Below are 72,089 nucleotides of genomic sequence, written 5' to 3'. Positions count from 1 at the left end.
GGAATATGAAACCCCCGCTCTACCGACTGAGCTATCGTGCCTCCTAATGGACTAATGGACTTCCCATTTAGCAAATAACAAACAAACATAAAAGCATAAAACTAGAGAATATGCCCCCCCTCCCCCCGGAAATAAAATCAAATGACTAACACAATTAATATTAACCTCTTGTTAACCCTCATTAAATATTTTTGGTTTGTGATTTATTTGCAGCATGCTTCACTGCAAAAGTTTTTGTAAACATTTAGCTATATAAATAAGGGTTGTAAAGCATATTGAATAGAGCTTTTCTAGGTTGCCTGTGCTAGTGTGCTGTGTCTTAAAGTTGTTTGATGAAGAATGGTAAGTCTACCACCACATCATTCTTTATTTTAAAAGAGGTGTCCAATTTTCACAATACATAATTATAATGGGTTACAAAAACATTAAAACACAGATCGTAGAAGGAGGAGCAGTGGTAGTAATAGTAGTAGTAGCAGTAGAAGGAGTAGGAGTAGTGGTAGTAGTATAAGTAGTGGTAGTAGTGTTAGTAGTGTTAGTAGTGGTAGTAGTAGTAGTGATAGTAGTAGTAGTAGTAGTAGTAGTAGTAATAGTAGTAGTAGTAGTAGTAGTAGTAGTAGTAGTAGTAGTAGTAGTAGTAGAGTAGTAGTATTAGTAGTAGTAGTAGTAGGAGTAGGAGTAGTAGTGGTAGTAGTAGTAGTAGTAGTAGTAGGAGTAGGAGTAGGAGTAGGAATAGGAGTAGTAGTAGTATTAGTAGTAGATTTAGACACATTTTAATCATGTGTTTTTCTGGTTTCTCTTGTTTTATGTTTTCATCAAAACAACAAGAAATAATTAAGTGTGGGTTTTCCTTCTCATTTGTTATTGCAGGCAGAACAAATGATTTCACAATACACACTACAGCTGGAATGAAATTCTAAAGAATCAAGAGCCTAATAATTTCTTGGGATAAAATGTGAACAATAACTGATGATTTCAAGATGGAGATATGGCTAGCATCTAAAACAAAGTTTCAAAAGTGATATCAAGTACGCCTTTCAGGCATTGCTCTCAGGAGGCTTGAGTGTATGGAAACCTTAGTGCCATTCATCATCAAGCAGATGACAAGGTACTGCGGCAGCCAACGGGGCAAATGACAACCCAATTTATCACGCAAAAGCAACAGTCTTGGCTGAACACATTTCAAAGCATGTCATACTTAAACAATTATGTTAGTGTTTTGATCATTTTGACGATACTTATAGCATTATCAATATGTGAAGCTCAAATAATGCATGTCATGGAGGGCAAAGAGGCCATTCTAAATTTCCCATATCCTTGCAACAGCACAAAGGTAACACTACAGCATGGATACAAAGTGCCATTTTACACTTCGACCAATCCAGAGGTTGCATCTCTGGCTCATAATCAAATCCTTGTTAATCAAAATGGAGGTAAAAATGATAGCTGTTCTATCCGCCTCACAATTGATCCCGTCTCAAGAGATGACCAAGGAACGTACATCTTAACTGCATACAAAGACGGTATCATGGTACCTGAATATCCAAGAATTGGGTTACGCGTCGATTATCCTCCTGGAGTGGCACGATGTGACTCCACTACAGGGTACATCGACCAGGAATGGACAACGCTAGAATGCATGGCTCCAGCAGGAACCTTGTCTGGGTGGATTGTATGTTATCAGAATGGAAGCAGAGTTCCCCCTTTGACCATGCCAACAGTGAGAACAGGGCACCTACACCAGAGTATATTGGTGGGGCTCACTGCAGGCAGTGTGATCTGTTGTTCATCCCTGGCTGAGTATATTCCTAATAGGTGTGAGTGCTTCGATTGTGGATGGGACCCTGTTCTTGACGAAACCCTTGCTGACATCGAAGTGCCATGTCCAGAAGCTACACCTACTCCTACACTAACACCAGCAACAACCCCTAACCATACCGGTATCTATCCTGATACACAGGAGATTGAAACTCCTGTTCCAACATCTGATCTTATCTTCACAGAGCCTAAAGAGGCCTGTCAAAATTTGTATCCAAAGATGTGGAGCCACATTGTTTTTGATATTTTGATTATCATGAATATAATCTTCAGTGTGCTGATATTTTGTCAAATCAGGCATATCAAAATTTACTCTCGAAAGAAAGAATATACGCAAAATGGTAATATGATCCATTTTCTTTCAAAAGATAAAATGGAGAACATAAACAATGAATACTGTAGAGTATAATAATGAAGACATTATTTCATGAAGGTAATATTTCATTTTTTTGTTTATATAATAAAGTGAATGCCTTTGGTTTTTTAAATATACAGAAGAAAAAAATGAAGCAGAGCACAAGTGGATGAAAATGTGAGATGCTACTAAGACAGACACCGAGCTTGATAGCCAGGCGGGAGTATAAAAAATATAATTAATTTCTTATGTATTTTATTGTTTTTAAAATTCTTATGTATTTCTTTGCATTTTCAAACCTTTGTTTTTTATTGATTTTTCCGATGAAGTTTGTCAGGGACCCTTTTGTGATCATAAATAGCATAAAATGAATAAATTTAAACCAACAAAAGTAAAAATAATCATACATTTATGATTTTTGGTTGAAAAAACACAATTTGCATTGACTTTGTACATGGAATCACATTCTTTAGCAATTTTGGGTCTGACATGCACTAACAAAATGTTGCGTAATTTCGGAACCACGTACCTGGGCATCGCAAATTTGGTCTTAAAAGATGCACAAGACTTGAAAGTAAAAAGCCAGTGAGCAGGGCGGTCAACAAATTTCGCGCGATGGCGTAGTGATGAAATTTGTTGAGGGGGGGTCAAAACATTTCCAATTTCTACATAGATCACGATGGGCATTTGCTCATACTACATGGAGTCCCTTTTTATCAATTTATAAAAAAAAAAAATATGTATCCACATTTCCACACCATTAAACAGTACTATAATCGTATACAAAGAGTATGATTAAAATTTTAAAAGTATATATATGGTTAATAATGACTTTAAAAGGTATTCGCAAGTTATAATCTAGCATGATAGTGCAATAGAGTGGATTTACACATATGTATCTTTATAGAGCATTAGTTCTTTTATACTGTAACTAAAAAATAATAAACTTGGTGAAGTTAACCATTGTATGTGTGCAAAGTGATTTATGAGGTGTTGAGACCAGTATCATATATATACAGAAAAAAAGACTACATGTACATGTATTTGACAATTGGTTAATCACAAAATCCACTGACTCTTTAAAACAAAGGTTAATGAAGACTTCCAACTTCCCATATCATTTCTCCTAGTTTAAAATTCCAATAAATGCTTTGAAAGACCAAAAGAAATACCATAAAAATTAACAAGTTGTATTGCATTGGGGAAAAAATCATAAAGACTACTGTAATATCACTGCTAGCTGCAAGCCTCATCACACCCCACCCCCTATATCTTCATTTCCTCCTTCTTTCACAATCACTTGATCTGTCAATATTTATATTTGACCAATATTTATAAATGACAAACCAAATTATTAAAACAAACAAGGAAATACCATTGGACCTTGTTACACAGACATATACAATCAATATCCACAACTGATAGCAACTTGTTTTACATGGCTCAGAATAGACCTTTAAAGGGGAATCCAACCCAAATAAAAACTTGAACAATATCGGACAAAGAATAAGAAATTTATGAATTTTTAAAGTTGTAAATATTGGTAATCATTATACCCACGGAGACTTCAAATTGGCCTCATATGTGATGTCATAGTGATGTAAGGCAAGGACTACTCTTCCATGTACTCCAATACATAAAATGGCTAAAATGTCATTTGTCCCAAAAATTTAATTTCAAATCATATTTTTCTTTCATGAGGACATAAAACAATATACTACCTAGGTTATATTTAGATTACTGCCCCAGGGGAATGGGTACAAATCCCTGATAATTAAGTACATGGCCTATGGGAAAGTTGTCCTTGCCCCTTGTCATAATTTACTTCCCAAGTTGCCAATTTGAAATCTACAGTCTAAGCGATCTCAAATTTAAAGCAGCTATAACTTTCTTATTGCTTGTCCGATTTCTTTCAAACTTTCACAATTCCGTTTGATTTATTTTTCTCCTTCCCAAACACAACATTTTATGGCAAAGGCTGGATTCCCCTTTAATTACACTTAATTGTACAATTCATGGTATTTTTTATGTTCCAGGACCCTGATGTTACAATATATTTCATGTGGTTAATATGAACGGAAAATCTATTCATGGTGTATGATATCATATGCAAGGAATGCTTACTGTATTGATATATTGTAAATTTGCATGTTACTTGATCAACCAATGGCAATGGGTCATCGAGCTTTCATCACTAATTTATTGTTTACTTCTTTTTCAACAAACAAAAGTATTGCTAGGAGTGCAGTCACATGCACTACACACAAAACTTTATGTATGAGACTACACACAAATATTTTCAGGTTTTTGTTATATTTTGAATGCATGGTCATTTAAAATGCAATCTTTTATGGTAGATCTTAGCCTCTTGTCAAGGCCCTGTTGGCTGCTTCCCGAGCGAAGCGAGGGATATAGCGAAGCAGAGCGCCGCGAGACAGGGCCTCTTGACATCTGAGCCGAATTTCACCAACTTTCTTTTGTTTTTTATTGTTTTTACCAATATTCCGACCAAAAACTAGTCGGTGAAAATCATCCAATGAGAGCGCGGGCTGCTATGACGATATATTGAATATTCGTGAGCTCAGCTTGAATGGCGACCCGTGGATTCTTGGCGAAGAGTGACGACGAAATATCAATGAGCATTTGAATATGCCTCTAAAATGCTAAATATTGACCGATTTAAGGATTTGCAAGTCGATGAAATTAAATCTGCACTGGAAGGACGAGATGTTTTTGTAAATCTACTCACAGGATATAGAAAATATGTAATCTTTCATGCGATTCCACTATGCGTCAATTATCGATCTCCGCGGTGCAGTGAGGGAATGCTGGAGTCGAGTTGTGCAGTTAGTGGTGCTTCCCCTTGACTCGAGTATGACTAGGCCGATCTCCCGGGAAGTTTCGGGGCGGTGTACTAGTAGTAGTACCACTACTTGTTGCATTCTGCTGGTTATATCCCCTTTAGTGTCCCGCCATTAAATGAATCCCCTGCAGAATAGTAGAATACTAGTATTCCAAACCCCGGACGAAACAGCTTTGACATGGTTTACTAGGTGATCGGTAATATTCATGACTAATGTACATTCATTAGGAAGACATTCCTCATGAATATATTATTCAACTCAGATGTCAAGAGGCCCTGGCTCGCGCCAGGCCTAATTCGCAAGGCGAATTAGGAAATCCCTCGCTTCGCTCGGGAAGCAGCCACCAGGGCCTCGACAAGAGGCTAGGTAGATCTAGACCTTTTCACCATAATTTATTTCTAGCTTACAAGAACATATCTTGAAAACTCACAGATGTTTCCAACTTTCCCATTACACTAAAATTTCTCTTAAAAGTGCATTATCTGCATGGGAGGTCTACCAGTGATTGTAACCGATAACTTACCTCAATCTTATTGACCAGCTCAACATCCCACTTGTGTACCACAAAGTTAGTCACATGACCGCTCCCTTGGCTGCCGACACGCCCTACCCTCCCTGCTCGATGGATGTAGTCAGACATGAACGGAGGGAAATCAAAGTTTACCACATGCTGCACCTGTGGAAAATCAAAACCAATGATAATAAAAACAATAATCCAGTTTTGACTCTGGATCTGGATGTCTACAGTGCAGGACCGTTTTAGTATGGCACATTGGGTGAGAGAGAGAGAGGGCTTATGAAGATTAGCAGTACCGGTTATTTATAGGGTACTGCTTAAAACATTGTATCAAGGTGCTTATAGATTACCATTCCTATTATTGGATTCAATTAGTCTTGCCTGCAAAAAGAATGTGAGTACATTCATCACTTTCTAAGGAATATTCTAGTCAGTCATTGTGTGGGGCACACATGATGCTCAGAAAAAATAATCAATCTTGCATCCTTACCATTCTACCAAATAAGCTATCATGCTTCCTTTATTATGAAGGAATGAAACTGAAGAAAATTGGTATGGTCATGAAAAATATATTACCAGTACTTCACAATCTGCCCTGTTTGTAAGATATTCTGTTCCCATGGGCAGTGATGTGTCTTGGGTGAAGAGTATATTAGACATCAGCTAAAAACTGTAGCCCGTCGACCTTCAGTAACAGTGTAAAGCGCTGAAATTGTGTCCTTTTGAACAGCTGTAGCAAGGAGCATTACCACAGCTGAAAATTCATCCCTTCTAAATTTTGACACTAGTGGCTTCTTCAGATGTTCATTAGATTGACTAATATTCTTTTTTCCTAATTTTTTTTTGCCCGGGCAACATGCCCAATTGTCCCCTCTCCCTAGGTACGCCACTGCCTTTAAGACTTATGATATGAAATGAATTTATATGACATACCTCTACTGTATCTACTCCTCTGGATGCAATATCAGAACAGACCAGGATGTTAGCTTCACCTGCTTTGAAGGCCTTCATTATTCCACTACGAGACTGGATGAGAGATTTAAACACAGTGAAAAATGAATGAAGTTTTCATTTTCACAAAAGTTATGTTTTCATAAAAAAGGGCAGTACTATAAAGTACACAATTTTCCTAAGATTTGATTGTTTGAAAATAAAGGTGTTTATGTCCTTATTTGTACAAAAGTATTTGTTCATGTGAGTTTTGAAATAAGGAAGAATTGGATCAAATAGTCAAACACGCAGTTTTAATAAGATTTATGAATAGACATACATGTCTTCATTGAGTATTCTGGATTCCTTGCATCAATTAGCTAGGAATAATTATGTTTCAATAGTTACTATGGAGATTGTGTATTATAAAGTGACACTACTTTTTATGTACGGAGATGGAAAGAGGATGTTCCTAGCTTCTAAATGATTTACAACGTTATTTCAAAACTCTTCAAATCCCATAGGAAATGTGAAAAGTCAGAAAGGGTAATTTCAAGAATGAAACAGAAAATGGATTTAAAAAAGAGTGAGATCACCCAAGCATGCAGACTTTCATTTAATGTCTTGAATACTAAAAGGTTGTTGCATACATAACATTACTATTAGCCAATAAGAAGGCATTGAGGAGATAATTATAATAATATACAGTTCTTGTATAGCGCATATCACATTATGAATAATGTCTCTATGCGCTTCCAAAGGACTTTATCAAAAGGATATTATTACCCCAGCTGTAGCTTGGCAGCCGTAATTACTAAGATTACAGCGCACACGCATTTCAAGGAATAAATTCCTGCTAGGTACCCATTCACCTCACCTGGGTTGAGTGCAGCACAATGTGGATGAATTTCTTGAAGAAAATTATGCCATGGCTGGGATTCGAACCCACAACCCCCTGTTTCAAAGTCATAAGACTAATCCACTGGGCCACAACGCTCCACAATTATTATTATTATTATTTAGGAGATTGCTGGGTACAAGTTATACTACTTCCTTTTCTTAAATTTGAAATTTCATTAACATCATATCACGGGTTAGCAAATGGAAGAACTTAACTCACTAACAGTGAGTTTGAGAAATGAGATGTTAATGATTTTCCACAAAACAAAACATTGCAGAGTTATCACTTTGTGTTACTAAACAAAGTGTACTCCAGTTAGATGTTGTAACTGGAGTACAACAGAGAGTTGGATAAGTAAATGAGTGACTTTTTTTTTATAAGTTTCAGTATCTTAAGGTCTTACTGATCAATTTGGTACCAAAATTTCAAAATGGCAACACATTGAGTTACATCCTTCTGCTTGTAAACCATCAAAATAACATTTTCTTTCTCTCTTTGTCAAATATAATTGAAACCCATACCTTGCCACCCATTTTAGAATGTAATCTAAGAGCTGGAACGCCATTCTCAGTGAGAAAGTGAGCTAACCAATCACAGGTCGATGCTGTGTTACAGAATACCATGGTAGAAACACGACTCTTCTGTTCTCTCTTTACTAGCTCAAGGATCTTGACTGTATGGAGGTGGATAATAGAAGAATATAATATACATTCTATTTTTAAAGAGAATATTAATTATCATGAAATGGAGAGTAAATATAAGAAAACATAATAAAATAAACATACAGTTTGGGAAATAACCATCAGATCACTTACTCACATGCGATATAGTCTACTATTTATTTCCCAAACTGTAAATTTAATTATAAGGATGCGTATCAAAGAAATCCATATCAATAGAAACTATGAAATTAATATCAAATTAAATAGAAAGAAACTTAAATCAATAAAATATATGAATTCGTACCACTTTATTGTCAATCTTCATCTATACAATCCAACAAATTTTGTCAAACATAAATGAACACTATATAATTTCAGGGAAGCAAAACTTCAGAACTTCAATATAAAAAGCTCCTGAAATAAAAATCAAATACAAACTGAATTTCAATTAATAATTGAAATTCAAAATAAGTTTACGAATTATAAAGAAACAAACACAAAAACAAAAGTCAAAATTTGAAGAAAAAAAAAAACATACAAGTACATGTAAACTCAACACAAATTCAACTTCCATATCAAACTCAATATCAAAACGAATAATCAAAGACTCAAAATAAAAATAAAAATGCAAAACACAAATTTAAGCTCAAAATTAAAATTTATATCAAACTCAAGACTTGAACACAAACCAAATCTCGAAATCAAACTTCAACCATAACTCATACTCAATGACGTACCTGCTTTATCCTGTGAGTGTAGCCTAAGAAACTTTTGATGAACATGAGGCATTATACGATGAAGATGAGGGGTAGAAATCACCTCAATATTCTCAGGCTATAACAAATAAAAGCCAAACAGATATATATTTCCATTTTCATTCCATTTTCATTCTCATTTCATTTTACTTCATTTTCATTTCAATTCAGTTTTGTTCCTTCATTAATACAGTATTGATGATTTTTGGCATAAAACTTACTATCATAGAAAATTTGTCATTATACTATCTGCCATGGAAATCTCCATTTTGATTGACTGTTGAGTCTTTTTACCATGAAGCTGTTATTGATAGCAAAGTTACTGTAATATTTAGTTATATGCCTCATATCACTTGTTACATAAACAAGCCATCTGTATGACAGGAACCTGTGAATAAAGACCATCTGCATTTAAAGACCACATTACTAGGGTGAGTTTCATAAATAATTTACAATCACGGTAACTTTGCCATTATAGTATTTACCATGGCAACAGGTGTCAGCAGCCAATCAAAATCGAGGCTTGTATTGGGGTTTTCATAATGACAAAAGTTACCACAATTGTAAGTTCTTTACGAAATGAGTCCCAGGGCACAGCCTACATAAAGTTTAGCGATTGACTGTGAGGGCTGATTTCTGTGATTGATTACATTGATTATTGTGTAAGATCAATTATAAAAATCAGCCCAATAATCAATTACTAATCTTTATGTTACGGGGTCCCATTTACTTTGTGAGGTCTTAATAGGCAGGTTTCATTGTAAGGGCATCAACTCACCGGGATGATGTCAGCAAGGATGTTTGTAGCTTTCCTCGGCATGGTTGCTCCTACCATCGTCAGCTGGGCTTCACCTGGGGCTGTTACTTTACATGCCTTTCCTTCTCCGATCTGAAAGGGGGTGGTTACAAATCAATTACTAACAACCAATTTCATGTAAAAGCAATGACAATGCTTAATTTTGGCTGGTGGAATTTTGGATTCTCACTTCATGACCCCCCCCCCCCCCTAAAGTCTCGTGCACATTCAGGAACATCTACAATATCTGAATCTGGTCATCTGAAGAACTAAAAAGATTTGAATTCAAATGGTTTACAACAAAATATTGATAGCAAGGTTAGTTATTCTACATGACCTTTGACCTTTTGACCACACAACTCTGTTTTCTGAGCTATATTTCAAGATTGACATTAATGCAGTTGGTGAAAGAATAATGCAATAATGTTACTCAAGTCAGTTTTGGCTCGTCAAACAGAAAGATACTCTTTCTGTACCAATGCATTCATGATTATTCACTATTTGAATGGTATAGATTCACAAATGGAAAAAATCTAAACTAATAACAATACAAATGATAGCAAGAGACTGTATTATATCTGCCCTTTCCCCATTCTCCATACATGAATCAAATATAAGTCATTTTATACTTACCTTAATCCGTTTTAAAATCTTGAGGGTTTGTTGAATAAAGCTATCATCAAGCATAGTGTCCGATTCATCTATTACCACATGAGATACACAGTTCAAGTTGCCATAACCTGATGAAGAGATAAGATAGGGTTATCAAGCTGGAGTAGTATTACCAGCACCTAGAAACACATGCATTATCAAGCCATCTCTCATCTTATTCTCCCCTTTTATTTCTTTCTTTTTTTCTTCCTTCCTCACTCCCTCTTCCTCCTTCTCCTCCCCGTCCTCCTTCTTCTTCCTCCTTCTCCTCCTCCTCCCCTTTTCCCTCCTCCTCTTCTTCTCTTTCTTTTTCTTCTCCTCCTCCTCAAGTTCCACTTGATTCTTTGTGAAAAACCCCAGGTTAAGTTTACATTGTTACCTTGTCTCACAGCATTTATAATGGGTCCAGGTGTTGAAATGATAATGTCGGTGGATGAACTCAGTCTTTTTTCCAGGTTTTTCTGAAAGAAAAAAAAAAAAAATCTTAATGTCTAAATCTATGTCGCATTTTCTAAATTAGATACCGTATTTGCATTCAATTTCCAGCATGTTTTCTGTTCGATTTAACTCTTTATTAACCCCCCCTCAAACACACACACACACAATAAGAGGAAGAGGAATGGGAAAGAGGAAGAGTAAGAGGGAAAGGAAGGGAAAAGCAGGAGGAATATGAAGAGAAAGAGTTAGAGGAAGAGGAAAGGAAAAATGAAGGGGAAGACAATATGGAAGAGGAAATGGAAATGCAACAGAAAAGGAAAGGGAATAGGAGGAAAACAGAAGAAAAAATGCTGTAAATCTGTCACTCCATTTATATACCGTGCAATATGAATACATAATGAAGTAGACACCTACCAAGCTTGTTTCCCCATCAAAGTATTGAACTGATAAACCAGCAGACTCAGCAAGAATCTTGCAAACCTCCTGAAAACACAATAAAAAAAGGATATCCAAATAATACATTTCTGATAAATTTGAGAGCTACCGTATAACAGACATTTCAAATAAGGGACACTGATTGTTGACTATAATATTACAATTTAGCTTTGCAATGCAATATCCAAATATATTCAAAAACATAAGAGTGTATATTGTCCTTGATTATTTCACAAGAGAACCAACTCGAATGAGATCAGGGAGAACTTACATGAGAGGCTTGGGGTGAATTCATCCCCGGAAAGCCCTACAAAGCCCTGGAAAACTAATAAAAAACCCTTGAAATTCCCATAGGGTCTAATATAAAATGGTATTACAATGTAGTATGTGCTGTTGGGCTAAAAATATAGCCCCAGAATAAAAAAAAAATATTCCATGAATGAGATCCTTACCCAAACCCGATAGAAAAGTTCACCGACAATCCCTTGCATTGACCACAATGTGCTATCAGTTTTTCACAAATCAACAGTGCAATCATTCACAAAGCATTGTGTTACGTGGCCCAATGAGACCCTTACCAAAACCTGATGGACAAGTTCACCGACGGGCAAAAGCACCACACTCCTAGGCAGACCAGTCTCCGCAGCTGTAGGTGTGCCTGTCAGTTTTGATTCATCAAGCAGCCTCTGTATCAACGGGAGTAGGTATGTCAGGGTCTTCCCGCTACCAGTCTCTGCAGCACACAGCGTGTTCTTTCCCTGCAGGATACTAGGTATTGCAGACAACTGCAAGGGTATGGGGGAAGAAAGGGAGGATAACATATAAATCTTAAGATCCAAGCAATTCTTAACGTAATGAGAATTAGCACCTTGGGCACTCTACGGATTTGTTATGAGCATTCGGTTGACGTGAACTATGTCAATACGTATTAGATCCAGATGCATTATGATGTGGTAATGTATAATCTTGATATTACAGACTTTCTTTAATAATTATTGCTGACTGCAACTACTTGAGTTATCCTTTAACTTTTTATAGGTAGTTCATTTGTTTAATTGAACAATACCTGTATACTTGTAGGTGTACTGATATCCATAAAATCTAATCCTCTCATGACAGAAGGATGTAGTTTCAGGTCTTGAAAGGTTTGTGGTTTCTTATCCGCAGTCTCTGCTTCATTTTCTTGTGTCTTGGTAATCGATGGATTCTGAAAAGACAGAAATGGATATAAAAATTAAAGAAAGCCAGAATAAGAGAGAGATAGAGGGAGAAAAGGGAGGGAGAGAGAAGGAGAGAGAGTATGATACATTACTGAAGGTGATTACCGAAGGGTAATTTTAACTTGAAGTTACTCTTCAGATTGGTTATTGAAAAAAAAGATGAAGACAGAGAGACAGCAAGAGGGCAGAGAAGCCCACAAGTAAGTCAAAGACCAGCGTTGTATCAGATTTTTTGGCAGGGAACATTGACATGGCATGAGCTTGCCTGACATTTGATGTAAATGTAGGCATAAGAAGGATATATTCAGAGACGAATGAGAGCCCCTGCCCCCTGATAAGGACATTTCACACCCAACACCTGGTGAGGGGAAATTGAAAACCACTGAATTTTCACTAGATGCTTGAGTAGCCAATATAATTTCTGCTGCAAGAACAAGGCATTCACTTACCCCTTTGTAGGCTAGAATGTTAAAGTAATCCCCTCTGGATTTATTAGACTTCCAGCCCTGAGATGCAAGCTTGGGAGGAGAGAGCTTCTGGTAGGTCTGGTTAAGATAGTGGTTGTACTCCTTTCTCTTGGATGAGATGATCTCTGTACCAGGCCTAGCAGTGAAGATCCTACCCTTCCACTTGATTGGACCTTTCCTTTGGCCCTTTTGAATGGTCTGGACTTTCTTCTGTAAGGCCTTGGGAATCCTGATAATTGGGATGTCAGGACTTGGCCTTGTGCTCTGCAGTTGGAAGAAAAGAATACATCAGTTTAGAAGCATATTTTCATGCATACTTCTGTATAGCCCGAAATGTTGACATTGATTCTATTTTGCTCTTAAGTATATTTGGACGAGGGGTAGATGATGAAAGGGGTGGTGGGATGGTTTGAGGATGCAATTGTAATAAGAGAGATGCTGCTTTTATGACTCCCCTTTTTAGCTTCTGATCTCGATGTCAAACCTCACAAATAAATAATTCTACATGCTGCTACATTTTGTGTCAATCAAATACCAAGCTGATGTCAGCAGGGATTTTCCCTATTTTTTAAAAATTATTTTGTTGATTAAAAAAATCTTACAACATACACTTATGCTTAGGTACAATACGATAAATAATTTCGAATGATTTTGAGACAATATCGTTCACAGTTCAATTTTCTTAATTAATTGTATGATCACGATGGGTGGTGTTTTTTTTAATACTCACCATGAAACTGACTGGGTAATATCTTGTGTAGCAAATTAGTTTATGAAATCTCAGAGTACATCTAGCACATACCTCCATGATGCTAATTCCTGGAAAGAACAAGAATTGTTGCATTGTTTATTATGCAGAGAGAGTTTGGAAGAAGAAAAAAAAAAAAAAAAAAAAAAAATCGAATTTTGCTTATTTTCTGTTTTTACCCCCACACCAATATATAGTGAACTGTAAAGTATCTCTCCACTTCAATGATTAAGAGGGGGCTTTCCCCGGGAAGGATACGATAAATGTGACTGGCTGTATATAACACGTCAAACCAGTCACACATGACGTATTGGCAGTATAAAACAGACAACAGACTGGAGTGAACTTTAGTCTCTACCTCGTCATCTCTAGAATCAGGACAAGTGAAATTATAGGCTATATCCAGATGTATGCAGTTGTATTACTCTAGAATGTGTATTTAGGATGTCATCTGAACACTCAGACCATCGTGTGGAACCTAGGACTTCTTCAAATTTGACACATATAAAAGTATACAAATTGAACAGTAACCAAACACATACAATCGGATAAGTCATTCTCATAACAAGATAGTGTTATGACGATTTACTCTTAAATGTTCTTGTTAGCAAGGAGTATACACTCCAATGGCTCATGAATAAAGGACTTATTTTGCAATACATATCTATCCCAGAATGCAACAGTCTTGTACATTTGGTAGAGACAAAATATCAACTGGATGGCTACAAATGGGAGTGCAGGAAGATGTTCCAGAAGAAAAAACACTCAAAAACAATATCAATATAAGGAGAGGAACATGGTTTGGTCATTCCAATCTAAGTATTCTAGAGATTTTGAAGATGATGAATTGGTGGACACAAAACATGCCACAAAATTTGATGAAGGAACAAATGCAAATTAGCAGCAAGACAGCAGTAGATTGGGAGATGTTTTGCCGAGAAGCATGCAAAGTGATCTGCTTGATTCAGAGGAGAAAATAGGAGGCGAAGGCAACAAGGGCCATAAGGTAGAAGGACAATGGGTGTTTGGCGGCATTGAAGAAGATTCTAGGAAGTCATTCATTGTTGCTGTTGATGACAGATCTGAAGAAACGCTCCTGCCAATAATAAAGTGGTACATTCTTCCAGGGACCAAGATCATCTCCGACTGCTGGAAATCATACTCAAACTTGGTGAAGCATGGTTATACACATGAAACTGTAAATCATTTTTTGGATAATAAGAACAAAGACGGCTTTACAACAAACAAAATCGAGGGCCACTGGCAGCAGCTAATATCCAGCCTACCAACCCATGGGAGGAAGAAGGAACACTATAGCTGCTATTTCGCAGAGTTTCTGAACAGATACAAGCTTAAAGACATATTTGATGCATTTTTAGATGATATTTAGATGATTTTGCAAAATTGTATAAGCCATTGTAAACACAAAGGGAAATAAAATAACTGATAGCTTGCGATTAATTCTGCTTGAACCTCAATTATCAGCTTATCATACTTATCAGAATGTAATGATGCCTAAAAAAAATGTATGAAATAAAGACCATATACCTTTACAGCGATCCAATTATATAACTTTAAGGAATCCGTGTGATACATCAGAAGTAGATATAGGATATATTTATCTTATTACTGCATTTATAAATTATGTCAGTGATCAAAGTGTTTGGAGTAAACATGAATGAGACAATTTTTTTTAAATAATATTGTTGGAATGTTTTTAATGTTTATAACTTAGTGTGTTGTACATATATATATTTTCCAATATTACTTCTTAATTGATAAGAATGATTTGTATTACATTTAAAAAGCAATAAAAATGATAAAGGTACCTGCTTGTTTGGTAACACATTAATACACAAAATAATCCTTTAAGATTATTTTTCACTTAATTTTGTAATTCAGTAAAAAAATTACACCATTCTTTGAGTATTACTTGATATATTTCCCCAATAATATTTCTTTAAGATATGCTTATTCGCGCAATAGATTATAGTTGAAATATGCACCCTTTACATAACACTTGAACAAAAAAAAGAATTATAGGCCTACTTAATCTTAGCATTTTTAAGATTACATAGATATAATGAGCTTTTATACAAGAACACTTTCTTTCATTTATATGTATAGAACTTAAGAATTAAAAAAAAGAAGAGTATATTATAAAAGTATTTATATGGTAAATAGTATTACTATAAAATGGTCTTATTTCCATTGATAAATTCTGTTTAGTTTGATTGAACTGGGTAATAGTGGTCTTGAATCATTACTTTTAAGAAAATAAGTTTAATGTAGTGTTACTTTATATATAATACTTGTATATAAAAACAAGTGGAATGCCTCTGGCCGTCTCACCTGCATCACGCGATTCAATATAGCAGCAGTGCTGATTTTGAAAACTACTATAACTCGCACAAGATGTTCAGTGATACTTGGTTACTCTTATTTCCACGTTTTATGAACTAGACCAATACACTTATAGAGATATGATGGCAATTCAACAAATACCCCCAACGTGGCCAAAGTTCTTTGACCTTACATGACCTTTGACCTTGATCATGTGACCTGAAACTCGCACAGGATGTTCAGTGATACTTGGTTACTATTATGTCCAAGTTTTATGAACTAGACCAACACACTTTCAAATTTATGGCTGTAATTCAACAAATACCCCAATTTGGCCAAAGTTCATTGACCCTAAATGACCTTTGACCTTGATCATGTGACCTGAAACTTGCACAGGATATTCAGTAATACTTGATTACTATTATGGCCAAGTTTCATGAATCAGATCCATAAACTTTCAAAGTTATGATGGTAATTCAACAGATACCCCCAATTCGGCCAAAGTTCATTGACCCTAAATGACCTTTGACCTTGGTCATGTGATGTGAAACTCATGCAGGATGTTCAGTGATACTTGATTAACCTAATGTATAAGTTTCATGAACTAGGTCCATATATTTTCTAAGTTATGATGACATTTCAAAAACTTAACCTTAGGTTAAGATTTTGATGTTGATTCCCCCAACATGGTCTAAGTTCATTGACCCTAAATGACCTTTGACCTTGGTCATGTGACATGAAACTCAGGCAGGATGTTCAGTAATACTTGATTAACCTTAAATGGCCAAGTTTCATGAACTAGGTCCATATACTTTCTAAGTTATGCTGTCATTTCAAAAACTTAACCTCAGGTTAAGATTTGGTGTTGACGCCGCCGCCGCCATCGCCGTCGCCGTCGGAAAAGCGGCGCCTATAGTCTCACTCTGCTATGCAGGTGAGACAAAAATGATTGATGATGAAATCTTAGGTATTTTTAGTGGTTGTAATAATGACATAGTGTAGTTTACTCCAATTATTGAAAAATAGGTGCCCTATATATGATTTCATGAGCAATTAAAGATCACAATGTATGGTTACTTTATTTGAATATGTAATGTAACATATTGAAATATATATACCATAATGTAAATATAGGCGAACAGTTGTAATGTAAATATGAAGACAAATATTTTAACTGATATGTCACAGAGACAGTCATCATTAAATTTAATACTCTGGGGCGGTTTTCTGAAAATCGTGTTAACTTTCGTGTTAAATGTCGTGTTATCTCTCTGATTTAACACGCCCCTAACATACCCCCAAATCGGTATTCTGACAACCGTGTTATCTGCGTGTTATCTCATTTCGTGTTATCTTCAGCTCCTCCCACTCTGCATCCATTTAATCCAATCAAATGCGCTGTTAAAGAAACAAATCGCGCCAAATTTCAGGGAAAGGGGGAGTGCGCGCTCAGTGTCACGAAGCCTGCATTGTGACATAATTTTTGTAAGCGCATACAGTATACAGCTAAATAAAAGTTAGAGACGTGGGGATGGGTGAATGTGACAAGAACCGGATGATACGAAATTATGACAGGAGACAGAGGCCTCGATCGCTTGTGGAGCGGGCAGGGGACGATCGCCCCTATAATATGGGGCAAGCATAAGTTATACATGCCCCCAAAATTTTGAGAACTTGAAAAAATAAACATGCAATGCAAATTTTGAATAGCATGAAAAGCACTTTAATAAGAAAAATTAAACCCGACATAGAAATATCAAACATACAAAATTGTATTTCAGTTTCTTTATAAAAATTTGATAGCGATACGAGCCCCACCCCCCAAAAAAGATATATATATTTTTTTCACTTTTTACCGACCCCCACCCCCCCTACTCCCCACTTCCGAAGCATATAAATTGACTGGCGGGATAAATGAATTAAGGATAATCTAGAAGCATTGAAAATTTAAAAAATTGTAATCATTGGAACTATATAACAATTGAAAAGGGTAAAAACAAATTGTGAATAGTATAGAACAGTTCTCCAATCGCTAATTCTTTTTAATTTCTGTTTGTGGTTTTTTAGACATTTTTAATTTTCTTCCTCTCCTTTTGTCCTTTTTATATCATGGCAAAAAACTAACCAAATAAATAACTCATGAGCATATAATTAATGATGCATTTGAAGTGTATTTTCACAGGAAATATCAAAGAAATTGTTGTTAAACTTTAATCATTTTTAGTATAGAGAGAAAGGTAGATGGAAAATACCAAAGCTGGAAAAATGAAAGAAAATTAGAGTAAATTATTCTGCCAGACAATAGCTATATGCCCGCTTATGTTCTTTTTTGACGTTTGCGTCTGTTAGAAAAAGTGCAGCCATCGTCATCCCCAACTTAACCTCTCCTTAACGCAGTGTTAAATTTTTGTGTTTTCTTTGAACAAAATTTTAGCTAACACCATTTTCAGAATACCAAATTTCGTGTTATTTTCCACCCGAACACCGCGTATGGGGGTTGCGCGTTGCGCACTGCGTATTTCATGACCTGCGCGGTGTTACCACTGGGGCCACGTGTTTTTCATGCTAACACGATTTTCAGAATACCATTCGTGTTAGCTAACACCGTTTTTGTGCTAACACGGTTTTCAGAATACCGCCCCTGGTATAAATATGAACATTTATTTTGTTCTGTTATTGTATGACATTTTTGTTAGACTTAGCAAGGTATTTTCAAGAATTCTTCTTTTTTTATGTAAACATTTTATATATTTAAAACGTCATCAATGGAATTTCTAGCACGTGGCAAGAAGAGGAACGTGCACCGAGAGCAACTTTCAGGGGATGCAAAAAGAGGAGATGCGGCAGAAATGAAGGAAAAAGATTCAATAAAATCAAAGGAATTAAAGAGCAAAAAAGAAATACCACTAAGTATTACCCGTCCTTTGATATTATAATGCAGTTAAATAATTTAGAAAAATATTATTAGGCCTACTATCTTTGACAAGAGATGAAAATTTGGTAGAAATTTTGGATAGACATATATGTATTGTTAATCTGAATTAAAAAAACACTCCTTAGAAAAAATTACTTTCTTATACAAACGCAAATTAAAACGCAAATGTCATAACCTTTCATCTCTAGCTGCACATATCATTTAGTGAGTTATCTTCATTAATACTTACTAAAAATTCAGAAAAAGATATCATTTATTCTTTAATTGGTAAGCTTTACATCACCTCTTACATGTCAAAAAAAAAACAATTCTTCTTTATCAACTTGACCAAAAAAAAATAGCTCTTTTTAAGTGAAGTATAAAAAAAATCATTTATTGCGCTTTGCCCTAGCATATCACCAATGATATCCGCTTCCTTTGCATGAATTTCTACAATTAAAATGTTCCCTTTTCAGGTATTATGTAAACAAAATAAGAACTGCTTTCATTAATTGCTTGATACACTACGTTAGACTTAGATTACTTCTCCCTAAAATGTTCCGGATATACAGGTCTCACTACAAACAATTTTCAATTCACGCTTCGCGCTTGCATTGATTTTCACTATATGAATGATGAATCATGTAAATGATTGCGAGTGCGACTACTCATTATAAACATTTTAATATTTACTTTTTTTTTTAAAGGCTAGCGCTTCACCCTCGTATTAGGTTAATCACTCTACTAAAATTGCTAACATCTCTTACCTACAGATGGTATTTTTTACTTGTTCCTTTTTCAGGTTTGATAACAATAATTTTCAACTTGAGTTTAGCCTTCACATTCATTGTTTACGATAGATATCTATCATATATAACAGTATAAATTAAGTTTCTTGAACTTTATTTTATGACTTTAAAGAAGTGCAATTTTTATCATGTCTAACAAAGATTTTTTTAACGATTATGAGTTCAGGGTATATTCCCTTTATGTTATTTATTTTGTATAAATTATATCATTATCTTACCTCAAATAATAATTTTTTTTTCTGCTTTGTAAGAAAGTATATAATGTTTCATGGTAAATGATGAAAGATAAAATAAAAAGAGCAGTAAGGAGTGAAGGGTAAAAGAAGAAATAAAGACAAGAGGAAATAAATAAGAAAAAGGGAAAAAATAATGAACAAATAGAAGAAAGTATGAAAAGATTTTTTTAAAATAAGAGGAATTAAACTATGGAAAAAAATTTTTTAATAAAAAGTATTTTAAGTGAAAAAGAGTGATAAAGAAATATCCGAATGAAATATTAAAAGATTGAAAGGTAAGGGGAAAAAGTAAAAAGTTCAATTTAGAATAAAATATCAAGAAACCAGATATAAAGGCGGAATAATAATTAATTTTTAAACAATAAATGATAAAAGATCAAACTAATATTGCCTTTAATTAACAATGTGATTTTAGAAGGAAAAAAGGCATATAAAGCAGAATTCTTTTGAAGGTGTTTAGATATTTGGTTTTATTATCAAATTCATGAATAGAGAATGTTTTAACAGGAAAATTAAACAACAGAAGGCTCTACCAAAATGAATGAAAATTAAAGTAAAAGGAAGTGAATTAAACTAAATAGAAAAAATAAAAAAAACATAATTAATTTCTAAAAAAAGGGGGAAGGAGAACAAAGAGTAAAAAATCTAAAAGACTATAAATGAAAATTAAAAAAGTAAAAGAAATGTGATATTTATGTCATAGATAAGAAGAATTAGATAAAAAGAACAAACTAGTATTAAAGAGAAGAATAGAAGAAAAAAGAGAGCAGAATGACAAATTAAAGAAGAAATAAAATTATTTTCCAATAGGCCCTACTACATGTTAATTTCCAAGAATATTTTCATTACAAAAATAATAATAAAATCCAAGAATACAATAAAAAGTACTTAATTCACTGTCCAGGAATTTTTCATTATTTTTAGGATAAACACTACACTATAAATATATACATTTTATTAAAAAAATAAAATGAAGTCTTTGTGCGAAGAATATCAATCACTTTCATCATTGCACTTTGATCGCCATATAAGAATGAAAATAGCGTCTGTATTGTAAGAATAATATTGCACTTCTCTCGCTTCATGTATCACTAAGCAGTGTAACGCCCGAGACACTGTTAACAATATCTACTGCACACACACACCAATATCACACTATATACTTCATCAACAATGACGCTAGCGGGCGCCCTTTCGGAATCGCATATTTTACAACACAACTCAGAGAGGGTGCACATCAGCGTCGTTGATGTTTACATATAGTAAGATAGCGGTGAATAGGTTCGTAAGATCGTGGATACGTTGGTAATGAGTATAGGTTCGTGGAGTAGGTTCATAAGTACATGTGCCCATCATGAAGAGATAATGTAATGCAACGCAATTCACAATTTTTCAACAGCACCATCTTACGGCCTCTTGATGCCAATTAGCGCGACAAGTTGCAAGATCTCTATCTTTAGAGTGCAGCGCCAAAATTTTTTTTAGAGCCCCATCTCGCGGCCACCTGATGCCAATTTAATAAAAATTAACATTTAACAAGCAGTGTGTGTGTGCACTATATACACCTACGCACAGTAGAGGCGCACGGCCAATATGGGAGACTCTATCCAATAGGGGAGACAATCTCCCACATTGGAGACTTGCTTTGCAAAAGGACAAAAGAAACAACACCAACAAAAGCATGATTTTTTCCACCCAAAATTTTGTCTCACTGAGGTCAGAAGCCCATTTGTTTTGTGTGTGATTGACAACAAAAATCCTTATCATTTTTATCAAAACAAAAGTAGACGGTGAATTTTTAAAGTAGACCGTGAAAAGGGGTAATTTTTTATGAGGAATCTGCTTATCACATTTTTATTTGCCGCCAAGGTAATCCTTTTGAAGCAAATGTAAACAAAGGAAATTGGACTCCAAAACTGGAGACTGTCTCTAAAATTGGATACCAAAATTCTTTACAAAAGTCTCTGATATTGGAGATAATCTCCCACATTGCAGATAGTCTCCAATATTGGTAGGCACTTCAGGTGAAAATTAGGAAAGGCTGTTCCAGCATATTTGATGGGCTCACAATGAGGCTCAATATCTACGATTCACAAAACTGTTTGAATTTTCAAATTCCGATATCTAGAAGTCGAGTTATTGTCATCTTTGTGATGAAAAAACAGGCCTTTCTGTGGACAAAAGAAGATTGCAAAATCTTATTATTCTCTTTGTTTTGGGCATGGCACATTTATAATACATAGCTTATGGGGAATTGTACAAGCTTTTTATTTAAATCTTAAAGTACTCAGATTGATTTGACATATTGGCATATGATTTCTTTGGTTCAAGGGCAACTACCCCTGGACGATAACCCCCACCCCCCCACCCTCGGACAATTCCCCTCCCCCACCCCCACCCACCCTGGACAATTACCCCCCCCCCCCCGGACAACTACACTGTACCCCTATCCAAAAATCTACACCTAACCTAACCCTATTTCGGGGGTAATTGCCCTGTGGTAGGTTTGTGCACAGGGTAAACATGACTTGATATTGATTTTCTCTGCTTGAACATTAGAAATTAAGTTTTCAATGAATATAATTTGTAATCAAAGAAAGAGAATTAAAATAATAATCTTAGGATTTCTAGAAAAAAATAAAAACAGATTGATTTCAATTGTCTATTATCTCATTATTGTCTTGTTATTATGGTCTCAATAAAATTGTTGATATTATTATTGTCTCATCATCGTTTCATTATTGTCCCAATTAGTATTATAATTATAATAATTATTATTATGATAATTATTTTTGTTTCATTAATATTATTTTCTAAATAATTATTACAATCATAATTACTATCATAGTAATTATTGTTATAATTATTTCATAATAATAATTATTATTGAAATAATTATTATTGTCTCAATAATTATAAGGCCTATAATTATAATTATGATTATTTTTATGATTATAATTATAATAATTTTTATAATAATAATAATTATTGATGACTTATCAATATTACTGTCTCAGTAATTATTACAAGTACAATTACTTTCATTATAATTGTTATCATTATAATTATTTTTTTATTATTATTATTGTAATAATAGTTATTTGTCTCAATAATTATAAGGCCTTTAATTATAATTATGATTATTTTTATAATCATAATAATTTTTATAATAATAATTATTGATGACCTTTCAATATTACTGTCTCAGTAATTATTACAATTATAATTACTTTCATTATAATTGTTATCATTATAATCATTTTATAATAATTAGTATTATTGTAATAATAGTTATTATTGTCTCATTAATTATAAGGCCTATAATTATAATTACTATAATTATAATTGTTTCTACAATTATATTTATTTTAATTATAAGTATTATTATTATAATGATTATTATTGATATCTCATTAATATTATTGTCTCAGTAATTATTACAATTCAAAGTACATCATTATAATTGTTATTACAATTATTTTATTATAATAATGATTACTGTAATAATTATTATTGTCAATAAATACTAGAATTGATGTCTCAATAATTATTACAATTATAATTATTATCATTATAATTATAATTGTTATCATTATAATCATAATAATTATTATAATTGTCTCAATGTTTATTGTCTCATATTATTAATGTCTCATCATCACTGTTAATTGCCTCATTATTGTCTTCTCTTACTTTTTCATAATATCTTCAAATTAATAATTAACACCATAACAAAGGTCCATAAATCAGATATCAAATTCATGAAACACATCTCATGTATGTAAACCTATTTCTAAATTAAATTCATGCAAGGAGCTTTCTGTGCCATTCAAAAATACGACTTTCATTAACAATACCATATTCTAGACATGCAGACGCATTCCAACAAAAAATCACATATCAAACAAAATTCTTGAAGTTTACTTGCAGTTTTGCTCTTAATACTTATTTCACACGAATTCTACAAAATTATTTTCAAAATAACAATTTGATTTTCATAATTAACAGAGCTCAAATCGTAATAAAAAAAAATATACAACGGCTGAAACATACTGTGTCTGAATACCAAGACTAATCTCAGGCCCAACGCAGTGGGGATGACGTCACTCACAGCTGTTCGTATACGCTCAAAACAACCCTGCTCGATCGGCCGAGTCAGATTCACAAACACCTCATGACACTCAAAACTGAAGCTCATATTCGCAAACTCTCTACGGACCAAATTTGATTAGAATTTCACAAAATGTTCTCAAATATACAATTTTATTACTGACCGAGTTTACAAGGGATCCGATGATTACAAGAAGGTGATTTCAAGCAAAGAAAACTAAATACCTGAATATTAGGTCCTTCCCTCGCATGAAGGTAAGTGAGACTCCGTCTTGTATAATTCCGATGTTTACCGAAGATGTACGAAGCAACCGCGGGAATTTTTTACCAATCAAAATCAGCGGAATAAAGGAAGAAACTGACTGTCTTTTCGAGCAATGCCGAATGCAACTCCAGCGCTCGGCCAAAGTGCCGAGCGGAGCGAACTGTGTGTGTTACTTAGATAGGCGCTCGCCATTCACTGCAATGCAAAAATCTACGTCTAGCGCTGTGTCCGCGCGATCGCCCGCCCGACTGAAGTGCCTAATATTGGCCGTGCGCCTCTACTGACGCACAGTACATAATCATGATAATGTATCTACTATCTACGATCCTACGCACGTCCTACCCACCTATACCTACGAACGCGAACCTACGTACCTAAATTAAGAACCTACAGGCTACATGTTGGTTTTAATCATCATCGACGCTGGCGGGCACCCTTTAATTAATGAGTTGCATTGTTTTCTAAGAATCTAAGTAAAGCCTAGGTAGATATCTAATTCTAAACCCAAATTTTTCTTGATTGTAAAGTATTTCCTCTAGTTGTCATACCGGTATTTAGAGCACTGAAATAAAAGGTGTCCGGTAATAGGATACAAAAGTTAGGCACACAATCCGCCGGCGGATCTGCCAGAGCCAGGCACCGGATTCGCCGCTACACCGGCCGCAGCCTGAGCTGAGTATGGCGGCGTAGGCCGTAGCCGCAGCTCTCCGATTAACTCACGTGCACGTCATGGACCACGGGGATCTTCACGATCACGAACGGTTCACGTTCACTTCACTTCATTTAGAAATTAGAATATTCTCATTCATTAGATGATAATGTAGCCTCTATTTGAAAGTAATAAGACCCTGCCTGTCACATTATCTCAATCACTTTATTTGATGCAGTCCAAGTGTGCTGGAAAAGGAAGAAATATGCGTCCAGGAAGAGATAGAGAATTATCGAATTTGTCTCTGGGCGCTGACATGTTGTACTCGTTCGCATATTTCATAAAATGGTCTCTATTATAATTTAACAAAAACAGTTTTAGTGTCATATTTTTCAAAAATTAAAAGTTAAATATTTATAAATTATTATTCTTATTAAAAAAATTAATAAAAAATACAATTATATTGTTTTCTATAAACTAAAAGAACACCATCTTATGCATAACATTTCATGGAGATATTTGCGAACAGTGAGTATCGTCGACGTCATTAACGTCCTTTACTATAATATCAGTCTGTGAATTCACAGTTTACCATGGCTTTCAAACACAATTCAGCAAGTGGAAAAGTTTCTAGCGCTGATCCATTATCTGCATATAATCCAGGGGTAAAACCACCAGCTTATTTTCATTGGAAGTCGTGTTTTTTCTACTGTTACTTTCAGTTTCAGTGTTTGTTGATCATTCATGCTGTTCATTTTGTTCATTGTTGTTTTTCAACTTGTCTTGTCAGATTAATGTAGCTAAGCGGTGCAACACAACTCATGCATACACAAAACTAAGTAAGACTAGAGTGGCGATATTTTCTCTCAGTAATTGTTGGATCTATCTATTTTTTGTAATCTATGAATGCTGAAATGTTTCCATGATGTGCATTCACAATATGTGTGTTTTGCCCCTTTGCTGTAACTGTAAGAATACTTTGATTTACATCTTTTGACAATACTTGTTCAAAAAAGCTATCATCCTGGAAAAAGAAGATGTTTAGAATATCTCATGAAGATATTTAGTCATACAAAAATATCAAAAGTTTGTTTCTTCTTTACAATTCAGGGCTTGACACAAACCAAAGTTAAAGAAACCCCTCCAATTGAGTTTGCACAGAAACCAGCACCGTCTGGAACTATGTCCCGATTTTTCAAGAACAAGGTTGCCTTCAACCAGGCGAGGTTTGGGGTAAGTTGCCTGTATCACTCAGACCATATTTCTTATTTACAGTGGTAGAGAAAGAAAAAAATTGGAGTAATGATGGGGGGTGGTCATAGGTAACTCTTGATATGCCACATTCACATTGAACATCACCATGAATGATCACCCTTTCAAATACTTTCAATATACTCGTAGTTCTTGGATCCTCACTCAGGAAGTCTTAAGTCTTCTGATTTATTCTCATTTGAATGATAATTAACTATCTGCTTCTATTAGCAACATTTATATAAATTGGTTGTGAGTTTTCTTGTTTTATCAAACCAAAGCTCACAATGTCTTTTTGAGCTTTAATTAAAAAAAAAAGGATACGCTGTATATGTAACTATTATATATGTAGTATTGAGAAATTTGAAGAACTTGCATATGCATATGATTTTGTGTCTTCTCTACAGACTCCTGATGGGCTACCAATTCACATCAAACTGGGACGTGACAGGATAACGTATGCCTTTGCGATGGGTCTCACAGCTGTAGGAACCATTTGGAGTTGCTACTCACTCTTTAAGCTTTCCTTCAAGAAATAGATTTCTTAGTTTGGATTTGAAAGCTTTATTGCTCCTAAAAGTTTCATGACACAACTCACAACACCTTTGATTACAAATTATATTGAGTTAATCTTTACATTGAAATTGAGCATGCTTCATGTCATGTTTGGTTCAGTGAGGATTCAGGAATATTGGTTTTATTCAGGAGGAGTTCATTGTTTTTTATAATGCTGCTGTTTTGCTAGGTATGAACTTTGTATTGAATCTTAATGGATATTTTACTGGGATCAAAGCATATTTAGCAAGTTATAAACTACTGTTGTAAGCTCCCAAAATTGTGTCAGTTGATTGCCTAAGAGCATCTTTTTATATAATTCTGACATTTGGGCTTTGAAGCTGTTGGTATCCGAAAATCGGAAAGTATTTTAAAAGTTGAGAGGTAATCCAATATGTGCTGTATCTGCTGGTAAGTGCCCCCCCCCCCTGTTCTATGATTATTCAAATTTTGCTTGATCTGGTAATGATTTTCAGTTTTTGAAATTACTATTGCAAAGTTAATGCTTGAATTTATGTTTGTCATCTTATAAACTCGCTTGACACTCAATTGATGCTCAATGACAACAAGACATGAAATCCTTGTTGCATTTATATTATTTTAAAGCCCTTTGAGTGTTTGACAAAATTGGATTTTTAAAATGAAGTCACTCAAATACAAGATCACCCCTCAATTGTATCTCATAGATGTCAAACAATATATTAGACTATGTTTTCATGTTTAATTATTTTTTTTTTTTGGGTGCCACTTCCTTCTGCAAAGACCACTGATCCTTGCATTTATTGAATTCATTTTATGGACAATAATTGATGTACAGATGTCAAACATCAACACACTTTATATGAGGTATTTACCAATTCTTCCCATGTTTGATATTACAGTGATACATTTATGACTGTAGGCTCCTAAACTTGACACAGGTACAATGTGTATAAATAAAAAGATATCTTCAATGTAGAAATGTACGGTGACCATCTGTAGCGAATATTGTTGTACAAATACACATTCAGGACGGGAGTTCTTCCCAATTGTAAACAGCTTCTCAGTGCATAAGTATGTTGACCTTTTTGTCACAGTAGGTTACCATGGACTTTGTACAGGAATGATCTGGTTCCAGTTGACAATGGCCCTTAGATGAAAAAGGAGGCCACTTTAGACCATGTAAGACATGGGGTATATGATTGTTAGATATGTTTGTAATAATAAGATGCATCTTACCTTCAAGGTTGGTATTATTCAATCCATCCAATTATTTTGGATTTTTTGTTTTTTTGTTATTTGTTTGTACATGAAGTCAGCGATTCATTTGCCAAATGTTAAATGATTAAAAGTTTATTTATGATATTTTGAAATTTGTGTTATTATTCCCTTGATGAAATATGTAGAGTATTTCTTTAAACTTAAATTTTAATGTTTAAGAAATTTATATGAAGGAAGTGGAAGAAGCGAAACATGGAAATAGCATTTGATGTAATGTAAATCAACACTTTATCAGGTACTCTGAAATGAATTATTGTTTTTTTAGTAGATTTGTTGGTATATGGTTGCTCTGCTGTGAGACATTATGTGTTCTACCTATACATTACATTGGATTTAAAATCTATTCTGCCATTAAAAATGGTTTGAAGAAAAAAAAAACATTGTGAAAATATAAAGAAATAAACAATTGCCATACAATAATGAGATTTCAGTTTTGTTTTCATTTGCTGTTCATATGTGCAGTGAGATTTGAAAATGATATGAGTGGTAAATTGGAGGTAATGAGTTTCTTATCATTGAAAAAAAAAGTTTGAAAGTTTTTATGGCCAAATGATGAGTTAGAGAGACGGGGACATTTCTATATTAAAAAGCAAAATTGTATCTCAAACTGCTGTACCACAAATAAGATACACAAACGTATGCATGCTGTCTGTCGATATCTTGATGCTTTTATGAACAAGCTAAGAACACATTTCAGAATTCAAAGAAGGGCAATTCCATAAAATTAAAATTTTGAAAACGTTGTTTTGTTCCCCCCAACCCCCATATTTTCCATCCTTACTTTACTTCATAAGTTGCCCACGGGCCAAGTCATGATCATTTGAGAGCACTATAAATTTTCATGAGAACTAAAAAAAAAATAATAATTCAAGGAAGCTCCTACATATAGGGGGTATATAAAGAATGTTTTAACTAAGTTATAGAAAGTACATGTAACATGTCCACAATATATGGAACTGTCCAGAAACCTGCACTTGATAATGATAAGCTAGAGCCTAGACTTGCTTGTCAGCCCTTGTTAATTCATTAAAAAACTTTTAATCTACAAATGAAATAAAATTACAATTTTGGCCAGGATCAAAACTGTAAATAATTACTTTCTGGTATAATTAGATAAAAAGTGATAATAACGATCGATGATCATGAGAATATTGATAATTGCCAACATATTCACTCATTCGACTTGAGGGAATGAGTGGGGGGCCGGTCATGTCACCTTTTAGGGGCTCCATTGTTTTTCCCCTTTTCTTAGATATGGTAGGCCTAAAAATTACTGGAATAAAATCAACCAAAACTTCTTTGTGACTTTATCACGCTTATGCCTTTCTCTGTCTCTCACTTTCCCCCGCCCCTCCTTTTTTTTATTAATTTCTTCTCTCCTGTCCCCTTTGTTTCCAAACACAGTTCCATCTTTTTTTCCAATATAACGGGGTCTCAATCTTCCTCTCTTCCATCTCTTTCAAATGATGAAAGTTCCCTGATCCATATTTCTACATGTCGCTTCTCTCAAAAATATAAAATCAAGAAAAACATTCCAGCTAAAAAAGACTTTAAGTGATCCAATGAAAAAGAAGGAAGAATCGGATGCGTGGGAAGAATAGAAGGAAGGAAATATGCATCGCGAGGCGCAGCACGGAAATAAAAGGATCCTTTTATTTCCGTGAGGCGCAGCAGGCAAGGGCGTAGTCTAGTTCTAGACGATATTAAACGAATTTATTTGCACCGATATATACGTTCTATTCCGTGCGTACGCCCAGCCGAGTGTGCGCGCAAAACCGAGAACCTGTACTCCGAGGAAATATCCTCGGAGTACAGGTTCTCGGTTTTGCGCCGATATATACGTTCTATTCCGTGCGTACGCCCAGCCGAGTGTGCGCGCAAAACCGAGAACCTGTACTCCGAGGAAATATCCTCGGAGTACAGGTTCTCGGTTTTGCGCGCACACTCGGCTGGGCGTACGCACGGAATAGAACGTATATATCGGTGCAAATAAATTCGTTTAATATCGTCTAGAACTAGACTAGCAAGGGCGCAGGCGAGGCGTTGTGGCGTGCGTTGTGGCGTGCGCCTGTAATCCAAGCTATGCGGGGAAGTTACAAATTGATGCAGAGGTTCGAGCCCTGGTCACGTCTTTCGGATGGTGACGTTAAAGGTCGGTCCCAGACGTAAATAATCATATCTGATTGATACACGTCTGACAAAACTCAAATACACACACACACACACACGAGGCGCAGGCTAGGCGTGCCCTAAAAGTTCCCTGCATCCTGTCGTTGAGGGGGACATCATCAACCACCTGCCGATCTCGTTTCTCAAAGAATTTAGTCGGAAGTTTCTTATTTATTTACCTTTAACTTTATTTTAATTAGTTTTAGGTTCTATGATTTAAGTTTATTTATGGCCGATGTATTGCTTTTGCTGGTTCTTAAGCCTGGCCCCGGGTCAAAAGATATAAGTTTGAGCCGAGTCAGACTGATCTGGCTGTCTGTTGTCGACTTTCGTGCTGGTGCGCTGCACCGGGCCCGAGCCTGGGGCTGGGCCGGGAGGCGAGGGGAGCTGACACGCCTCCCTGAGTTGCGGCCCTAAATACTGTAGGCTGTAGCTGTCGCCTGAAAAGGCTGAAGCAGATCGAAAACGGATAAGAATTTCGAAAGCTTTTTGTTTACTACTACTATGTATAGTGAGTTATTACCGACCGGCCTTGTATTACCGAACGCGCGCATCATACGCATCAGAAAATAAATTATAATGCTCAAAGAGTCAAAATTTTGCAACATCCTTCCAAAGACTGAAACTTGAAAGAGAACTTGAATAGAAAGATGATGAAAAATTGTAAAAAACACATTTTCAAAGTCTTAATATTCTTAAAATAATAAAATATGGTCAAAATAGCTCATCAGTGATTTTGTTGTTTTCTCAACTTTTCCCTTAGATAACACACGTTCGGTAATACGATACCTTTTTCAATTAAGTGACCAAAATATTTCACATGCGAAGAGGGGTCCGATTGGAAGCTAATATCGTAAAAAGGAAAAATGATTTTGGCAAAATTTTTACATATTGATATTTTGTAGGTAATTGTGTATTTATGGTGAAAGTTTGGTGAATTTCATGAGAATAATGTGTTTGATATGATTGGATTCATGAAAAGTGTTCGGTAATACTAATATGATCCACTACCATATGTTACGTTTGGTTCAAACTTCAACTAATGTCCAGCATGTCCAGCGACGTACACGCACATGACGTACAGATGGGGGGATGCTTGGCCCTCCCAAAAATTTTCACGATCAAGAAGAAAAAAAGAGAAAAGGAATGATAGAAAGGTAAAATATGGGCAGTTATGTAAAAATTTATCACAAAATTTGATTTTTGTAATGAAAATTTCAAAATTTTTGCTCGCTAACTTCACTTAAAGTAATAATAGCTCAATCGCAACGTTTTAAACATTTTGCCCGATACGCCATCTGTAGCCCCCTCAAAATTTTTGACTTATTGACCCACTGCTTGGTTCCGTTTTCAGTAGTAGTTCACCATTGCCATGCATGCCACAACTGGCACTGGTCTACAAAAAGAAAATAGCCCGAGACTGTAAGGTTGGCATTAGGCAGAGTCTAACTTATTTGTACCAAACGCTCGCAAATTTAAAATAATTACATTTGCAACATCCTTCCAATGGAAATTTGAGTTGAAAGATAATGAAAAATGTAAAAAATTTATTTTAATGAACATTTTTTTCTCAAAATTTGTACATGCTTAAAACGCTGATTGGTAATTATGTTGAATTTCAAACAAACAGGAACTTTTGAAGATAAATGGAAATTTTGAAGACTTACAACATGCAACAGTACATGCCCTGATGGCAATGAATTCTTGAATTGTTAAGTTCAAATTGAAAAGAAAAACAAGAAAATGTTTAAAGTATTTCAATGTCACAAGTGCTGCTTTATTGCATTGCATATTGCAGGTGGAGCACCCAGTGCCATTCCACTTGTTAAAAGGTTAATATGAAGCAACCAAAAAATTACACGGGGGCGGCGGGCGAATTCGCCCCGGAAAGTCCAAAAAGAGCCCCGGAAAAGGGCTAAAAACATTCACACGAGGGCGACTGCAAAACTCATAATCGCCCCCGTCAACTAGGCTTGGGAGCCAGCGCCGGGTAATCGAGTCTACCCGATTCTCAATGCCAGAGTCGGGGAGTCGACCCTGATCTCTGGAGACTCGAGTATCAAGCGGCGGCGGTTCTGAGATAAAGGGACTCGAGTCTTTGCCATGCTCTCTCATTCATGGACGAAAATCGGCCCCAGCGCCGAGCCCCAGCGCCGACTCCAAGCACTGAGATAAAATAAATGTAGAATTTGGAGCCGAGGAGTCATACACTTCGAGCAGAACGTTTCTCTGCTTGTGTGCTTTAGGCTCAGTGTGACTGCATGTGGTATGGGGATGCATCGTGTGCATTGTGTGTAGTGTGTATTTCTTAGCTGTGTGTGTGACTGTAAAATGCCAGGAGAGACCACGTGCGCATGTGTTGAGCGACACTTGTGATTGTATCATGAACTGGGATTTGTGTGTGGATTGTGTGAGAAGTTTGAAGGTGTAAGATTTTGGGCGACTTGATAGATGATTGCTCACCCCGGCCCCCCTCCCATTTATGTACACTCTCTAGCCCCATGTCGAGCTGCAGCCACCCATCTTGATCATTCCCCCCAAAGCTTGTCTCTCCTCATTCCTTCTTTTCTTCCAAACTTTATTTCCCTATTATTCTTGTTAATTTCTCCTTTTACAAGTTGTAATTCACTACGAACTTCATTATAATTTTAATGAAGTGTTTATCACCTCTTGTTTGTTTTTAAATATTTTTATATCTCTGTTCAAAACAAGAGTCTCGTCTATCCCTTTAAAAAAAATCACGCTTTGATTTTTTTTTCTTTCATTCAAAAATCCCATTGATAACGTTTGCTTGCTAGTCTTGAATGGGAGTCTTGCCTTATTGGAATATTGGCAAGAAGTTAATAAAAAAAATGATGTTATTGTTCTGTCAGTAATAAAAGTAGAGATTCAACTATGGATATTTTTCAGTCATATTTCATTTAATCTTCGTTATTTTAATCCAAACATTCATTTTCTTTTCAATGATGTATTTCACCTTTGGCCAGTTCGCCATTTTCTTAAGTGACTGAAAACGTAGACTAGCCCCTTAATTCAGGGCCCTGTTGCAAAAAAATTTATGTCATTATGACATAAATTTCGATCATGACATAAAATCATGCATAGCTTATGCCGTTGACATAAATTCTGTTGCATAAAAATATTTATGTATTGTTTTAGCTTATGACGCGATTTAATCATCATTACATAAACTGAATAGTCATGAACGAGCCTGTTGACATAAACTTGGCATAAGTTGTCATTTTCAGCCGCAGCAAGTTCTTGCGAAAAAGGGTCATCGGCTTCCCATTTTGACGGGATAGAGGCATATTTTGGTATGTATCCAATTTCATTGTTATATATCATAGATAATAGATCTATCTCAATTAAAGTTTCTTAGTATAAAGAGATATTTTAAATTAATCATTATCGCCGTCAATTTTATGCAATGATTGCTTGTAAACTCTCCGGCTGCTTTTAGCCGTACAACGCCGGCAGTGCTAGCCGGAGGTTCCGGCGTCTGACACAGACAAATAATGCATAGAATCAACACCGTCAGAAAACAGTTTTAAATGATCTTCACGACATTGGACATTGTTTTTAAGGTTCCTGTGTCGGATGAACATGCGTGTCGGATGAACATGCATGTCGGATGAACATGCGTGGAATGAACACCGACAGAAAACAGTTTTAATTCATCTTCATGACATATTAGACATTGATTTTTAAGGTTTTTTTTAGAGCACCCCCGCCCTTTCTGGAAAATTCTAAATCTAGTCAGTATATTGGTAGTATTTCTAGAGTCTAAATTCTAACGTTAACAAGTTAGATCTAGTCTAGGCCTAATGTTAGATTCGACTAGACTAGTCTAGACCCTCTAGTTAGGGCCTAGACTAGAGTCTATCCAGCTCTGTCACTCACTGACCGTCGCGTCAGAGCCAGGCCCTAGACTTTCTAGCCCTCAGTAAAGTCTAAGACAAACTAAGTAAGAATAAGTTAGGGCCTAGCCAGGCCAGATCTATAATAAGTTATAACAGAGCCTATATTAGTAGATAAAAAAGAATTAGGCTAGAGAGTAGAGCCTAGGTATGGCCTACCTCAAGCGAGGGTTCGTACATGTATAGGCTCCACTATAGATAGTAGTTAGTACGTACTTCACTACCGCTACCGTCCGCTCCACTATCAGATACAAATGAGATAGGTTGAGTGGAGGGTAGCGGTAGTGAAGTGTATTGGAGCCTATAGTATACGAGCCCTCGCCTGAGGTAGACAGGGCCAGGCCCAAAGCCTATATTAGCTATATTAGCTTGGCCCCTTTTAAGTTCTAGTCTAGATCTGCAGTAGTCAGTAGATATATTCTGATCTAGTTTTCTATCTAGGGTCTTAGTTAGACTTAGACTAGTCACTAGACCTCCCAGGTCTAGATCTAGATCTAAGAAATTTTAATTTGTCTTGGTTAGCCGAGCTGGCTCTACCATTGTATTACTGCTTTACTAGATCTACATGTAGGCCTACCCCGGTTTGGGCCTTGGTTCTGGCCAGGGAATGAGGTGGTGCAGCCCTGCCCCTGGACCGGGTCTGGCTTGGGTTCCTTCCATTCATGCTTTTATTATAGATCAAAATCGAGACCTAATTCGGGACCCAATCTAGTTTAGCAATACAAGAGATCTGAAATAGATGTAGCTCAGGCAGAACGAGCGATTGCTTGTAATTTATTTGTATATTCTAGGGCCCAAAATTGAAACTGTCTTTGCATCATTAGTAAGCTAATCATTTGTAGGGCCTATCTATCATAGATTATCTAACACTATGGATCTACTAGAACTACAAATGTTACTCTAGATCCATTCTATGTCTAATCTTTAGCCTGGCTTCTTAACTCTGACATTAAAATTCAAATTGAGTCTAGTACTGTAGGTTCTAACTTAGACCTTTGGAAGGCGGGGCCTCTGCTGCCTACGCTACGGTGGTGGAGCCCCCTGGGTTTATGATAGAGCTATGGAATAGGGTAGTCTAGCTCTAATATTGTTTTCTAATGACAGGGGTAGAGGCCTAGATCTAGTCAAGATTCATCAGTTGGAAGATGTGCACTACAATAACATGTAGAGTATTAGACCCTAGCCCTAGGAGCGAGTTGGGGGGGGGGGTCCCTCTCTGTAAAGCAAAAAAAAATGAAATGATTGGTGTGTATTGTGATAAAATAATATAGAAAACCCTGGGACACCCTCTGTGTTAACAAAGACTGGAGACTACTGAACAGGATGGGAAAGAAGGGGGGGGGGGGAGAAGAATTACGCACTGAACTAATTAATTTAAACACTGAACTGAAAAGACATGTAATTTCACAAAAAACTTGTCTGATGAGACTGATGACTACATTGTATGTTGATATCTAATATAGATATTAATGTACATCTTCGATTTATATTTTAGACTCTTCCAATTTTTAACAAAAGCAATGAGTTGAACATGCAGTAAAAAAAAAAAAAGATCTACATGTATGTATCCTCTGTGTTTTCTGATTTGAATATATTCTCTGCAAGCTGGCTGCTGGCCTGTAGACAAGCTACCTGTTTGCTAAGTTTAATACACTTCTGAGGATATAGTGCACATTTTAGTTCTTTGATTTGTTTAACAGGTTAAAAACCTTATCAAATGCCTTTTCTATTAATTTTAAACCAATGCACAAGTAATATGTTTGGAGAAAAGGCATTTCCATTACCGGTAACTACAAGATTTGGTTTCTGATCTGTGGATAAAAATAACCATGATCATTGAAATTCTCTTGGTGACTGTTATCGAGAATTTTTTATACTATTTTCTATTTCCTTTACCTATTTACTCTAAAGGATTTTTCAGATAAATTATTAAAGGGGTGCTTTTTTTTTGAAAAAAAAACCTTGGCAATTTGAATTTTTTTAAATCCCAAATTTTTTGTATAAATAATAGAATTATAAGGCCTACAATTTTCTTACCTATCAAAACCTATCTTCATTAGAAGTATTCACATATTGCGTGTGTAAATCATTTTTCTAACATATTTTTCTAACAGAAAAAAGGAATTTGAAGCCTTAATGAAACACTTGTACTCTCCTTGCAATATTGCATCCTAAGTGATAAAGGTGCAAAAATTGACCTTGTCATTATTGTTTGCACCCAGAAATGTTCGTTTGCACAATAAAAGGGGCAACATTTTACCTTTTAAGGTGCATAATAGTATTACTTAAACATTAAAAATGTTCAAATCTTTTAACCTTTATTACATGGTTCAAATCTGCTACACCCATAAAGGTGCACAAATGAGCATAATTGCGCTCATTGGCACTCCTTATTGTACCAACCCCTAAGGTTCAAATTTGAACCTTCTTAGTGTTTTCATCAAACCATTTCAAGGTTGAATGACTAGACCTTATTTGCCTTTGATTAGTATTCTCAATGCACTCATGGATAGAATTCATTTTTACACAGTTCTGAAAATAGCCAGTGAAACTGTCCCAACACCCCTGTCAAATATATTTGACAAAATCTGTAATGATTAAAATATTTTTTTTAAAGAAGGAACTTCAGTTGTTTATTCAAAATGTAAATATGAATTCATTCTCATATGTCACTATTAAAAATTTTGTATTCACTTTCCTAACAGTTGAACCACACAAACGGTGAGAAGAGGTAGAAATAAAGAGGGGGATTGCAACTGGAAGGAGATGGAAGTCCAGACACTCTGCCACTGTGTGCCATTGAACAAGAAATCTCTTTTAGTATGAAGGTAAGTTTTTATATAAAGTTGTGTTTATTGAATATTCTACTTGTAAATACAAGTATACTATACGGTAATATTTATTCTAATTTATTTTATTGTTTTTAAGAGCGGTTGTAAATGTGATGTACTGTTATATATCATTCATTTTCAAATATGAATCTCTTTTACAATTCATCTCATACAATTCATCTCAACAAAGAGACTAACAATGTGAGCTTACAAGCATAAACACAATATAAGTGCATTTAGGAATAAAATAGTGGTAGGAGTAGAAGGGAGAGGTCGCAAGTTGATAACATAAACATGACCTTGACCTCAATTTTGTGTTGTTGTATTTTTTCGCCAAATATGAACATTTTCTCCAATGACTTGATTGAAATGAAATATATTCTTACAACCATATAAGGGTAAACAAAATAATATTCGGAGACTATTAACCCATTTTTTAATTTTACATTATATACATTTTTTTTATTTAAGCCTGTGATTGCAATCTCAAAAGGCTCTTTCATAATCTTGAAGAGATACATCATACATGCACATGTATGTGAACACTCTACTATTATAAAGTTGAGTTGCTAAAGTTGTTTTCACTTATTATTCTTATAATTTCAGATTATTCAAGAGTCAAGACTGTTGAAGACGTGACGACATGGACCTGGTTGCACATGGCAAGGGAACTATCTGGTTGTACCCTGAAGTATTCGCTTTAAGATTTGAAAATGAGCAAAAGTAATAATTTTCATTTTTTTCAGAGATAATAATCATTATATTGACATTGTGGATATCTTTTTATGATTGTTATCATAAAATTATTATAATGTTAATGATGATAGGTCATAATAATACAAATGAATTATAAGTAGAAAAGAAGACAACCAAAAATGAGGAGGAAAAGAAGAAGATGAAGAAGAAAAAGAAGAGGAGGGGTGGAAGAGGAGAAAAGGAGAAGAATAAATAACATCACTGTGAGTTCCTCTTCATGATATTACATAAATATTTGTCTCTTTTAAATGAAAATATTTATTAAGCATAAAAATAGGATTTAGTTATTCTTGTTTTTTAAGATGTATTATTATGTATCATGTTTGTAGTTGTACACTTGATCGAGGTACATGTATTGTATTCATTTAGGATATAAATAATATGTTTTATTTGAATCCATGTACCTCTTTAAAGGACAAGTCCACCCCAACAAAAAGTTGATTTGAATAAAAAGAGAAAAATCCAACAAGCATAACACTGAAAATTTCATCAAAATCGGATGTAAAATAAGAAAGTAATGACATTTTAAAGTTTTGCTTAATTTCACAAAACAGTTATATGCACATTCTGGTGGGTATGCAAATGAGGTGACTGATGACGTCATCCACTCACTATTTCTTTGGTATTTTATAATATGAAATATGGAATATTCAATTTTTCTCCTCATTGTCAAGTGAAAGAACGATTAATTCCTCCCTGAACATGTGGAATGAGCATTGTTTAATACTATATGATCAGTCAAGTTGTTCCTTATTGTCAAATCTATAAAAAAGAAGAAATATAGTATAATTCAAACAATGAAAAACAAAAGAAATAGTGAGTTAGGGACATCATCGACTGTCTCGTTTGAGTTGTGCATACAATGTTTTGTGAAAAATAAGCAAAACTTTAAAATGTCATAACTTTCTTATTTTACATCCGATTTTGATGAAATTTTCAGCGTTTTGCTAGTTTGATTTTTCTCTTTTTATTTAAATCAACATTTTCTGGGGTGGATTTGACCTTTGAATCATATTTATACAGTCATGATTAAAGGACATTGGACAGGTAACAAGATTACATTGTTTTACAAATTTTAGTGTGATTTTATTTTAAAAGTAATAAAATTTACATAAAATGTCATTCTTTTTGCTTCATCTCTTTGTTCGTTTTTTTTTTATTGAATCGGGAGGGGGTGGGGTGTGGTAAAAATATGATTTGCCCCTCAGAACACACTTGTTTCCCTCCTAAAAATAGTAATTAATATTTGTAGAAAATTGTATGATTGTTTTTTTATGAACTCTGAATATTGTCCCATAAATTGTCAAATTAGGAAAATAATTGATTGAGATGAAGATTTGAAGTAGGAAGGGCGAGAAATTAAAAGGAAATTCATATAAAAGTGAGAAAGATCCAGAGATGCAAAGATATATATATATATATAGGGAATAATGAGAGGGGGGGCGAGGTGAAGTAGAATGGGAAAGGGAAAGAAAAAGTACTATAAATGTGAAGGAGTCATTAACAGAGATAGATGTATTGAGAATTGAAGAGATAAGTTCCGAGAATGATAGTGGGCCAATCTCGGAGGGAGGATGATAATGAAAGGGGAAAAGAGGATAAAGCATTTTTTTTTTGGGGGGGGGATTACATTTGATGAGAGAGAGATAGACAGAAAATGGCCAGGTGCTCAAAGATGAAAAAATATAAATGATGGGTGACAGTGGTATTGACATATTATATAATGTTACCATGGTAACACGATTTCCGACACATGTAAAAAAATGTCATGTATTTGTCTTTACCTCGAGACCAATGTGTGAGCCAAATTTCATTAGAATTGGTTGAAAACTAATCAAGTAGTTGGAACCAATATATTTTTACCCAATTTGGGGCTTATAATATGTTGTAACCATGGCAACATAACTTCCAACACACACAAAATATGTGTCTCTCACACCTTTACCTCTCACTCAATGTGTGAACCAAATTCCAAGAGAATTGGTTGAAAATTTATGAAGAAATTAAAACTGAAAGTATTTTACCAATTTTTTGTCATGTAATATGCCGTTACCATGGCAACATGATTTCTAACACACAAAATAGGTTTTTGAGCTAGGGGAAGCAATCGCAATTCCAACACCAACGCCAACACCGGACTTGAAGTCATCCAATGTGTGTACCAAATTTCTTGTTTAATCACATCTGAATTAAGCACAAAAGGGGCGATTCTAGACTGAAAGTCAAAGTTATTATCATTATTTCGGGAGGGAGGGGTGGTGCTTGAAAAACATGAGACGTTGATATATTAAATTATAATATTATTCTAAGGAAAATGTCCTATCCTAAAAAAATAAACACAATAACTTTTATGCTTAGGCCTAGCTTTGCTTATAAAAATAAGGGAAATATTTACGATAATTATATTTTTTAATATTGAAAGAATACATCTTAGGCTATCCAATGACACAAAAATTATTTCGAAACTCCAAGTAAAACTCAATATATCATCAAAATTACAAAGGGCATAATTATAAAAAATAATCCTAAAATTACCCTTAAGTCACTTATTGCAGAAAGCCGCAGGTTATGTCTTGATTTTAATCACGACATAAATTTATGTCATTCAAATGGATTTATGTCATGATGTTATGTCGTGATTTATGACATAAAGCTTTATGCAACGGATTTATGTCAATATTTGTGTTTATGTCATGATTTATGCTGTATGACATAAATCGTGACATAAATCATGACATAAATCAATACATAAACTTTTTTGCAACAGGGCCCAGGGACATCAACCCTCGGCAATTTGTTTACATAACTTTCTTTGTCTCCGTCATGTATTGCACAATCTTGAGAAGCACATGTTTGGAAATCTGATATTCTTGTGGTGGTGGGGGGGGGGGGGGTACGAGATTGCAGCCCTTTTCATTCTGTTTTGGTTTGGCTGCCACATGGCCTCTCTCACTGTGTGGAGAAATTAGGTCAGGTAAAATTTGCAAAGACGTGGATAAGTTCATTTCAATTAGAGGCCGTGCAAGGCTAGGCATTCATGATGGATGATGGAAATTGCCAGTTTTGGTTCTGGTAGGCCTTTTTGTCATGAATCTGTGTTACTGATACGAACGCTTAACAATTCAATGACCTTTATGACTTATATCATTATTTTGTATGAATAATTTTAAGTCTTTTTTAAAAAGTGTCATTTAAATAACTTTCAGTCAAATATGTACGAAGGATATTTGTTCAACTTCATAACATTTGCAGGTACCTATATTGTATGATAAAATAAATTACCTCAGAATTGTACAAATTCAGAACTTTCTTTTTCTTTTACATTGTCTTTAGACACGAATACAGATCTTTCTAGATTAATTTAGCAAATGGGCTATAACACTAAATAGTAAACACGCAAAGCTCACGTCAACCAAGTATCAAACATTCAAACTTGGATTAATTCATGGAGGTTCTACCTCCATGATTTAATCTGAATAGGTCTGTATTAGGTCCATGAATCAACTCAGATATCGTTCAAGCATCAAAATCAATCTATCATCACAACACTAAAATCATAAACAATAACTTCGAAGAAACAATGCGAAGGTCAAACCAGGGAAGTGTTATACTTCCCTGGTATATGCTAGCTACCGTGTATATGTGTATATATATACACACACACACATACACACACACACAAACGCAAAAAAGCCGCGAAATAGCTCCAGAAATTGTAGCCCTGGAAAGTGGAAAAAGAGCCCTGGAAAATGAAAAAGTAGCCCTGGAAAATTTTTAAGTTTCTCCAAAAAGAGCCCTGGAAAGAAAAAAAGTAATTTTTTGGTTGATATGAAGATATCCATATACAACAAAAAGTACTAAGTGCATGTACAATACATGAGAATAACCTTGGAACAAATCGCTCTTTTCAAGAAAATAGAGAAATATACAATAATTAGATTAGTAAGGGAAAGTGGGTAAGTTTAAGGGAAAATTTGAAGGAAAAACTACTGGAAGCCAGATGGATGGCATTCCAAATATTTGAGGCTGCTTATGTGAAATTGTGAATTGAAAAAAAACCAAAAAACATATAGGCCTACTCTGTTGAGTCTGTTTCCTCATGTCTTTAGGTTTTCTTCAGGGTACAGAAGCAAGATGGGACGAAAAAGTAAGCGAAAAACTAATCCTGGTCCGGATGAAGTGTCTAAAGCGGATAGGAAAGAACTGATTAAACTGTGTGGACAAGTTATCGACCGTAAGTAATGCACCAATCATGGGTTTTGGTTGTTGAATCATCAGTTAATCTAATACAGTAATAGAAATTATGGAGTTCATTATTTTAAACATAAGCGAAAGTGATGTATGCGATTATTTTGCTGTAATCAGGTTGACTATGTTATATGTCCCTTCATTTGCAATATCTGGGGATACACCATTTCTCAGTTTTCTTACACTTATTTGAAAAAATATTTTCCCTATTTTTCTTTCAGTGGCTGCCACTCCAATCCCACCAACTACTGGTGAACAATGGGAAGAATTCCTACAGATCCACAACGTGATTGAAAAGATACGCAAAAGACAGAATGGTGAGTTCCAGCCAAAAATAGATTGTGGTAATTGCAGGAAAAATATGTTTATCCCTTCTGTATATTTTTTTGTATTGTGTTTAAGAGAAAGTTTAAGTATGTATCAGAAATCCAAGAGTGGAAGAAGACAAGAGTTGGTTAGTGTTAGCTCAGATATTCAGCCTTGTCTATAGATCCAGATTGATCCAGAGTTTGTCCTGATCATTTAAGAATATAAATTAGATTTGAGAGTTATTTAAAATATTTTTCATGTAAAGATGAGTTAAACTAGTATACAAATATTACAGATTAAAAAAAATATATAGTGTAGATTAGTTGAAATCATTACTTTTTATAGGGCCTTTGCCCCTCAGAAATATTGGTGAATGTAAAATGTCAGGTGAGTGAGCTTTTTTCTTTTGACCCACAGCTGATAACAGACTCAAATAATAAGTAAAACAATTGAATAAAATGATATTTGGAAACATGATAATCATCTTTGCTCTTTCTTATTTTGAATGTTCAAATGATATGTGTGTCAAACAAATCATTACATTACAAATAATATTATGACTGTTGAGGGAGGCTTATCAAGTTTTGGTTGCCGACCTCGCCACACCCGGGTTGCTTGTGAAGAGTCCCTTCATACGGGCGTCTGATCTGAGCTCATTTTCACAATGCTTTCTTGCAGCCTGGAATATTTGATTACTTTACCTTCCCTGTCTATCAAAATAACAACTGACTTATTCCAAACTTGCAGAAAGGTAATCTTATCATAATCTCCACTATACTATCTCATAGACCAGTATATTTCTTTACTTTATCTTCTTTAAATTAAGGATTGCTAAACTTGTGATGAAAATGTTAAGAAATTTTCAAATGCATTTTATGCTTCATGTTCTTTCATGTGGCAGGTGAGCCAAATCATCAGTCAAAGAGAGAAGAGCACTTTGAAGCATTCTTCAAGTGGCTCAATGAGAATGGAGTTTCATCAGATTCTGTAAAAATTGCCAAGTTTGATCAGGGGTATGGTCTCCAAGCTACAAAGGATATCAAGGTAAGGGTATACATGGCTTTGTCATTCTGGTAATCAGATGATTTTGTCAATATGTTAAAAGCTGTAGGACTTGGTATGATCAAATTGAATATGATTCAAATATTGATCAGGCCTTGTTAGCACCAATGCATCAAGTTTGCATAGTCATCTGTTAATCATGTGTAGTGCACATTAAAATATTTTAGCCATTATGTTACTAGGAATATCTGCTTCAGAGTTATAACCAATCTATCAATTAGAAATTCCCAATGAGGCAAGGTGTCCTATATATTTTTTCTTTTTACCATTTCCCACATGATCCTATATGACTATTACAAGGTATAAAAGTAAAATATTGCTATTTTGCTATATTTTCATATCACATTTATTATTATATATGATAAAACTTTTCGGGCTGGCCGTTACGCAAGGCAGTAAATTGAACACTTGGGAGTGATATCTCCTCCTTACTTTTCTTTCTGTTTTTCAGCGTTTCTCTCAAGTTAAAAAGGAGACCTTTTTTTGGGGGGGGGGGTTGCCCAAAAATAGGGAGGCCGGGGCCGGCTCAACCCCCCTTGAATCCACGCCTGCATGATCATGATTGTGAGAATCAGAGACAGATCACATAATTCATCCTTATGACGACTTCAATTTCTAGTATGATGGTTGTAATTTTAATCTGCTTATTTGATATTTTTTTCTTATCTTTGCCAACAGTTTTATAATCAAATTTGATTTTCTTTCATTTATGCCAAAGAAGGTTAGCACTTCTGTACAAGTAAATAGAGTTTTTTTTGAGCTATCATAAGAATTTCAACATCCCACCAAATGATATGTAACATTCAGTGCATTATTATTTCCTTTTTTACACCTAAAGAGTGATGAGCAACTATTGAACATTCCAAGGAAAGTCATGATAACTGATCAGAATGCGTTAGAGTCACACACAATAGGTAGGCTGTAGTCGAGTGGTCTTGTTATATTTACTACCAGAGCAGTTTGGTGAATTATCGGTCTAATACCACTTGGTCTACTTATCAGTTCGTCTAACTTTACATAGTCTAAACCGATTTTGTCTACAACCAGTTCGTCTAATATCTAATTCATCTAATCCCCACTTCGTCTAATGAGCAGTTGGGCTAAAACCATTTAGTCTAATTTCCGGTTGGTCTAACACTACTGGTCTACTTTCCACTTCGGCTAATTTTCATTTTGTCATGTGGTCTAATTATCCTTTGGTCCAATTTACACTTGGTCTAATTTCTATTGTCTAATTTCCACTTGGTCTAATATCCAATTGGTCTAAAGACCACTTGGTCTAATAGCTAAATGGTCCATTGACCAGTTGGGCTAATCATCAATTGGTCCAATTTTCATTTCGTCTAATAATCGTTTGGTCTCATTCACACTTGGTCTAATGTCTATTTAGTCTAATATGAAATCATTCATTCTGATTTATTTGATCTAAAATTAACAAATATGGTCATGGATAAATAAATATATGATAGAGGGCACTTTAAACGACGAGAATTTTGGCCATGCTCCGGCATTTTTTAAATTTTACATTTAATCTACTCTGGGCCTATATCTTGGGTTTATTTACTGGATTTAGTTACATCATACGTTGGACATACCAACTGGAATAATTTTCACGTTTTTGGACGTAATACTGACAAGGAATTCAACTATGCCCAGAACTCAGAAAAGCAAAGGACAGGACGCAGTCTCAAAGGGTGAATCGCGTGCCTTACCAACGCCGAGAACTGATGGAGCGTCTTCACTCAATGATGACCCTTCAGATGCTGATGTAGCCACTGGTCAGGCAACCATTGACCAACAAAAGGATTCCCGCCCTTTGAACACGATACGGATGCAAGTGGACACGGCCCTTAATGAAGAACATCGTGCTGAATTGGTAGAGGCCGTCGTTGAAGCAATAAAGGATCAAGTTACACAAGACATCTATTCTTCTATTCATCTTGACTTAAACAGCAAAAGGATGAGATAAGCTCCCTACGAAGGTCAGTGAACTGAATTACCTTCAAAAGCAAGTGACTGATCTTCAGGGCCTTCGTAAGGAGCAGGAACAATACTCTTGGTGAAACTTTTTACGTTTTCATGGGTTTCCGGAAAGTTCTCATGAGGATACTGATCAGCTGATCATCGATACAGTTCATTCGAAAATTCACATCAAACTCCATCCAGTCCATATCGATCGCAGTCACCGTGTAACTCCGAGATCCTGGGATAAATCAAAACCATGACCGATCATCAAGTTTTCTCGCTATAATAACACTCGCTACGCCATCTTTCGTGCACGTTCCAAGATGAGAGGTTCGAATATACATTCACGAAGACCTGACCTCCACTCGCCAAGCCATTGTGAATGAACTCAGATCAAAGGTAAAGGTCAAGAAAATTTGGACTCTGGATGGAAGAATCACGGTACTAACGGATGATAACAAGAAAGTCTCTGTCTCTTCCAAAGGTGACGTAGAGAAGTTTAGCTAGACACTTTTCATTTCTACAGATTCATGAACATGTCTGGTTAACTCACTAATGCCTGTTAAATTCCCTTGTGTATTTTGCAGTAAATCTGTGCGCTCCAATCAGAATGCAGTTTTATGTGTAAATTGGAATAATTGGAGCCACACTACTTGTGGAAATATCACCAATAATATATACAAATAATGAATGTTTATGAGTGCAATGGACAAAATACTTCATGAGGTGAAAGATGAAAAGATCCATTCAACTCTGCTACACCTCGTTGAATGGATCATTATTTCATCTTTAACCGAATGAAGTATTCTGTCCATTGCACGAATGAAAAACATTCATTATTTGGTTTATATGACCCCTAAAGATTGACTTTTTTTCATATGAAATTTATGAATTTCGATGCCAAACATGCTCATGCAGTGCGAGTTTGGTCTGTTGATTGTTACGTCATTACAACATGCGCACTGCTGGTGCCTGAGCTGCAGTCTCGGTACGCGCGTGCAATGGACAAAATCGTATGAATCCAAAATTGCATGATGAATGGATCCAAAATTGCACGGTTGATGACGTCATTGCAAAATGGGCTGAATGAACGATATCAAAGAACCAATCAATTCTACAGATGGGCATTTTCACGGTAACTGACATTACACGGCACAATGTTTTCACACCTTTCATTGTGTGTATCTCTAAAACAACAAATGATGGGAGTTTGCTTTTGATAGAGTTAATAAAGTGAACCTTGCTGTATATTCTGATACTAAGTTTTCCTATGTAACCACATTTTTTTACGCATCAGCAAGCAAAAATGTGTCGGTAACTGACATTACGCAAAAGGACATGCAATTTCAGGGTGTTCATTAAAATTGAAATATCTCATGTCCCTGAGTAGATAGAGTAATAATTTGAATATGTAAATATACCTCCGTTACTAGGTTAAGATGTGTCAAAATATTAAACAATTCGTTTTTGTCTTTTGGGGACTATGATAATTTTTCCACAACCATGCTGGTAACTGACATTACGGTAACTGACATTACACTTAATTTGCCATAGAGATAACACATGGAAGTCAAATGTGTGGAATCATTGCATTGTATCTTCTGTGCAGGGCTTCACATGAAAGTGAGCTTGATGTGGAAGTATACCCGAGTTTTTAGGAACATTTCAATGAAAAAACTTTTTCTTTTTCTTAATTCCTTTCTTTGATTTGAACATTTTTATCATTACTTGTCGGTAACTGACAATATACACATTAACATTTACCGGTGCTATATGATTTTCAAAGGCATAATTTTCTTGGTACTTATATGTAAGGCTTTTTAAAATCATAAAAGTCTCATAATACTTCACATTTTTAATTATCCAAAGATAAGAAATGTATGTTTTACTTACTCGGGGGGGGGGGGGGGGGGTGGGGTCATAGCAGCTACATGTTTTCCTATAGTAATTTAATATTGCATTGACTGTACACATGGATTTTTCTGATTATACACCCATAATATATTCATCAGTTTTATATTGACTTTTTAAACCTTTTCCTTCTCCAACCTCCCCCTCCCCTCAAAAAAGGCAAAATTAATAAGGGTCTCCTCCCCTAGGCTACATGTACCCCTCCCATGAATCTCATGCAGCCATGTAGTTTTATTGATTTCTATTCTGGTCAGTGCAAGCAATGCTTGTTCATATCTGTCCGATTTCAATTCTCTTCATAATTTGTTTAATCATTTTCTTTGCTAATTTCTTTTATAAGCTGTCAACAAAAAATAAACTCCAGCTTCTAAACTGAAACTGAACTATTTGTAAATTTGAAGAAAAAAAAACAGTTTTAGTAGATCCATGCAACATTGATCAGAACTGTCAAATTTCACTTTTCATCTATACTTGTAAACCAAAAACAAAATTGTATCACACATCCACACTACTAACAGGTATAAAAACCAGGAATTTACTTTTAGCGAGGCAATGCTCAAAAGAATCCTAGAAACTAAAAAAGGGACCCTGGAAATCCCTTTCGTCACAATGTTAAGCTTAAAAAATGTTGCAGATTTAGGCAATAGGTTGGGGAAAGTACCCCCTACCCCCCCCCCCCCCCCCCCGAAAACCAAACAAAAAATTGTCTGATACAAACAATTAGGTACTTGGTAAGTGCATGTACAAAACAATTTCATAGTAATTTTTTTTGCACGATGGGAATGCAACTTCCTTCATAATTTCATATAGTATTCCTTGTGAACTATACCTTTTAAAAGTCAATAGCAAGCTCCTTCTGGTGTGACTTTTAAAGTGAAAGACTTAAATAACAAGTATACAACATTTCTTCACCATAAAATTTACCACATATTTGCATTTCAATATTGGTAACCAACGTTTTATCATGGTAACTGACATTACATCTCGGTAACTGACATTACATTTTCCACTTGGTAACTGACATTACATAGATTTAATGGTACCCTATGGCTTCATTGTTAATTGGTAATCTTTAATTTTGGTGTAGAAGGGAGGGGTGTTACCTAAAGAGGAAATCTACCAAGTTTCATATAATATATCCTCTTTTCCAGGAAATGAGAAAAAAAAGTTCATGTTTTCGGTAACTGACATTACATACCATATCACATACTTCATCAATGTTTTTTTATCAGATGAATGAATTACTGGTGTTTCTTTCTGTGGGATTTTAAAAAGTGTTATAATAGCAAGCTAAATCACAGGCAAAAACATCATGATCAAACCTGTTCTTTAAAAATCTGTCAAAACAAAATATGTATCAAAATACTATTTTCAACACTAATTTGTATCCATACTTTGGCAGCCATTTTGAAATAAAAAATGGCTGCCAGAGTCGGAAAAAAAATTTGTCTCAGAAACTTCAGGTCTTGTTTTATTAAAAAACATAAAGCATTTGACATGAATATCAACTTGATTTTTTTGCCTCTGTGTCCATCTGTGGTGAAAATGCCCAGATGACTGGATTTGTACACTGTATGTTTCAGCAACTGCCATTTGATTTTCAGGGAACTGAAGCTGACACTTCTTCACATGAAAATGTTGACTTTTATGTTAATTAAATTGTCACACCAGGCACTGTACCTTGTAACTTTCCTAAAGACAGAGGAATCAAGGTCACACATTTGAATATTAGGAGTTTAAGAAATAAGCGAGATGATATTGATCTATTTCTACAAAATAATCCATATGATATTCTTTCTCTCTCAGAAACATGGCTATGTAATAACTGCCCTACAAATATGTTCAATATAGATGGATTCAAATTTGAAAGAAAGGATAGAGTAAATGTAAAGACCCTTAGAGGTGGAGTTGGTTGGTACATTAAAGAAGGTCTTGTGTATGTCAGGAGATATGATCTGGAAATTGATGAACTAGAAATAATGTGGATTGAGTTAAAGATAAAAAATTGAATACCATATTTTGTCGGTTTATTGTTGTGCAATATACGGAAAACGCTCGAAAAGCAATGTAAAGAAGAATTCAAACGGTTCAAAATAAATGTGCAAAACTTCTCTTAAATGCTGATCACTATGCATCCAGATCTGTTTGTTGAACAAATTGAAATGGCAGTCAATGGAACAGAGAATCAAATACCAGCAATGTGTTACAGTATATAAGATCCTGAACGGATTAGCACCCCCATATTTTGACCCTTTGATTAACAAACGAACAGTTTTTATGCCACACGCTATGCAAGTAATTGTCCTTTACTCGTACCAACACCTAGCACAGATTACATGAAGAAATCTCTTTCATATTCTGGCAGTCAAGCATTTAATAATCTTCCTTGTTCAGTGCAGATGAGCCTTTCACTTAATTTTTTAAACGAACATGTCGTCTGTTGAGTCATACTTGGTGATCTTATACTGAAAGCACCCGGATTCAATCTGGTGATATGGGGGGGGGGGGGGGTGAGGTACTCTTTGATTCAACTATGATTATATTATGCAGTAGATTTTAAATTGTTATTCTTTTTAATTGTTACATTTGATTAAACTATGTATTCTATTATTGAAACTCTGAAAAATTGTAATCTTAAATATTCTTATCGTAATGATGTATTTGACTACTAAATTCATTTTTATTGATTTATCTTTGTATGTTTTTATGTCTTTTATCATTCCCAGGGCCCTCTTGTAAATCAGTTTACGTAACTGAAGGGGCTACCCTGGTAAAAGAAAACTGAAATAAATAAAATACACCATGCATCTGTTAATACATGTCACCAGGATCCGGAGGGGTAGAGCCGGGGTAGGGCTGGTGGAGGGCGCAAACCTCTCCGTGAAGGACTACCTATGACAAGATAGTCACTCATCAAATTAATTATTCTAATCAAATATAATTCTTATAATTAGGCCTATATCAATTATACCTATGATGCTGACAATTATATTATACTCATAATCATTACATCACCACATGCTTGCGGATTCTAATTATTGGGTAAATAATAAGTTGGGGACCTTGTAGCTTTAAAGGTCGAATGGTGGGGGTTTCATCAGAATAACATTATTATGAAGAAAGGAACAAAAATGAAATTATAATGTAATTGATTGTGTGGATACGTATCTGGTAAACATGTTTATGCCTCTTTTATAATCATTGTTATGCACCATTACGGACGATACTTGAACTTGATGGTAAATAAGCAAATAGTTATGCAGTTTGGGGGATTCCAAAAGTTACAAAGCCATTAGATCATGTAATTTTGTTTTGGAATATTTTGTTAGTCATTCATCTTATCTTCTCATTCTGTTTTTTGTTCTACTGCTTGGATGGGGGGGAGGGGGCAACAGGTGCGATCCCTAAGATTATGAATGATGACCCCAACAAAATACTTGAAAGAAATTGCAGTTTTGTATGTGGTAGCAAGATAAAATTTTATTTGATGTATGTTTCTTTTCACCCTTTTCTATCTTTTCGTTTTGACGGGAGCGCAGATTTTCCGACGAGCCTCAGATATGCCGACGGGAGCGCAGATTTGCCAACCGACAATATCCTTTTTTGTCCTTTTTTTTCTTTCCTTCTCTTCTTTTTTCTTTCCTCTTTTTCCCTTCATTTTTCCGAAGGGAGTGCAGATTTGCCGACGGTACTTCAAATTTGCTGACGGGAGTGCAGATTTTCCAACGGTATGAAGAGTAGTGGGGGTGTCGCACCCCCCTTTAAGCTATAGCCCTGCCAGTGATAAGTTACATCAGAATAACCGGATTATGAAGACAAGTACAAAGGTTCTCCTTGCTCAATTCAATGTACTAATAATAGATTATGGGTAACGTAAACGTTTTAAAAAAATATCTTTTTGAGTCACCGAGGAGACACCACGCATTAATATGGACGATGCTTGAACTTGTCTTCTTGTTTTTCTGCATGCTTCTTCCTCTTTCTCCTCCTCCTCCACTTCCTCTTCTACTTTTTCTTCATCAACTTTTTTTAAATGTAGGGCTTCTTCATTCAAACTCTATCATTCTCATTTCCACTTACTTTATTTTTCGCTTGTTATTTTTTTTTTCAAGATTTCACAAAGTTCAGTTTATGTAACTGTACCAGATCTAGATCCTCGATGATATACTGGCAATTAAGCCTGGTTTTACAGACTTTCTCATGAAATCAGTGTTTACTGCAACTACTGGAATTTCTCTTTAAGAAAATGGATAGGCCTAATATGGCCTAGAGCAGACAACATGCAATGCAATATTAAATTTCTACACTGTTCAGGTTCAAAAATGAAAAAGAAAAATACAAATAACATGATAAACTGTATGTATGATGGCCTAATGGGAATAGCCCAACAAACCATTATCCCAAATGGAAATTAGACCAAGTGGAAATTAGCCGAAATGGAAATTAGTCCAACTGCACATTAGACCAACTGCAATATAGACCAAATGAATGATAGACCAAGTGAGGATTAGATGAACTGGTATTAGACCAACTAGTATTAGACTAACCGACAATTAGACGAACTAGTATTAGACCAAATGCAATTAAACCAAATGAAAATTAGACCAAGAGATGATTAGCCCAACTGGGCATTAGACCCAATGGCTATTAGACCAAGTGGTCATTAGACCAATTGGCTATTCAAGTGGTTATTAGACTAATTGGCTATTAGACCAAGTGGTAATTAGACCAAATGAGAATTGGATTAAGTGGGTTTAGCCCGAATGTTGCTGGCCCATCTGAAGATTAGACCAACTATCCATAAACCAAACAATTGTAGGGACAGTGATTTTCTGATTCTAAAAATTGGTTTTTGAAAAAAATGGAGGGGGGGGGGCTGAAGCCCCCTCCCCACTTCCGCGGCCCCTGATGTGTACATGAAAAGTTGACAATTTCGTTTACATAGAAAATCAATGCGCAACGAATAGCAATGTCAAAATGCTCGCGCAGGTCAAAATTTGTATCTGCCACTGTACTAACAACGCTTTAAAATCTATTGTAATCGAAGAGATATGAGCACAAAAACTCTTTAAAGAAACATATTTAACATGAATATATCCTCACCTTTCACATTATTAGCATTATTTTGCGGTTGAATGAGATTTTATCAATAATTTCGGGACTTATTGAACATCGTTTTGAGCGTTTAACGACTTTCGCCTATCCGCCATTTTGGATATGAGGAGTACTGCGATCACGATGTTATGACCGATCGCAGAGGGCAGCAACACACAGCCTGGTCTCTGCCTTTATGCGGACGTGAATGTAATTTTGATATGATTGGGTGATGGAGTTGAGTGCAGTCACGATGTGTGGATTGTCATGGTTGTAGCGAAGTGAGATCGTGTTTTTTGGCCAGTTGATATTTGTATTTCGTTGAGGATATGGGAGTAATTTCTTTTGCTATTCTGTGCATTTTGAGGAAAAATATGTTTTCTGTGATTTTTCGTTTGAAAAGCCACTTCCCGTTTCAAAAGGCCGATATCGTGAATTCCATCCATTTTCCGTGATCGCAGAAAATCACTGTCCCTGCAATTTTGACCAGATACCCCAAAACCAACAATAAGTTGCCAGGAAAGGTTCTGTGTAAATAGCTGAAACAATAATTTGGTCTTCCAAAAGAAAAAAGAAAGAAAAAACACTGTTGATCTCAAAGAGTAACTCTACTGGATACCTGGCAGCCTGCTTCCCACTGGTATTGTGCCTAATAATGAAGAATGAAATGGTAGATTTTCATATTGATCTACATTGGCTACATGCAACCCAGGTGTAATAAGTGAGTACACGATAGCATTTAATATTCTTTTTTTTTTTCTGTTTTTATTTATTCAAAGAAAAGTGTTACATATCAATTGTTTAAAAAAACAAAGCAAAGACAATTGCAAAAGCAAAAGAAAAAAAATTTGGTGCAGTTTTAAAGACGAGATAAAATATGTAACATCAACCTTCAGTATCATATCACAAATCAAACCTACATTAACTGAAATGTTGCCTTAATTTCCCCTTAGTGCCATTCTGGATTCTGTCTCTTTCATTTATTCTTTGCACTGCATACTGGAAGCAACAACCATAGCTTAAGCTGTGATAGGAAGTTCATTTCACAGTCAGTAGGCAGGTCCCAAAAAAGTGGCTTCTTTCATCCAAGTGATATTCATGACTTGAGAAGTTTTGCATATTTAATGAGCTTGATGCGGACCAAAACACCTCTTTTCATTCTGTCATTGCTGCTTTAATTGTGCATCGAATTTCATGATTCTGGTATCATTGTAAAGAAGAAGAATCATTCTTTCAGGTCATGTGTTTGAATTTATACAAAGATTTTGTAATATAGGTTTAAATTTTGATCTAAAATATGCTACAAAATATTTATTTTCACCTGACAAAAGCTGCTATTTTCACACTTTATTTTTGTTTGAGCCCAAATGATTTTTATATCATGATAAAGCTGAATATGTATGCTTTAAAATGGTATAGGTTTCAAAATAAGAATTGGTTTAATCGGGTCAAGATCACACTTTTCATAAAGCAGCTTGAAAACAAGAATACTGCACTCTGATTGGTCAAAGGGACCACACACTGGCAAATTCCAACGGTTCCACTTCCTGGCTTCATGGGAAGGTCACACTTCCCATGTGGTAATCTCCTCAAACTACCCGCGCCTGTTGCTCTGTGAACCTTATCCAGCCAATCAGAACTCTGGATTTCATGCAAGTGCAAAATTTCAGAAATCTCGTCTTGTACCTTGGTGGGAAAAGCGTGATCTTGACCCGATTAAAAGGTGCCGCATATCAAGAGTGGCATTGTGAGAAAGTACAGAAGTTCAGCTTTATGGTGATATATATATTGTTGAGGCTCAAAATAAAAAGTTTTGCACAATTTGCAAAAGAAAACAGAGGAAGAAAATTCAGTAGTGAGGCACATTTTCAGGCTAGCAATTCACTTATTTATCAAACTATTGTATACAAAATAAATGACCATTGTGAAAGAATGACATTTACTCTATCTGATGGTGCAATAATATTTCATTTAACTAGAGGTTAAAACAGGTAAATTATTAGAGAAAGAAAATCTCACAAATCACGAGATTTTGCAAGGAGGAGGATTCAGCCACGAGATGATTTGGATGAATCTGGCCTTTTTGCTCATTAGCATAGGGACCTGCGGTCTGACTGTTCAGTGTAGAGCGTTGTGGCCCAGTGGATAAGTCTTCTGACTTTGAAACAGAGGGTTGTGGGTTCGAATCCCAGCCATGGCGTAATTTCCTTCAGCAGGAAATTTATCCACATTGTGCTGCACTCGACCCAGGTGAGGTAAATGGGTACCCGGTAGGATTAATTCCTTGAATGCATGAGCGCTGAAAGGCAGCTCAAGCTAAAGCCGGGGTAATAATAATATTGCACCTCGGAATAGAATATTTCTAGATAGATGGCGCTATATAAATGCCTATTATTATTATTTACTGAAATGTTTTCTGTAAGACCTGTAGGGGATGCGGAACTTAACTGGTATATTAGTAGATCAATTTCAGGCATCCTTTTGTGTTTTGTTATGTTTGCAGGGGAACTGGTTCGAGGAGATCGCCTTTTGAAAGGAATGCCCAATGTAGCTCTTGCTGTCTTCATTATCTCTGAGAAGTTGAAGCCTAACTCCTTCTGGAAGCCATACCTGGGTATCCTTTAGAAATGAAGCCTGCTTTGTGTTTCTATTTTTTTTTCAAGCATTGATTAAAATCCCTGGTAAACTTTGCAGTTACTTACTACTGTCAACCTAGCGGTAGTGAAGCTTTATTATTACTTTGAGTGTGATCTTCTATGGAACAGAAGTTTTTTTATTTCAAATTTAGGGAATTCTGGTCATATATTGAAAAATTTGGGGGAAAATGAATGATTAGAAACTTCTAATCTCTCTATTATTAACATGAAAAGCAATGACAATGTGAGGATTCCGAAATCATTGAAAAGATATGTAATGACCTATCAATATAATATGAGACACAAGTATGTATATATGGAACTGTACAAAACATTTATATTTCAATCATTGACTATTATGATGCCTTATGCACAACCTTTAATATAGAATATTTGACCCTTTTTTATCCAGAGAGAAAAATTGCACATGATATTCTAAGGCAGGAGTAGGGGAGATCGGGTACTGTTGTATTATCAATAGCAATAAATTGAGGGCAGTATTGCATAAATGTATTTTACAGGCGTTAAAGAAAATTACAATGTTTCAACTTACCCTGCGTTCCAACTAACCCCGATCTCCCCGACTACAAATTGCAAAAAGGTGATGGCAAATTCTTTGCCCAGTAAATACAGTTATATCTTGTTGAAAAATAATATGATGACATTGTTGTTTTCATTGCTGCTTTGAGTAAGGTAGTATTGTTAGCCTTGACCTTTGACCTGTAGATATTTTGCCTTCATCATACAACCTCCCTCTGTATTTCACACCTGATGACATAAAGCTATTTCAGGGGACTACGGTGTATGGTAAGACTAAAGATTCTTCCCGTTTTGCTTTTTTAAAAAAGTAAATCATATTATACTTCAATGCTTAAAACATCAGGTTTATATTTCTAAACCCTTTGAGATATGTTCCTGACACAATGGATTTACAAGTCCATGGTGGCCTAGAAAATAGTTCTATGCATCTCCTTTAAAAAAAGGGTTGGGAGTCGTTGATGTTTGTATGCATGGTGCACTCAAATCCATGTGATTAGAAGTACTGGTGATATGTGTAGCACTTTGAATTGTGAGAAAGCCATAAGTATATTTCAAAAAGAAAAATGAATACAATGGGTAGATAATGTCTTCCCCTTTTACATTTTGTTAGCCTTTGAATTCTGCATTTTTTTTTTGTCTTTAAAGTTGAACTTCATAGCCAATTCCCAAATATCAATTTAAAGAAGAAATCATGCAGAACATGGTGTTATTCGTTAATTGGCATGTTTACCAATGGAAAGCATTTTGATGTAACTTTAGATTAACTATGAGCCTCTCTTTCTATACAGGTGAATTCTTGAAGCAGTATAAAAACATTGCAAGGCAGTATGGGTACTTGTTTAAAATATTCAATGTAAGTCTCTTCTATCCTCATCATTTTTCTTTTATTATTCTTTTAATAATAATGATGATGATGATGACGACGACGACAACACCGACAACAACAACAACAATAAGGGATTATTCTAAAGCGCACAATTTTTTTTTTGTTCCTTTATTATAATGGTTGTGTATTTCATTGTCCACACATAAGCCTTACCAAAGCTTTTGTGATGGTTTTAAACTTGATTTTAAATGTTTCTTACATTTTTATAAAGAAAGAAGAAAGTCAAAAAGGGGCCTAAGCTTTCGATCCTAGCAGAATCTTCGTCGGAGGCAAAATAAAGATTTAGATTTTCCAATTTGATTCTTATTACATATAATGTTGATAGTGATGATGGTGATGATGATTAACAATGATGATAATGATGATAATAGATGGTGTTGATGATGATGATGATGACAATGGTAACCATGATCGTGTTGACAGTGACGTTTGTGTCCATTCTTGTCATTTCTTTTCCAGTTACCTGATAATAGTAAATTGCAGCTTCGAGAGCACTTCACATATGACTTCTATAGGTTAGTGCTTGGTGTATTTCTAGGTTTATGGATTTTAATCTTTACAGTTTATAACATGTACCTGAATTTGTTCCAACTACATTAAGAGGGTAACTCAATTCATAAGACTTATGCTTTCATTGAAAATTTTAAGGAGCATTCATTATTTAACAAAAATCAATGAAGGTGCATAGCTTCTGACTTCTTCATAAGAGATGCAACTAGGTGACGGTGACAATGATGATGATAATGATGGTGGTGATGTTGGTGATGATGCTGATGATGATTGTGGTGATGGTAATGATGGTGATGTTGGTGGTGATGGTGGTGAAGGTGATAATAAAGAAATTATATTGTCTTATCTATTGACTGTTGATGACAAAATGTATAGGAATAAGAAAATGACACAAAAAAGTCATTTCTTTGTGTGTGATCTCTATGGCCAGTTTCATGGAAAATACATTATGGGATCAAAACACAAATATTTCTTTATAGTAAGGTGGTATTTAATTAGAATTCACAGGTTTTTAATTTGGCCAGTGATCTAGTAATCTTCTTGTGGAAACAGCTCCAAGCATCTATGACATGCCACTTACAATTCCATTTGTGCAGATGGGCAGTTTCCACAGTGATGACCCGACAGAATCAGATACCAGCCAAGGATGGCAAGGGACTGTCTTTGAGTCTTATTCCATTGTGGGATATGTGTAACCATGCTAATGGCGAGGTAAGTAATCTCTATACCCTATCCATTTTCATGTTGTAACCAATATAGATCCTGCAGCATATATACCTGTATACTCCCACAACTGTCAAAGCTATAACATGAAGATGTGACTTAACTTCCTGTGAGATAAAGATGGCCACATCACATTCGTTTTTTCAGATGAAGACAGATTTTATTGAAGAAACAGATTCCTGTATCAACATGGCTCTCAGGGACTTTAACGTTGGGGAGCAGATCTTCATCTGCTACGGCCGTCGTTCCAGCTCTGACCTGCTGCTCTACAGCGGATTCATTTACCAGGACAACATCTTTGATGGCATGGCCATACAGCTAGGACTAAGCACCAGCGATAGACTGTATGCCATGAAATCACAGCTTTGTGCTGTAATGAAGCTTACGGTGTAAGTCATTTCCACACCACCTTATTATCTAGGGCCATGTTGCATAAAATGTCCAATTAATTGTAACTTCTTAGGAAAATAAGTTTGATTGGATGATGAGCAAGGATGCCAATGTGTTTGTGATGAAAATTACCATGGAAGTTGTGAATGTAATTTGGGGAAGGGCTCATTTCATGTGGTAAGAATCAAATATTCAGTCATGGAGCTTACCTTGAAAGTAATTTTGATAGCTTGATAATTGTATCATTAATTAATTTGATAAGAATTTAATTAACAACTAGTGACATGTATGATTATGATATTTTAAAAAATACTATTGAGTTTGCAATATTATTTTCTATCAGTTTTCAGCATTGTAGTGTATAGGGATATTTGATCTGTTTATTACAAGATTTTTGGAAGTATTTTTCCAAGCCATCATATTCAGAATGCTTTACTGACATTTGATTAACTCTTTTGAAGGAACATTATTTATTCTTTAGTCCAAACAATGGAATTGGATGATTTTCAATAACATTTTCCTACATGTACATTTATAGTAGAAGTCTTGTTGTCAGCAGTTTTGTTGATATATATTTTTTTCTTTTCTTGTTATTTAGACCTTCCCAGAACTACCATATTTCTTCGGGAAAGGTACCAGTATCTCTGGAGCTGTTGACGTTCTTGAGGATATTCTGCATGAATGATTGTAAGCTCTTATATTATATATAGACTACCTGCCCATATACCTATATACCTATTTTGAAGAAACCAAAAAGAACATTAGGGGAAGGTGGGGTAAGTTGAGCATAGGGGCAAGTTGAGCCACCAGCCCCAGGCCAAAAATGAATGAGTCAGATATTATGGTGGTGTCATGTATTGATGACCCATTACACAACCTTTAACCCCACCACATTGTTTTCACCTTTGAAACAAAAAGTACTTTTTTAGAGGGAAAAATACAAATTTCAGCAAAAAAAGTAAAAACGGGTGTGAAATAGATAAGTGTTTTTTACACACACACGTCTTTACATATAATAAAGACATAAGAACAATATTGTTAGTCCAGGTATGGACCTTCATTCTTGTCATAGTCTTTTACATGATGAATGCATAAGAAATGTGTGGATGTGAAATTATCGCGTTAAGTTCGGACTGGGGTAAGTTGAGCCAGCCAACATGGGGCAAGTTGAGCCATGGTAATTCTTATGGTAATGTAAATAAAAAAACAATCAAACCTTAAAAATCCATCGATATGCAGGCAGAAAAGAGCAAATTCACATGACAGTTCTTTTTACTTTTAGAGAATGTTAGTATTTATAGAGAATTAGCAAGTGAAAAGACTTTAAATGAAATATTGACATGCTGGTTCTTCCCTCATTCATTTTGTACATGTAGTTTTTGTGGCTCAACTTACCCTAGAAGGTGGCACAACTTACCCCACAGTGGCAAGTTGTGCCACTTGACATTGTTTTTTTCAAAGGTCACAACGACTTTCTGTGTGGGGGTAGAAAGTTGTATATAGGTGAAAAAGATTTCCCAAGAATCATATTTAAAGGCGAGGTACTTATTTCTACAATATCATTAGTCATATCAATTCTATCATGCAAAATGCAAAAAGTGTCACAACTTACCCCGCCTTCCCCTACTCATCTCTTTGTTCCAATTTTCATTGAGTTATACATGTATATTTAATGAGTGATATTCAAGAAACAAGCCCACCTTTTTTTAAAAATAATTTGATGTGATAAATTATCCTTACTGTTTTTGTTACAAGTGAGAGATACTCTATGTACATCTAAGAAAAATTAAATATTGGAGTTCATGTAATGACATGCAGAATAAAAAAAAATGGTTATATGACATCAGCTCACTTATTTACACATTATATGCATGCATATCAATAACCAATATATATTTGATTTTGTCTTCTGGACTTATGCTCATACTGGAGAACCTTTTTTTCTATTGACATGCATATTGCTGTTTCACATAAAAGAAGCAGAATTCATATTTCCATTAATTTACATTTTTAAACTGACTTCGACGACGTTACTACTTTTTTGCATGCCTTGTTGAATTTATCCAAACCAGCTAGAATTCTGGTGAAGTATACCAATTAAGAACATTGTTTGGGGTGTTTGTTGCTCCAATGGATCTGATAGATCACCCTTGGCATTAAACCGCTCAGGTTTGCTTAAATTTTGATGAAAGAAGCCAGAAATATTGTCCATGTAACTCCATTGCTTGTATCTTTTACACAGTGGAATTGAGAGACCGTCTACTGGGAGAGAACAGGACTAATGCTCTATACAACCTTGTAGATAGGAATAAGATTGTCAGTAAGCTGAATGAATTACGTACATGTGTTTACCTAGCCACAAGGATTACACTACTCCAGCGTCAGTACAAGACATCCATTCAGGTAGGATATGGACATGCAAAGGACGTGCAAAAATAACCTTCAAATTTTAGCTAGTTTCAAGTTTATTTATTTGTCGCTATATTATACTAAATGATTACTTCCAATTGATGATTGGAATTTTGAAATTTTAATCAAACCATATAGGTGATAAGACTTATTCCTCTTAACCCTAACTAGGCCGGGCTTTTTTGGCTGTTCTGTGGCCGGGGGGGGGGGGGGGGGGGGGGGTTGATTCAACCCCCCCCCTGAGATCTCGGCCGCCGATCGCGCGAGCGTCGCAAAAATTTGCATGCTGGTAGTGTGCGATGTAATCTACAAGGCTGTATGGTAAAATTTTCCAAAATAATGAGATTTTATTTTATATGAATTAATTATGCTAATTTATGCAGAAATCATACTTTATGCTTTAATTCACTAAATAAAGCTCCTAGAATGCTAATTTTTGGTAAAAATATTCTTTGTAGCAGTCTTAACAATGGCAATTGAAAAAAACTTTGGTTTAGAAATAAATTTCTTATGTATTTTATTGTTTTATGAATTTCTTATGTATTTCCTTGTTTTTCAACCTTTTGTTTTTCTTTGTTTTTTTCACCAGATTTATTGCACAACCTTTTTGAAGCATAATTATGCTAAAATAAATTGCTTTCAGCTGTTTAAAGTAAAAATAATCATATCTTTATGAATAAGATGAGAAAACTCAATTTGCATTGACTTTGTACACAAAATCACGTTTTGGAACAATTTTTGGTCTGACATGCACTTACAAAATGTTGCGTAACTTCGGAACAGCGTACCCTGGCATCGTAAATTTGGTCTCAAAAGATGCGCGAGACTTAAAAGTATAAATTCTGCGAGTGGCGCAGTCAAAAAATTTCGCGCGGCGGAATGATCGCAGAAAATGTTGAGGGGGGGGTTGATTCAACCCCCCCCCCCCCGGCCATTTTAGGGTTAAGTTGTTCACTGGGTGTTGTGGCTTGCAGCGTAAAAGGTTAAATCTCCCAATTTATATCCTTCAAATGGTGTGTAATAGGTCAATCCTCAGCTGTAAGTCTCTATAACTGGTTGATATATACTCTGATAGATGCCCAGTCACACACACTTGTACACACGCAGTTCAAATTCTCATAAAATAACACAGATATGAACTTACTTACGCTCAATTAAAGTACAGTTAGGTAATACAAACTTTACAATTTATGCTCATATTAGTAAATGTCTTGTATTAAAGAAAGTTTCCACAGACTTTTCCAAATTGTAAAGAGAGACAATGAAAGGGTGATGGAAAAGAAAAGATGAAAAATAATTCAATTAGGATAAGGGAAATGATTCACAATTTTTGTGCATACTGTATATTGATCATTTCAGGAAGACGAGGAGAAGTTGAAGGACGAGAAGCTCAGTGCTCGAGAGCGTACTGCCATAGAGCTCCTCCTGATTGAGAAGCGCACCCTTGAGAATGCTCTGGAACACTGCGCCTTCTGGAGAGAGAAAATCGAGGCTTTGCCTGAGGATGCAAGCTCCTTTCCAGCAGCACAGGAAGATGATGGAGATGTGGTAGATCGATGGGAGGACAGAGAGGAGGATGAAAGTAAGAATAGTGATGTGCAGACAGGGATGAAGGATGAACTTGCAGGTGTGAATGGGGTTCCTGGAGACAAGGATATTGCACTTGGTGATACCCAGAAGGTGGAAAATGGAGCCAACCCAGAGACGGAACCAGTAAATGGAGATGCAAAGGTAAATGGTGATGGACATGGTGATTCCATTATAAACAGTAAGGCTGACAGTGCGCGGACAGAGACCAATTCGCACATCCCAACTTCAAACAAAGGACGAGTCAAGAACTCTGATGCCATCACAAAGACCACACCCAATGGGAACATTAAGATGAATGGAGGCATAGACAGTAGGAGACAAGAGGCATCCAATGGCCATGCCAATGGTACAGAAGAAATACTTCCAGTTGAAGGTAGCTTGAAAAAAGGAAATGGTGCAATAAATGGTCACTCATTAATAGCTCCTACTAATGGATCTAAAGAGGAATAGAGGTAAAGCACAGCTATATAGAAAATATTTGTATATCTGCTTTGAGCAAGTGTATGATTTTTTTTAAACAAATGTGTAGAGATAAGATCAAGAAAATTATAATGTAAGTACACACCATGCGTTTATCTGAGTTTTATATACATCAGGGAATGGGAAGACTATCATGAGAAATGTTTATGTAAAAGTTATAGATAATTTTATTTTTTGTGTTCACAAGCATTTAGCTGTTCCAACATTTTGTGAATGTTGTGGATATACATACCATGCCTGCCAACCTCTCTAAGTCACAAGATGAAGATTTGTTTAAACGCAAGAGCTTTGTATAATTCATTTCTAATATTTCTACTTATATTAATGAATATAATAGGAATTTATAGTGCCATCTACTTTCTAGAAGTATTAAAATAGGGTAAGTGTTTGTTTGAATCAGTGTCATAAAGCTAAAGCCAGTATTGTTTATAAAGGATGCTGAAGCTGCAAAAAGGCCACTCAACGAAGGCCACTTTGTTTTGATGTGATGAAATTGGGCTATGAGCTGCTACAAGTTTGTACTTTCTGCAAGTTCAGAGTCCAGAGATAGCAAAACTATTTTGGAAAAATGCCTATTTCTCATTTCCTTCTTTAGAATGCTCCTCTGTACAATGATTGGTTGGCAAGTACTGTATGCTATAGTCAATGTAGAAATTAACATTCCAATTTAATTCATGTTCCATAATGTCATGCCCCCCATTTTGTTTCCTTCTGCGAAATACATTTCACATCATTTGTTATTAACAGTTCAATTTAATTTGTGTGCCATATTGCCATTCCCCCATTTTGTTTCCTTCTGCGAAATACATTTCACATCATTTGTTATTAACAGTTCAATTTAATTTGTGTGCCATATTGCCATTCCCCCATTTTGTTTCCTTCTGCGAAATTTATACATTTCACATCATTTGTTATTTCTTCCAGAGGAGTGCTTGCTTTCTGAAATTTACATGTTAAGTTGAGTTTTATCAGTTCGAGTCATTTTGAAATTTGGGCACCAGGGCAATTTTAGAAGACATTCCTCTTGATAATTTGACAGTTCAGCTTCATGCATATCCATTTCCAAGAAGTTTTCAAATTTGTGTGAAAAAAAATCGCTTCTACTTTGCTATACCTTTTTTGGTAAAATCAAGTAAATTCCATTTGAGACATTCCTTTGCTGATATAACAATAAGGCTTAGTTTATTTCAATTCTCAATCATTTGAAAATGTTTGATTCCAAAACATTTCTACTTTCATGTACCCTTCAGGTAAAATGAAGTAAAATTCCTTTTGACAATCCACCTTGATCAATTGCCATTGCCAACAAGTTTTTCAAATTTTTTTGTTGAAAAAAATGTACACACCAGTGTTGCTGGAGGACGATTATATGGCCTTGGTCCTGTTCTTGGTTTTTAGCTCATCCGGCCCAAAGGGCCAGATGAGCTTGTGGCATGGCGTCCGTCCACGATATCAAAATGCTTCTTCTTCGTCATTTCAAGTCCGATTTCAATTCTGTTAGCTTTTCGATAGCACTAGGTGTGGGATTCAAAACCTCTTCACCAAATTTCTACACAGAATTTTGAAATTTTGACGAGAAAATTTTTTATGCTAATATATGCAAAATAAATTTATGCGTATTCTAAAAATTCATATAAAATGCTTTTTCTCCTTCATTTGTTGACCGATTTTGATTTTTTTTCTTCCATCTGGTAGAGCTTCGTGAGGTCCACCAAACTTCTACCCAGAATTTTGAAAATGCTAATTTATGGGAAATTCATAAATCACAGAAAATGCCTCTTCTTTATTTGTTGACGGAATTTCAAAATTCTTTTCAGGTAAAAATCAATTTGAAATACATCTGAGACATTTCCTACGCCGAGTTGACAATTTTTTTTATCCCCCTTCCAATGTTTTTTTTTTTGTAAGTTCTAATGTTTATAATTTCTTCAAAACATTTCCATTATCATTTATGTACATTTGATGTTTTTCAAGAGCTCATGTTTTTTTTATATGTTGAAATTATTTCCTGTTTTAGTGTACAAGGCACACATGCCAACCTATGGAAATGAAAATCTGTATAGTGTAACCCGAAAACCGTATGTTGACCTGAAATGACCTTTTACCTTGTGACCTGAAATTACATTTGTCTATTTGCTTATACTTGAAAACCATTAAATGAGTTTTATAAATAAAGGACTTCTACTTTCAAAATTCACAATGTGTAACTTTGGCTATCATTTTAAGTTGATACCAGTTTATCGACCCTAATGACCTCTGACCTTGGTCTAGTAACCTGAAATTAAGCTCTGTGGTGGATGAAGAAAAGCCATAATGCTGTAATTTTGTTGAAAAAGCTGTAATAATTGCAGTAACAATGTAATGGTTTGCCATGTGAAGAGAATTATAAGTTTCACAAAAGGTGTGTGTTCTATTTACCCCTAAGTAATAAACTACCATGTATAATACTTGTTTTGGGTGAGCCCATGGCCAGCTCTTAGATGGTCAAGAAAATCTTTGTTTTATTAGTATGCATACAATTTGAATATTTTTATAAACTGCTCTATTACAGGAAAAGACATAACTTCTCATTGTGAAATATTTTTAACGGGTGTCTCTTGCATATTGACCTAATCTACTTTACATATCAACAATGAAGGCATGATCTTATTCTCCAAGATCATACTTTTCAAACAAAGGTTGATCTTGACAATCTGATTCTGAAAGCATAGGGCAATACTGACAAAGTTTTACAAACCAATTCGACATATGTCAAATGTAGTTAATACATGTAGTTGCATTTCATTGTTTGATTTTCATATTCAATATTTAGTGCTTGCCCTCAATTTTGCCAAATAAAAGATATATTTCTGCCCTTAACTCTCAGATACATAATAACAATACAGGTTAACAAAATCATATCCATCATCCTTGAATAAGAACTGTTTTCTTGAATTATTTTATAACCACTTGTATCAAGGAATGGAACCAGTAACCTGCTAGTATTACTATTAGGAACTGTACAACTCTATTGGTGTAAAGTGCAATGTAAAATTACCTCTTTGGAAAAGGGGAGTGTTGCACATCAGTCAAGCCGCCTCCAACGTCAGCCTCAGTCCACTTTTGATGTATGTGTATCACCAACTATAGGCAACTTGTCTGAAGTCTCTTGTCTCTCAGCAGAAATCCCAATACGAGGATACTATGTGTATTTTCATTGCAGCTTTCTTGCAGTCCCCATCGTTCTGTCTAAGTCGACTGTGATGATTTATAATGAAAATCTGCTTGTAGAAATACAAGAGAAGACTCTCTTTGTTTTGGCAAGGTCCCTTGGTAGACAGGTTTAAAAACAATGGAAGACAAAAGAGCATGCTCAATGCCTATTACATAACATATGTAGGATGTACAAATGTATGAGACACCTGTTCTACATGTTTTACATAATAGCAAAGAAGGGATGTTATTTTGTTTATCAGAGCCATTGTGCAGAGTACTGGTACACCGAGGAGTTTGTTTTTATTTGCTTCTTCATCCTTTTCACCATTTTTATAGTGAAATACCACTGATCAAATTGGCAACTTTAATTTTTTTTAAGAACAATGTTTATGCATACCATCTGAATGTATCCATATTAGTCTGTTTAGCGAGTGATTTAAATTCAATGGATGTTTCTTTCCTGGGTTCAACTATAATATGTATAGTAAGCTTTTGGGTGTTAAGAACCTGTGTTAAAAATTAAAATTGATTATAAAATTTTAATATATTTACCACAGGTCTGATCTATCAAACCCATGAAGGTTATTTTCAGGTCTCAAAATTCTATGTCTAGATAGAAGGCTAGATTATTAAACCTTTTGTAACAATGTAGGAATTTCAAATAACTTGTCTTTCTTTTCAGCCTTGGCTGTAATGGGGTATCACCGCTTGTGATCTGAAAACAAAGCAAAATGTATAGCATTTATGATACTGAATAAAGCATCATTGACACAACTTGCCTGTATGCATTTTTATTCTTATAGATATGAAACAACTGATATTCCGGACTTTTCGCATTTACAATGGAGACACTCTACAACGCACCAATTCCTTTGAAAATGCAAGTCAAATCACAATGGAGAGCAGCTGAGAGGCTTTTGTTGAAAGTTGGTGGATCTCTTGACTCTGGACATCGACATATTTGCAAATGTTTGTCCGGTGCAAATCTTCGGATGATCTGCTGCACCAACTTTTGACAAAAGCCTTTCAGCTCCCTATTGTGATTTTAATTGCATTTTCAAAGGAATCGATGAGTTGTAGAGAGTTTCTCCGTAGTAAATGCGAGGAGAATGAAAGCCTTGAAACCAGATGAATTCATATAAAAGAGAAAAATCAAAGAAACAGAGATCGATGAAAGTTTTAGGAAGATTGAATGAATATTTAAAAAGTTATGAGCATTTGAATATTGAGATCACTAATGCTATGTAGATCCTCCCATTGGCAATGCAACCAAGATCAGTGATGTCCCAGAAATTCAACTTCCCTATTACTTGAGTACATATTTCACTTAAATTGTCTCTTTTATCTAGTGTATAACAAGATCAGCAATGTTCTTTTTATCGAGGACATGTAATACGTTTCACAACAATGTATCATGGATGAATTGTTTGTCCTATCATAAGAATGAGTAAAAAAGATTTTTGTTTGGGTATATTTTCAGTGTCCAAAGGGGAGAGTTGTACATCTGTGATATCACAGATCTTGGTCGCATTGCCAAAGGGAGGATCTCCATAGGATTAGTGGTCTCGACATTCAAATGCTCGTAACTTTCTTATTGTTTGTTCAATTTTACTCAAACTTTCGTTGATCTTATTCTTTGATTTTTCTGCTTTTACAAAAGCTAACTTGTTCTTTGGATTTCATTCTCTTTTAAACCAATCTGGGCCCCATAACACAAAGATTAGCGATTAATTGCTAATTTGAAAGAACACTTCTGATTGGTTCCTAGTTAGTCTACTCTGCAGAATATGCATGCAACGATGATCTTGATAGGCCATTTCACTTAGTGATTAATCACTACCCTTGGTGTTACTGGGCTCAGGGACGATTCTGATACAAGAGGTTTTGATCAATCAAGAACGATCATATATGAATTCAAAGACGGCAGACGAGGGTAGCAATCACAATGTTTGAAAATTGCCCACAAATTTGTGAGTTGAAAGAAGCTAGCTTTAAAATAGAGGTGATTCTCTGTTTTTATTTTTTTAATAAACAGATAAATTCAAACATGTAACACTCTAGAACCTTTAATTACAGTCAAGCCTACTCCAAGCCGAATAATCACCAAAGTGGAAGATATTTTTCATGAGATTTTGAAAGCATATCTCGTCTCTTTTAAGTTATATTTCGATGTAGTCTTTTAATTTTAAATTAAAATTAAAATTTGAAATGAGATCTCATATAATAGTAACTGATAAGAATGAAAGACACATTGTACAAGAACAAGAAGTAACTTGCTTTATCTTTATTGTAATACCTTTCAAGTAATCGAGATAAACAATGATGAAATACGAATTATACATAGTCAAACAAGCTCAAAATTTTGCCTTTATGAGTTCTAACTTTGCTCAAGGGGCTGTCCTTCCTGAACATTTCAGCCATCACATGCCATCTTATGCATAACAAGCAATTTCACCATATAATTCTATTACTTGATGTTAACAGCAAGAAATGGGATCAAACATTCAAAGAGGCTTGCCATACATACGTTAGCATACACTGACTAAAAGTTTCAGGTGGGTGTTTCTTATCGATCGTTCATATCAAAGTTACAAGCGACTTTAGGAACGACTGGTGATACTTTATTACATGCTATCGTCGCCAATTAACAAATAATGTAAACTATACTGGCATCTCTGTATAATATGCAGTCACTTTCATTCCAGACGATGAAGTAGTAATGCATCCAAAATGCAAACTCTCCCACTACTTTTGTTCAGACATAACTTTTCACCCTTGGAAATCGGCCAGTGATATAAAATTGAGCAAATAAAATACAAAAACAACCAGAAACAACGTGAAAACCCCCCAGAAAATTACAGAAATTTATGATTAAAGAACACAATTGAAAAAACAATGAAGAAAAAGAAAGCATGACCTTCTTTAGCATCTAATATATTTGGACATCACATGCTGCCTTGGCATCGTAGAATAGGTAATATAAATGTTTACCTCATGGGATCCCTAATTCAATAAAGTATTGAGAAACTATTTCAAACAAATTGCAGTTGTGGCAACAATCGTTAATTGAAATGAAAACAGAACCAACATGCCCACCCAAGTGTTTTTACATGTTAGTATAAAAAGTACAGGTAACTCTGCCTTAGGGGGTGTTGCAAGGCATATGCTTGATTTTGGGAACGAAAATAGACTTGCAATTGATCGCAAGTTTCTTGCAACGCCCCTTAAGTCAACTTTCCATATCAATAAGTCAAATATAAATTTACATAGACAAGATTATTAAAAATATGTGCTATACCTCTTCTAAGTCAAATTTCTCCTAATAGACTGCGTGCAGAGGTGCTTTTTCTTTCGTGACTCAATGTATCTAGCCATGAATAACTAAAGTTATTTGTGGAACTCGTCAGAAACAAAACCTGCACATTTTCTGAAGAAACTGTTCAACACAAAAACTGCTAAGATTTCCTTGTTTCATCAGTGGAAATAAATAACCAATCACAATACCGCACTCACAGTGTGATTTGCGGACTGACTGGCTTATCACCAATGACGCACTTTGCGTCATACCCACAGACTTCTGGTCATCCCTGCCCCAAGCTGCGCAAAGGCTCAAATCCCCTGATATTGATTTCAGTGCTACAGAGAGTTTTAAGCCCACCAAATCCATTTTTCGAACACTGAGAGCAAAGTCATATCATCATGTGATAAAAGCCATCGAAAGAGTAGAGTATGTAGCTAAATGGGTCAGCATGGAAGAGGGTGTAGCAAATTTGCCAAGAAGTTTCTTGACCACTTACACAAAAGTGATGGCGTGTGACAAGGTATTCATGTTTGTACTGGCGTGGAGGAAAGTGGTGAAGATGAAGCTGCAGATGATTTTAAATTGAGAAATGGCAGGTAAGTCAAGTGTCATGATGATAGAGCTGATTTGTAAGCAAAAGGAATGTTCCTCATAATGCCCTAACCTTGCAAAAATTACTTTCATTACTTCCTGCATGTGAAGATCCCTGACACCATGCAAGTGATGAAACGACCCGAGCCATGCCATGGTAAAAAATTTTTTTTTGTCTGTTTGTCAAGGGGGCTTTTTTCACATTTTGGGACCAAAATCGCCCCCATGTACATGTTTTAGTATAATGACTAAAGACCGAGACTTAATAGTGGGTATGAAAGATAATTACTTTAGTGGTGACATGATTGATATTGCGCGACCTTCAAAAACACTACAGAGATTTTATGTGTTACGTGAGAGGTTTTGGAAAACAAAATTTATCTGTTGTAGCTTGCTGTGTGCAACTTCAGACTTTCCTAAATTTGATTATCACATAATCCACTATCATATTGACTCATTTAATCCTACCATATTGCAAAGAGTGTGAGATAAAGATGATCTTTCAATTGTCAATTTTAATCACCAACTCCTTCAGAAAATGAAAGTATGTAAAAAAGGACACAGTCAAGTCAAAGGGATAAACTCTTTCCATTATCGCAAAGCGTCAAGGACGAGGATTCTGCAATTAATTTTGCACAAACACTTGGTCTCATCACCAAATCTGTAAGGTGTTCTAACTGCAGGCGTCTAGTTGATAAAGTGACCTTGCTGATCAAAACTTAGTTTGATATCGTATTTTTACTAATAGTGTATATGTATAGTAGTGTAATGATTATTGTTTTATCTTCTCTTTTTTCAGATTCATCGAGAGAAACGACGAAGATTTGAAGCTAGGTTTCAAAGTAACACACAGAAGTGCAGGAGATCGATTAAGAGACATCAGATTTCCATCTGGCATGGAACCTAGTTCAAACAATCTAATTCAAGCATCCGTCAAAGTCTTCTTGTATATTGTTTCATCCATATAGTTCCATTCGCTGCAGCAATACACAAAACCAGCATTCCTTCTGGAGATTCTTCCTCTTCAGCAGAGACTAATTCAGAGAGTGAGAGATCATCAGCCATTCTTGCCAGTTCCACTTCCACTTCTGCTTATTAACTGCTGCTATGTCTATTTCTGCTTCACCTTCTGCTGCTTCACCTCCTGCTGTGCTCTCTACTTCTAGTTCAACTTCTTCTGCTAATACTGAGCCAATTTCTTCGAGACGAGTAGTCACTACTTTGACAGAAACAGCCAGTGATTACTATAATTACTGTCGGGAAGTCTATGAGTGGGTCATCACAAACAAATTGAACTGCAACCATCCTATTGGAGGACCTGGTCTGACAGTAGAGATTGATGAATCAAAGTTTGGGAAACGAAAGTATCATTGGGGGCATGCCATTGAAGGGCAGAGGGTGTTTGGAGGCATCTGCCGAGACAAGACAATTTTTTTTGTTCCGTTGAAAGACAATAAGAGAGAGAGCAACCCTAGAACCACTAATTCTAGAGCATATCAAAGCTGGTTCTACTATCATCATCGACTGCTGAAAGCATATGATCAGCTAGGATTACAAAGATTTAATCACTTTGCTATTAATCACTCATTACTCTTCATTGATCCTGAACAAGTGAACATACCATTATTGAAGGTTTATGGTGGCAAGTGAAGACAGTTGAGTGAAACATAACTCAGAGGAAATTGGCATCTGGACTGACCTTGTGGAGTACATGTGGTGACAGCATCATAGGGACAAGGATTTATTTGAGAGATTACTTAGTGACGCAGCAGAATTGTATAACTCAAACAAGTAAATGGTTAGTGAACTCAATTAAATTATCTACACACTAACCCTAAGCCTAACCCTCCACCAAGATACATATGGGCAATAATGATCACAGAACTACACACAATTGTTTTTTTTGATAGCCATATCATGTACATGTACATTTGTGTCTGTACATATACAAATATGGCTCTAAATCTTTGAAATAAAATTTCTCTCACTTTTTTATTATCGGATTTGTGTTTCTGGCATCAATATTGGCCACATCCATATTTTTTTTTCAAATCTAGTGGAGGGGACATATGGAAGTCTTGACGATATTTCGGCTGTAGGATTAAAAATCTTAATTTCAAAGGAAGTCAGCCTGTCCCGATCGTCATGCTGCATATGCGCTATAGCGCTGCAAGAAAATATGGGATATGGGATTAAAGTCGTTCGCTTGCGCATTGATAAAATCCTTTCAATCGCAATCAATTAAAATATTGTTGTTCTGTATACGCAGTAGTATATTTATGTGGCAGATGTACGAAAAATATCAAATTATTATTCTTATTACCATGCAAACCTGACACAGCAATGCCTTAGTAAACTCGCAGATGCTTGGATAATGGTATCATCGCTCACATGTGATGGCCCGTCATGTCACATAACAATGTTGGATAGTCTAGGTGCTACCACAAAGATGCTTAACTTTTGCCTAACATTTCCTTATCCACTAAACCCAGCGCATGAAGTCTGTGCCTTCTTGGACATCTGTCATATACGGAAACTGGGAAGGGACATCTTATTTCAATGAAAACCATAACTGAAGGGTTTGTGATTCCATCCAATTATAATGCTATGAGTAATAGTTTGAGGTT

At 35.3% G+C, this 72,089-nt stretch overlaps 4 protein-coding genes and 1 long non-coding RNA gene across 9 annotated transcripts in view; 4 read left to right on the top strand and 1 right to left on the bottom strand.

The window, feature by feature from the left end:
• Positions 1-13,652, bottom strand: part of LOC129264667 (probable ATP-dependent RNA helicase DDX28) — a 17,864-nt gene extending 4,212 nt beyond the window's left edge. Inside the window, exons 1-12 of the mRNA XM_064102349.1 lie at positions 13,540-13,652; positions 12,792-13,073; positions 12,189-12,329; positions 11,701-11,907; positions 11,102-11,170; positions 10,629-10,710; positions 10,232-10,338; positions 9,581-9,691; positions 8,785-8,881; positions 7,907-8,058; positions 6,488-6,580; positions 5,561-5,713 (exon numbers count right to left, since the gene is read on the bottom strand). Coding sequence (XP_063958419.1) covers positions 5,561-5,713; positions 6,488-6,580; positions 7,907-8,058; positions 8,785-8,881; positions 9,581-9,691; positions 10,232-10,338; positions 10,629-10,710; positions 11,102-11,170; positions 11,701-11,907; positions 12,189-12,329; positions 12,792-13,073; positions 13,540-13,617 — 1,572 coding nt within the window. The 5' untranslated portion in view covers positions 13,618-13,652. The remainder of the gene's footprint in view (positions 1-5,560; positions 5,714-6,487; positions 6,581-7,906; positions 8,059-8,784; positions 8,882-9,580; positions 9,692-10,231; positions 10,339-10,628; positions 10,711-11,101; positions 11,171-11,700; positions 11,908-12,188; positions 12,330-12,791; positions 13,074-13,539) is intronic.
• An 11,728-nt stretch (positions 13,653-25,380) lies between these two features.
• On the top strand, positions 25,381-28,369 carry LOC129265882 (cytochrome c oxidase subunit 7A1, mitochondrial-like). Of its 3 annotated transcripts, none has more exons than XR_010294145.1 (4): positions 25,401-25,548; positions 25,994-26,116; positions 26,542-28,046; positions 28,249-28,369. XR_010294145.1 is itself a non-coding variant. In XM_054903797.2 (3 exons), the coding sequence occupies exons 1-3, from the start codon at positions 25,477-25,479 to the stop codon at positions 26,671-26,673; spliced, it is 327 nt and encodes a 108-aa protein (XP_054759772.1). In that variant the 5' UTR covers positions 25,381-25,476; the 3' UTR covers positions 26,674-28,369. The 3 variants fall into 3 exon arrangements, 1 of the variants encoding a protein (XP_054759772.1); XR_010294144.1 differs by having other exon boundaries at positions 26,542-28,204; XM_054903797.2 differs by having other exon boundaries at positions 25,381-25,548; positions 26,542-28,369.
• Positions 28,370-36,740: 8,371 nt separating this feature from the next.
• LOC135154745 (uncharacterized) lies at positions 36,741-38,744 on the top strand. Its single transcript, XR_010294143.1, has 2 exons — positions 36,741-36,863; positions 37,473-38,744. It is a non-coding gene; the product is annotated as an uncharacterized LOC135154745 (long non-coding RNA).
• Positions 38,745-40,043: 1,299 nt separating this feature from the next.
• LOC129265883 (actin-histidine N-methyltransferase-like) lies at positions 40,044-50,936 on the top strand. The gene is made up of 5 exons (XM_064102347.1): positions 40,044-41,856; positions 42,092-42,187; positions 43,081-43,223; positions 44,080-44,155; positions 50,657-50,936. Exons 1-5 carry the CDS (start codon positions 41,757-41,759, stop codon positions 50,821-50,823), a joined length of 582 nt encoding a protein of 193 aa, XP_063958417.1. The 5' UTR covers positions 40,044-41,756; the 3' UTR covers positions 50,824-50,936.
• Positions 50,874-66,344, top strand: LOC129264669 (actin-histidine N-methyltransferase-like). Of its 3 annotated transcripts, none has more exons than XM_064102345.1 (10): positions 50,874-50,936; positions 54,715-54,825; positions 55,574-55,654; positions 56,176-56,240; positions 56,733-56,788; positions 57,380-57,494; positions 57,654-57,895; positions 58,495-58,583; positions 60,139-60,299; positions 61,665-66,344. In XM_064102345.1, exons 1-10 carry the CDS (start codon positions 50,927-50,929, stop codon positions 62,343-62,345), a joined length of 1,611 nt encoding a protein of 536 aa, XP_063958415.1. In that variant the 5' UTR covers positions 50,874-50,926; the 3' UTR covers positions 62,346-66,344. The 3 variants fall into 3 exon arrangements, with proteins under 3 accessions (XP_063958415.1, XP_063958416.1, XP_063958414.1); XM_064102346.1 differs by lacking the exon at positions 50,874-50,936 and adding an exon at positions 52,846-52,932; XM_064102344.1 differs by lacking the exon at positions 50,874-50,936 and having other exon boundaries at positions 53,921-54,825.
• Positions 66,345-72,089: the final 5,745 nt, after the last annotated feature.

Source organism: Lytechinus pictus, chromosome 7, assembly GCF_037042905.1.
Source record: "Lytechinus pictus isolate F3 Inbred chromosome 7, Lp3.0, whole genome shotgun sequence".
Taxonomy (NCBI): Eukaryota; Metazoa; Echinodermata; class Echinoidea; order Temnopleuroida; family Toxopneustidae; genus Lytechinus; species Lytechinus pictus.
The sequence above is the reverse complement of the archived record's forward strand: the minus strand, read 5'-3'. Positions and strand labels throughout refer to the sequence as shown.

What these genes read in the sequence shown, in the direction of transcription:
- LOC129265882 (XM_054903797.2), top strand. Translation starts at nt 25,477, where the DNA reads ATGGCTTTCAAACACAATTCAGCAAGTGGAAAAGTTTCTAGCGCTGAT. An exon ending in TATCTGCATATAATCCAGGG is followed by an intron (nt 25,549 to 25,993) that starts GTAAAACCACCA and finishes TTTACAATTCAG; the next exon opens with GGCTTGACACAAACCAAAGT. An exon ending in TCAACCAGGCGAGGTTTGGG is followed by an intron (nt 26,117 to 26,541) that starts GTAAGTTGCCTG and finishes TCTTCTCTACAG; the next exon opens with ACTCCTGATGGGCTACCAAT.
- LOC129265883 (XM_064102347.1), top strand. Translation starts at nt 41,757, where the DNA reads ATGGGACGAAAAAGTAAGCGAAAAACTAATCCTGGTCCGGATGAAGTG. An exon ending in GATACGCAAAAGACAGAATG is followed by an intron (nt 42,188 to 43,080) that starts GTGAGTTCCAGC and finishes TTCATGTGGCAG; the next exon opens with GTGAGCCAAATCATCAGTCA. An exon ending in AAGCTACAAAGGATATCAAG is followed by an intron (nt 43,224 to 44,079) that starts GTAAGGGTATAC and finishes TTACACCTAAAG; the next exon opens with AGTGATGAGCAACTATTGAA.
- LOC129264669 (XM_064102344.1), top strand. Translation starts at nt 54,582, where the DNA reads ATGGCGCTATATAAATGCCTATTATTATTATTTACTGAAATGTTTTCT. An exon ending in GATATTCTGCATGAATGATT is followed by an intron (nt 58,584 to 60,138) that starts GTAAGCTCTTAT and finishes TCTTTTACACAG; the next exon opens with TGGAATTGAGAGACCGTCTA. An exon ending in AGTACAAGACATCCATTCAG is followed by an intron (nt 60,300 to 61,664) that starts GTAGGATATGGA and finishes TGATCATTTCAG; the next exon opens with GAAGACGAGGAGAAGTTGAA.